This window comes from Beta vulgaris, chromosome 8 (assembly GCF_026745355.1).
Source record: "Beta vulgaris subsp. vulgaris cultivar EL10 chromosome 8, EL10.2, whole genome shotgun sequence".
NCBI classification, from domain to species: domain Eukaryota; kingdom Viridiplantae; phylum Streptophyta; class Magnoliopsida; order Caryophyllales; family Amaranthaceae; genus Beta; species Beta vulgaris.
Genome location: NC_079209.1, coordinates 11,908,472 through 11,980,560, shown reverse-complemented (window position 1 = coordinate 11,980,560; position 72,089 = coordinate 11,908,472). Strand labels below are relative to the sequence as shown.

Sequence of the window (72,089 nt, the reverse complement as noted above, 5' to 3'; positions counted from 1 at the left end):
CTGTAACACTGCTCCAGCTTGTATTAGCTTCAACTTGCAAAAAAATTATCTTACGACTTCAACCTGAAACATTTAAGAAGATGCCGCCCACCAAGTGACAGGCCACAAAAATGACAAAACAACATACACACATCACCAAAGCTAAGTACTAAACCCATAAATAAGCTTAACACATGCTTTGGTGGCTTTTACTTGAAAACGACTCAACGCTCAACATAGTCACATTGTCACAACATGCATCACATCAACTCCTGTTGACCACGTACTTATTATATTTTTATCCGATTATCTTTTTTCTATTACACCATCATTTACATAACAGTGAATAGAAGGAAACTTTCAAGCAATCATAACAAACATATTTTATACATCTTTATTTAATTAGTCTTTCAAATATATCACGGTTCCTTATCAAGGAACTAAGTTTGCCGACTTCGATATAAATAATATTTAATGACCTTTGATCGATTTCTTATTAGAAATCTTATTAGAAATCAACCTTATATTTTCCGCTACTATATTAATCATTTTCTTATACATTACCAACAATTCCTTATCAAGGAGTTCAATAACATGACAACATTCCAATACACACTTTCTCATCGGGAATCCAATACCCAAGTATGATTCCTTATCAGGAATCCAATATCAACATATGATTCCTTATTGGGAATCCAATATCAAAACAACTTACCATGATATGATTCCTCATCGAAAATCCAACATAAACATAACTTTCATACTTTGAAATAACTTCCTTTTTAACCAAGGGGAAAGAGAACGCGGTGGAGGAGACGAAGCTTACACTCCGACAGTGGGCGTCCTCACCCAACCATTCTCTTTACTTTTGGCCAATAACCGCGACTAATCCGGAGTACGTTTTTCGCTGATTTCATCAGCCATCACATGTTTCACAATACCTGATATATCGCCTGATTATCGCCTCCACATAGTAATGGGAATTTTTCTTTGTGGCCCCCCCAAGGTTCCCAGTCCATAGGGCACTGTTCGTGTCACCTCATCCATCGACTCAGACAAGGCTACTTTCCTCTTTTAGATCACTTTCCATTATCGTTCATAACTTATTCCGATCATTCTAAAAACTCTAGTTTACATATCATCTCGATAACTCTTAACAACAATCTTTGAAAAATAATCCAATCTAGAACACTTCTCATAGAGATTTATAATCGATTAACATAATATCTTTATAAGTATTTCATAATAATACATGTATACTTTTATAGGCTAGCAATGTCAATCATAAAACTTATGTACCACAACAACTAATAACTACTCATGTTCAATAAAACATCAACAATAACCATTAATGAATCATAATCCTAATTAGTAGAGCGAGACAATCTCATTTCTAATTATAAGTCCTTCTAGCATGTAGTTGGAACTAGTTTGAAGTATTTCTTCGACTTACACTTACTTAAGTAATATGAGGTATTAACTTACTTTTGGTGCATACTAATTATACAATAGAACAACCTGATTATAGTACTCCATTTACCAATATCAAAGTGAAATATGATTTTACACAACCCAGATAACTAAGTCAATAATTAATTAACCAATAACCAGTACTCAACATATTATTAGCCACTATTGATTACTCCTTTCCAAAGTTCTTTCTAGCACCAACAAAGTCACCTCCTTCATTTAAAAGTCAATCAAAGTAAATCTCATACAAGTTAACTTTAATTTGATCAACTCAAATCTCAATCATTTAACAAAGAAGTGGGTAATGTCTTACTTTATAACCAACATACGAGTGGTTTACTTTTACTGAACTACAAGCTTTATTTAGTAAGTATTGTTAAAAGAAATAAACATCATAATTGCATTTTAGTAAACTCTAACTAGTATGCTAACTTTACTATATTAATCCACTCTATGGATATTCCCTCATCACACTAACTAAGATATATTACAAACCTTGCTATTGACTTTATGAGATATTAACTACTTTTAACATTCTTCGTATTATCAATACTTGGTTAAGTAAAGTGACAAAACCAATTCATTCCTAGAGTCTAGTTAAGTAGTCCCTCACTAACAACGTTTTGCCTTTATAACTTCTTAATCGCAATACTCTTAGCTTATAATTAACAATGAACTTAAACTACTACTCTAAGTGATAACATGAATATTATTTAAATTAATTAAAGATTAACACTTTCTACTAGACTACCAACATTAGATACAAGAAACATAGATTGTCCCTTATTAACTCATAACATTTCAAATGTTTAATTGTTAACTAATAAATTAAACAAGTATTCTCATCTAGCTTAATTATATAAAACTAACTCAATCACTTTTCTTAAATAAGAATCTCTCATGAGTTGAACTACAACTCATTAATTAGGAGACAACGAAACTAACATATTCACTCTCATACTAATAACCTTGTAAGAATGATCATTTATCTCCAAATAACTCTTCAACTCCATAAATCGACCTTATCATTTACCACAATGATATCAATTAAATAATATCAATATCATCTCTCCAAAAACATCTAGTTAGATAAATAAATCCAAACTAATTTGCTTAGCAAATCATACTACTTAACTAAGTGACAACCTGTAATAGAAAAACAATTTAATTACATAACTTATTGCTCGACACCGCTAGCATAAGGCTTCCTCTATTTAAACTAAACTAACAAATTTTGTTGGACTAACCAAGAAACTTAATATCACAATTGTTTTCAAAGTACGCAAAATACCAACAAATGTTACTACTTAATTTAACGGTGCTCCAATTTGATTTTGCCACCAACATCACACAACAATCCACCATCATTCACTCAACCAACTAAGCACAATTTAACTAACAACTCATATCCTGCTTAGTAAATGTTAAGCCGTCATGGGAATGGCTGACATGAAATACCGTGGGAAGGTTAACTATTGCCTGGGAATTCCAATTGTCGCCTCGATGCGCGTGACTGCTGTCAGAGCTTCTCATGAGAAGTTGCTTCACAACTGTTTATGTGCTTCATAACACGTGGTTTGATCAAGGACACCGATAGCAGACACTGCGAGGGAACTTACGACAAAAGCCAAAATGACTGTAGTACCTCTGGTAGGCATGATGATGAACCGGTATTGCACGCCTCTCCATTAGGAGTAGTAGTGGGGCTCGAAAACGCATTAGGAGTGCCGGTCTACAACCAATATGGGACTATGTTAGGCCTTGCTGAACGTTCCCCAGAACTGTTTCCCCCCATTAATCCTTCCTCTTCTAGACCAGTAAGAATAGTAGAAAAAGGTGCGACTTCGGCTAGGCCGCCACCAAATGAGGCGGTAGTGTCGTCTGTAGATTCGAACGAAGTAGACAGTGTGGTTCGAGCCCTAGAGTCTGAGGGGGAGTCGACCAATATGGAGGCTGAGGAGGACGAGGACCCTCCTGAGGTCATCCCGGAGGAGTCTGATGAGGACGGGCTGGCCGATCTTAATTTATATATGCCGCCCAACGAGGCTGGTAGCATCGCGTCTGTGCAATTTGATGATGACTGGGCGGCTATTTGTCTTGGGAACAAGTTCGTCATAAAGGGGACGCAGTATTTTGCCTTTCCTGATGACTTTAAACTGGAAATAAGCATTAAGTTTGCTATTATGTTAGTTTTTTAAAAGAAGACAAATATAATACCTATCTTAAATAAGAAAATAGAAACATCTTTGTTAAAGTCAAACAAAACCACTCTCTACCTCACTATTATGTTTTTGAAAAATATAATATAACTAATTTTGCGTATCTTTGCCTTTTATTTTTATAAAAAGAAAATAAAGATTTTATATTTGTTTGCATCAATGCCTTGACATAGCTGAATTACTACAGGTAAATAATAATTTGTACTCTGATAGTTCAAGCAAAAGATCAGCCTGACCCGTTAAGTCATGAACCAAAACCGAATTGTTTGTCCGAATTAGTAGAGGCTAAATACCACAAGTAGCCTTTCCCATACTAATTACAGATAACATCCTAGCATAATAATCATAATAGAATATGTACGCATAAATGCAATGATCTTTTTTTTTTTTCACAAGAGATTTGATTCACTCCAACAAGAGAGAATTTGTCATATCATAATTAATTCACATATGCCATGCTAAGCTTTTAATTTGTGTAATGTGGGTGGGAAAACTAGGATATCAAATTTCATTCCTTGATTTTGTGTAATCATTTTGATCATTCAATTCCCATTAATGTGGCATCTTCATGGATACGTATTAACTAAGAGACTAAAAAAGTGAGTTTTTTTTAGCATCGTGATTTTGGCACTTAGCTAAACCACGGATTTGATCATGGCATACTTCCATGAGGAGATGTTTGGTAATACATTTTAGCACGTTATCGTTTTCTATTTTCAATTAGCAGAAAATTACGAGTCCTTTCAGAATACTTGGAGTTTTTAATTTTTTGTTTTATAAATATAAAAGTCCTATGATATAAGAGTTATACTAAACTTAAATTTTAGTCATACTTATGTTAAACATGACAATTTTGAAAACCGACAACAAAATTTGAAATTACGGACCCGTTCGACATCACTATCAAATTGTTTTCATGAATGTAAAAGTCGTAGGATATATGGGGTATAATAAACTTAAAAGTATTCATACTTATACATAACATGTCAATTTGGGAAAATCGCAACATAAAATTAAAAAATACTTATCTAGTTTCCTTAATTTTGTTTTTGATTTTCAAAGACACTGAAAACTATAAAAAAAAAACGAACAAGACCTACTGGTTCCATATTTTGTTTTTAGTTTTAGAGAAAAAATGAAAACTTGAAATTAAAACGATAATGAACTGCTCCTAGTTTCTAGTATCATACTGTCAGTTTCTAAAATTAGCATAAATTGTATAAATATGACTTATTTCAAATTCATTATATCCTTTTATATTATATGATTTTTACATTTATAAAACCCAAAAATGGAAACTACAAGTTATCCGAACAATTCCTTAGTAACCATCTTATATGACACTTTTTATCATGATACACACCTTGCCGCTGGATTTCAAAACGATAAGTCTATCATTAATAATTACATTGTCTGTATTACACTTGTTACAATTTCTAGTTGTCTTTTGAAAAAATATTATCTCAACTTAAAGCTCTTTTGAAATTTTCAGATTCCTTTTTTGAGGTTTTCAATATTTTACTAAAGCTCCAAAACTACTACCTTCGTTTCCAAAAAATCTTCCTTGTTACTGTTATTATAGATACCAATGAGAATTAATTTGTGTGGAGTGTGGGGTGGGTAAAGTAGGAGAGAGAAAAGAAATAAAATTGAATTAATAATGTAATAGTAGACCATATAATAGGGACATGGGAAGGGAAAAAGGGGGAAAAAAATTTCAAATAAGGAATAAAGTAAAAAAGGGAAGATATTTCGGAAACGCAGTTAAACGGAAAGAGGGAAGATCTTTAGGAAATGGAGGTAGTATATCACAATCACATACTCAAAGTTTTTTTCTTTTACATACAATTCACTATGCTTGAAACAATATGTGAATAAAACAATTAGAAATAAAATGAAAGTAGTGTCTAATATAAGATAATGTTTTAACAAGAAAACTACGAGTAGTTATTAGTGGCTCGTGTGGTGTTTGGGATTGTTTTGTGTTTTATTTTTTGTTACTGCTGGCACGAATAGTTTTTGGGGATTAAGGATATATATATTTTTTTTTTATATGCATGTAAACACAATTTCATTTAATACTAGTAGATGTCATTCAAAATATCCATTTATAAGTAATAAGTAAGAACTTTTTAAAATTGTATCATGCTGATCTAAAATTCATTCAAGATAAATATTTGACATTATAGCATTTGACAAAATTAATTTAATTTTTTTTTTTATTTCACCAGCCATCCTAGTTATTGGCTGTAATTTTTTTTTCGGAGGTGAAGTTTGTTCTCTTTACTTATAAATATCTCTCTATATATACATTCTCGTTTCAATTTTTTTTATTTGCTATATTATTATTTTTACTAGTTTTAGGATATGTCCCTTTCAAATTTATTCGAGTACTTTTTGGCCCCTTAAACATTAAATGAGGTGAGGGGATCATTACTTTTTGATGGGTACTGAAATATCCTTAATTGTTAGAAAAAGTATAAAATAAAATAGATATGATTACTTTTTGTTACGCCAAATACTTCAAAGCAGGAAAGTTTAAAAGACATATTCTCTCCATTTCAAATTAGAAGGCATGTAGATAATTTTTACACATATTAAGAATTTAGTTAATTAGTTTTAGGTAGATTTGCATAGGTAATAAGACTTGGCATTAAATGTTGTAGTGGTAATTTAAAATAACCTATAATCTTATCTTGATTGTTTGAAATTGCATTTAATTTAACATTAGTATTGTAGAATGTCTTATATTTCCAAACAAATTTTTTTTTAACTAAAACGCCTGATAATTTGAAACGGTGAGAGTAGCAAATAAAAAAAGAATAATTATTTGAGAAAAATGTAGTAAGAATAAAAAAAAGCGGAGGTGTATATGTTTTACCAAAACTTAAACCTCAATGACAACAATACTTTGGTGTGATGGTTTTCAATATTTTCAAAGATGCTTTTTAAATTTTTCAGGTTGGCAATTGGCATCCTATCTTTTTTGGAGGGCATTTGCGAAACAGATTGCTCATCGCCTTATCAATGAAAACCTTATTATAGAGACGAGCACAAGCTAAGCAAGATAAATTCAATTGATAAAAACTAGCTAGACAAAGATTGATTTTCACAAAAATGAACTTAAAAGGACATATTTGAGACTCAATCTAACTACGGATGGTTCCAGACGATAATAGTAGAGATCAAAATCTGCTTAAGAAAATCCAGATAATATCTTCTTCTAAGTTATTTAAGTCATTTTCTTTTGGATCCATTTTTAGTTCACTTCAGTTCACTTTCAGTTCGATTCACTTACTTTCAGTAGTTAAGTTTCTCTCAATCTAGTTCAATTCAGTCTAGTTTCTCCAAGTCCAAAAAAACAAGGGCTTAGGGCCTGTTCTCTTCGGCATAAAACAGTTGAACTGAACTGAACTGAACTGAACTTATTGGAGCTGAACTGAACTGAACTGAACTGAACTGAACTGAACTGAATTGAATTGAATTGAATTGAATTGAATTGAATTGAATTGAATTAAATTAAATTGAATTAAATTGAATGTAATAAATATATAAATAATATTTTAAACAATAATAATATGAATATTAAATAATAATTATAATGATAAGTAATAATAATGAATATAATAAATAATAATAATAGTATTTTGGATATTTTTAAATGATAGTTATAATAAATAATATTAATAATCATAAATTAATAAGAATAATAATAATAATTAATGATAATAATGATAATTAATAATAATTATTTTATATTATTTGTATTAATATATTAATACTTGATGATGATATATAATAAAAATAATATCTAAGAAGTAAATTAATATTACTATTTTAATAATTAGATTTTATAATATAAAAATATTTAGTAATAAAAATAATGATTGGGTTGGACCGCGAAAATTACATCATAAAACGTCTTGACGCGATTTGATTGGTTTATGGGCTAAAAAAAGTGGGTTTATTTGTGCTTTTGACCTAAATTATGTTCCTCCTAATAATAATAATAATAATAATAAACAAAATAATATATAGAAACAACATTAATAATAATACTTAATAGTAATGATATATATTTAAATAATAATAATAATGATAATAATAATAATAATAATTAGTGAAATAAATTATACCAACATAATAATAATATTTAACAAAATGATTATAAAAGAATGGAGCTGAACTGAACTAAACCGAACTGAACTTATTGGAGCTGAACTGAACTGAACTGAACTAAACTGAACTGAACTGAAAATAAGCTGGGGAGAACAGGCCCTTAGTCATAAGAATAGTTGGTAATAATCGATGTTAGAATATGTAATATATTGTATATATTAGCATATCTCTTTATTAGTCAAGTATTTATTAGTCTCCTGATTTATAGCCTAGAATAGTGGTTAGTTTCTATGGTATATAAACTATTTTGGTTAATGAAAATAATCAAGGGATTATTCTCTTTCATGGTGTCAGCCAAACCTAGATTCTTCACGACAGTCACCATGGTTGACACCAAGGGCTCCACTTTTCATCCCGCCCTCGCCGTCTCCAATATCAAGAACAATATCCCCATTACTCTAGATCTGGAATGTTCAATACGGGACGTGGGCTGAACTATTTAAAGTTCATGCGCGATCTCATCGTGTTCTACACCACATTATCCCTCCTGCCGATGAGTCGGTTAACAAGCCGACCACTGTTGATGAAAAAGACTTATGGGCCACGCTAGATGCAACAGTTCTGCAGTGGCTATATTCCACAATCTCCACCGACCTATTGCACACCATTATAGAACCAGATATGACTGCCATGGCTGCATGGAATAGCTTGCATGACATCTTTCAAGACAACAAGAATTCCCGGGCCGTTGTTCTTGAACAGAAATTTTCTCATCTTGATATGGCCGATTTCCCTTTGGCCTATTGCCAACGACTCAAAGAGTTGCCGGATCAGCTCAAACAAGTCGGCACTACGTTTTCCAATGACCGTCTTGTATTGCAATTCGTCTCGGGTCTCACACCATCCTACAAAATTGTAGGTACTGATAAGTGGACTTTAGGTTCACTTATTTGCATTTAGTTTAGGTCATTTAGATTCATTTTAGGCCATATAGTTTCCTTTTTCTTTCCCTTTTCCATCATTTCTCATATTCTCATGTTTAGCATTTAGTTTTAGTTCATTTACATACTATTAGGTTGCATATAGGTCATTTCATTTGCATGTGCATTCCACCCCCTTCCCCATCTAATATGTTCTTGGAGTGTTTTGAATCAAGGAAGAGGCTCCAAGCAGGGGAGCGGGCGCTCCTGAGAAAGAGGAGCGGGCTCTCCATATTGGACAGAGGCAAATGGCAGTAACATGGAGCGGCCCAGGAGCGACCAAGGAGCTGGCGCTCCAAGGCTGGAGCGGGCGCTCCGTCGTCGAAATTTTTCACTGATTGGCAGAAACATTGGAGAGGCCCTGGAGCGAGGCTGGAGCGGGCGCTCCAAGCCTGGAGCGGGCGCTCCAACGCCCAGATATCCCGATTCTTTTGTTTCGTCTTTTACAACTTTGCCCTTATTTCTACGGGGTATAAAACCAATTTTGTAATAATTCTCAAGTAGCTTTTAATTTCTAAATTAATTAGTCCTAATTAGAGAGAGAGTTCTTAGCTTAATCTAGTGAGAGAAAGTAAAGTTCTAGAGAGAGAAAGTAGATTTCCATGGTTTTGTAGCTTGGATTATGACAAAAATTATGGTTTTTATGCAAGATCTTCCTTTGTTCTTCATGGTTTAAGTAATATATCTTCTTCTCTCTACTTTTTATACTTTTATCTTTTTATTTATTTAAGTTTTGTCTAAAATTAGTTTAACCCATGTTTAGATTTTAGTTTTTCTTATCTTAATCTTGTTTTAGATAGTGTGTTGATTTCTTAGTTGTTCATGTTTGTTTCTCTTTCCCCTTTTACTAGTATTATTATGATGACTATGATGATTAGTGAGTAGTTAATTAGTTGGGGGTTGGGGTGAAAACCCAACCATGATTGATTTTGATATTTGAATAAGAAGTTAGGGGTTCTTTGGGTTTCTTAATCGATCAATAGCATAACTATTATCTACTTGCATTCTAGGATTAGGATGTTTGTTGATTGATGCTTTAGTCAAGTTGAGAGAGGAGACTAGAGTTGATGTTTATGTTATTTTCTCATTTAATTGCTCATGAGAGTGAGAATTGAGTGAGGGTTTGTTGCTTGATCCTTCCCCCTATATTTCGCATTTCTTACTTCCTAAATCATGATTGGATGGTGTTTATCCCCTTCTCCCAATGTTTTTATCAATCAATTTCTTGCCTAATCATTTAGCATTTTCTTAAGACCTTAGTTAATTACTTAATCTAGTTCTTAGTTTGACAAACCAAACCTTTTGCTAAATCTTCGTCTTAGCTTGCAACAATTAGCAACACTAGTGTTCTTCTTGCTATTCCCTGCGGATTCGACCCTTACTTATCACTTTGCTCAGTCTAGTGATCTAGTTAGGTTTGTTTGATTAGGAGGCTAGTGACGACCTAGTTTTTCCTCTACCAAAATGGCGTCGTTGCCGGGGAATAGTGTCTAGCATTAAAACGTTGTAAAGTTGTGTGAGTCTAAGTCTTTTACTATTTTCATTTCATCTTGTTGGTAGAGGAATTGAACTCCTTGAGTTCGAGGGATAGGACTTTTCCAACTGTGTCACCCTCATAGTAGATCTTGAGGCGTTGTCCATTCACTTTGAAGGACTCCAAGTCCTTGCCACAAACCTCAACCGCACCATGTGGAAAAACCTTTTTCACCTCAAAAGGGCCTCTCCACCCACTTGATTGCGAGGTAAAGTCAAGCTAATGACTCAAACTTAAGCGCTTACGGGAGGCAGCCCGACTTCTTTCCCTTTTTCATTTCTCTATTTTTTTCTTTCTTTTTCAAGCATTTTTCATATATTTTCTTTTTATGCACTAACCTTTTTATGTTTTTTTTCTTACCACATAAAAAAAAAATATAAAAAAGAGAAGAGTGAATAAGAGGTTTGTCATGAGGAAAATTGCAAGAGGAGTGAAAAATATGGAAAAATTGGCTAAGTGTTGAAGAAGGGAAGATGGAGCGAGCCACAAGAGAGCAAAAGGGGCGCTCCGCAAAAAAAAGGAGCGGGCGCTCCATCCTTCCGCACAAAAATAGATGGAAGGCAGAAAGTTGGAGCGAGGGGGGAGCGTTCAAGGAGCGGGCGTTCCGCCCCATGAATTTTTTTTTGAAGAAAAACAGAACGAAGGAGCGATCCGGGAGCGTTTCAGGAGCGCCCCGCTCCAGGCTTGGAGAAAAAAGGGTAAGGAGCACGATTGAAGCTTGAAATCGCCTACATTGCTCGCAATTGGGAATTTCTTCACCCCTCTTAAAGAGGGAGGTAAAACCTTAACCCTAACTTTAATTTTTCTTCTAGATTTGGCTAAGTAAATTGAATATATGATGATTGTGGTGTTTCTTGTGGATTTAGCTGGTAGATTTAGATAGATTTTGATTTATTTTTTTTTGATTTTTGGAATTTTTGGTATTTTTGTGTGATTTCTTTCGTTCTTTTCCTTTTAGTTACTTACTTCTTTTATCTATCTAGTTCCTTTTGTTTTTATATTTTTTATTATTATTAATTTTTTTTTTATAGTCTTTTTTCAAATTTTCTTAATTTTTACTTTGATTTTTTTTCTTGCCTTAGTCGGTGCCCTTATTTTTGTGTTTATTTGTTGGGTTGAGCTCGTGTCTTTTGATTTTTAAAACTGTCACTTGGTTGAGCTATTCTCCTTAAACTCCAAGTATGTTTCGTTCGTGTAAAAAAATTAAAAAAGATCATGGCTCCACCTCCCAAAAGAACACAAAGGGCACCCTTCCGGCTCTTAAGTTCGCCAACCCCGAACATAAACGTTGGTATGACGAACTTAAGAGCCGAAAGATCAAGGCTTCCAAGTTTTTCCATGGTGACACCCTTGAGAGTCTAGGGATAAGAGTTGATGTAAGGCGTGCCTTGTTTGCTTTAGGCATGGAACGTTTTTACACATTTAGCGCCTTGACGTATGAGCGCCTCACCTTGGAATTCTTAGCCTCTCTTGAGAGACGTGAGGTTGAGGGACATGATGGGGAGTATGAAATCTCCTTCCAATTGTTCACTCAACCCCAATGCATCTCTTTGGCGAGGCTTAATGAAATTTTCCAATGTGATGTCTCAAACGCCATTCGCAATCCCGAGACTTGGCAATACCCCACCTTCTATCAAAGGGACGTATTTTGGCGTGACATTGCCGGATACGCCCCATTTTATCCAAAGACGGAATATTCCTCTCATATGCATTCCCCCATTCTTAGATACATTCACCGCCTCCTTGTTACCTCTATTTACTCAAAAAAGGAACCAAGTAAGGTAGCATCGGAGAAGGTGAGTGCACTCTACATTGCCTCCCATCACCCTGACGAAAATGGGGGCAAGCTGAATTTCGGATTTCTATTTCTCCAACGGTGTCTTGCTATACGCCATGGGGAATTATTCAAATCCGATATTCATTGTGGAGGGATGGTTACTATCATTGCCTCCGCTCTTGGGTTTGGGGAGCAACTCTCTTTGTTGACTCCAGTTGATGACAACCCCTTCCTTGATTTGCACTATATTAGAGCCGCCGGGTGGATCGACTTTACCCCGATCCCGAGCGGTTTGTTTGGAAGGTAAGGGGTCGTCATCACTGTTACCTCCCAAACCCAGCGGTGATCACCTTTGATCGCGAGGGGGAGGATGGTGAGATTCTTCTCATCCCTTTGGAGCCCCCTGTCGCGGACGCCCTGGCCGCACGCGGCAACTTAGCTCCTCCTCCCCATCAAGAGGAGCCGAGTTCCAGCCGGCGTGCCTCAGTGTCATCCTGCTCTTTTGAGTATGAGGGGGCCTACTACAGTCTTGCTCTCAACCAGGATCGTATGATGAATATGATCCAAGGCATGAGAGAAGACTTGAGTGGTATGATGGTACAAACTGATGATATGTACCATCACCATGTGCAGAGTGGAAATGTTGACCCTTATGTCAACTTTCCAAATTGGCCTCCTCAACATTGGCCAATACCGGGATGGAATGAACGCCAACCCACGTACCCGTATTGGCCCCAACGCGACCCACCCTATGATTGGCGAGCACCCGGGGGTTCCAACCCCATGGGTGATCCCGCCTATCCCCACCCCTACGGCGCTTGGTCGCCGGGCTACACGGGCGGTTGGGAGCCTCACGGCCCCCCTCCGGAAGCCGGTCCATCTCACATGGACGAGGACTAGTTCCTTTTGCCCCGCTCCCCCTTTACTTCTTTTGAATGATTGCACCGAGGACGGTGCCTTGATTGTTTGGGGGGTGTTTATATTTAATTATGCTCGCAAGATGTGGCTTCTTTTTAAGGGTTTGGGGTGTCTTTTTGGGTGCGCGTTTTAGAGAGGATGCATTGCTAGGTCGGGTTTACGAGGCACGATAGGAGAGTGTGCTTCAATGTTTATTGCCTTGAGGAATTTGATGAGAACGACCATGGTTGACTGTTTTTCTTGTATATTACACGTATATAACTTTTTCCTATTTCTACTTCTTTTGTTGCTTTGTATATATCTTTTTGCTTTACGTTTCTTTTTATTTTCTTCTCATTTTCTTTAGGTCTTAGACTTGCATGTAGTATAGTTGCATGGCATGGTAGCTTTGCATGTAGCTTATAATTTGCATATAAAAAAAAAAAACATCAAAAAGATTTTTGCATCACCTAATTAAGGAATAACTCTATGATATGAATTTAGAGGTAAGAGGTTGGGAACTTGGCTTTTGAGTAGAGGTGATTTAGCTTGAGTGTCTTATGTGCTCGTTAGAAGTATTAGGGGTGCTTTAAGCTTGGATGCCTAGGTCTTGGTACTAATAGACCGCTCGATTGTCCGAGACTCGCCTTAGCGTGAATTAATGTCACCTTTTCCCTATAAAAAGTCTTTACTCTCTCCTTTGACCTTGGATACGCCTTTTGGCTACCTTGAGAACCTTTCTAGCTCAATCAAATGGAAGGCTAGTAGCCTTAAAAAGAGAAAAGAAAAAACGAGCCCTTTGGCCAATTGGATCAAAAAGTGGTGCATAAGAGCCCACAAGGCTAGTAGCCTATATCATGCTTTGGCCCATAGACATGCTCCAATGCCTTGGGTATGAGCTACCTTACCCTCTTATCGCGTCTCATATCGAGTGCTCGGTACCGTGCCTCAGAAACATGACTATCGAGTGAGAGGTAGACCGCGTGAGGTGGTAGTCTAGGGCCCTTGCAAAAAAAAAACAAGTGAATAAATAGGCTAGCTTGGGGGTTCTTGTGAGCTTATGGGGCGCGATTGGTACAAGGTTGAGCGAGTTTTTCCATTTTGTAGGGAAAGGTTTCACTTAAAATCAATGAAGGCTTGTGTGATAGTTGAGGGTCATCTAAGACAATCATTTTCTTTGCACACTAGCTTAGACCACCCCTTTGACCCCTAACTTGTGGATAAGGAAGGACGGCTATAAGCTTCGAAAATTGGTCGAGATTTCCCTTTGCCTTGACACCTCTTATAAGACGAGGACCTTAATTTTGTGATGCCCTTTATAGTTTTCATTCATGCATTGGTTTCCTTGAGATTGTTGATTGCTTGAGGACAAGCAATTGGCAAGCTTGGGGGAATTTGATAAGTGGACTTTAGGTTCACTTATTTGCATTTAGTTTAGGTCATTTAGATTCATTTTAGGCCATATAGTTTCATTTTTCTTTCCCTTTTCCATCATTTCTCATATTCTCATTAGCATTTAGTTTTAGTTCATTTGCATACTATTAGGTTGCATATAGGTTATTTCATTTGCATGTGCATTCTACCCCCTCCCCCATCTAATATGTTCTTGGAGTGTTTTGAAGCAAGGAAGAGGCTCCAAGCAGGGGAGCGGGCGCTCCTGAGAAAGAGGAGCGGGCGCTCCATATTGGACAGAGGCAAATGGCAGTAACATGGAGCGGCCCAGGAGCGACCAAGGAGCTGGCGCTCCAAGGCTGGAGCGGGCGTTCCATAATAGAAGGAGCGGGCGCTCCGTCATCGAAATTTTTCACTGATTGGCAGAAACATTGGAGCGTCCCTGGAGCGAGGCTAGAGCGGGCGCTCCATATTGGCAGGAGCGGGCGCTCCAACGCCCAGATATCCCGATTCTTTTGTTTCATCTTTTATAACGTTGCCCTTATTTCTACGGGGTATAAAACCAATTTTGTAATAATTCTCAAGTAGCTTTTAATTTCTGATTTTATTAGTCCTAAGTAGAGAGAGAGTTCTTAGCTTAATCTAGTGAGAGAAAGTAAAGTTCTAGAGAGAGAAAGTAGATTTCCATGGTTTTGTAGCTTGGATTATGACAAAAATTATGGTTTTTATGCAAGATCTTCCTTTGTTCTTCATGGTTTAAGTAATATATCTTCTTCTCTCTACTTTTTATACTTTTATCTTTTTATTTATTTAAGTTTTGTCTAAAATTAGTTTAACCCATGTTTAGATTTTAGTTTTTCATATCTTAATCTTGTTTTAGATAGTGTGTTGATTTCTTAGTTGTTCATGTTTGTTTCTCTTTCCCCTTTTACTAGTATTATTATGATGACTATGATGATTAGTGAGTAGTTAATTAGTTGGGGGTTGGGGTGAAAACCAAACCATGATTGATTTTGATGTTTGAATAAGAAGTTAGGGGTTCTTTGGGTTTCTTAATCGATCAATAGCATAACTATTATCTACTTGCATTCTAGGATTAGGATGTTTGTTGATTGATGCTTTAGTCAAGTTGAGAGAGGAGACTAGAGTTGATGTTTATGTTATTTTCTCATTTAATTGCTCATGAGAGTGAGAATTGAGTGTGGGTTTATTGCTTGATCCTTCCCCTATATTTCGCATTTCTTACTTCCTAAATCATGATTGGATGGTGTTTATCCCCTTCTCCCAATGTTTTTATCAATCAATTTCTTGCCTAATCATTTAGCATTTTCTTAAGACCTTAGTTAATTACTTAATCTAGTTCTTAGTTTGACAAACCAAACCTTTTGCTAAATCTTCGTCTTAGCTTGCAACAATTAGCAACATTAGTATTCTTCTTACTATTCCCTGCGGATTGGACCCTTACTTATCACTTTGCTCAGTATAGTGAACTAGTTAGGTTTGTTTGATTAGGAGGCTAGTGACGACCTAGTTTTTCCTCTACCAGGTACGTTCATCCGTCATAAAAACCCTCTTCCTCCCTTTTATCAAGCTAGATCGATGCTTACTCTAGAGGAAGTGGGACTTGCTAAATAAGCCACCACCGACGCCACCTCTACCATGGTGGCTGCCTCATCATTTGATGCCGACGAATCATCTCATGATTCTTCATCTCATCATAATCATCAGGGTGGGAAAAAGAATCAAAACCGTTATCTCGGCAAAAAGAATGGTGGTGGTTGGGGTGGCGGTAAGGGCGGTGGCCGCGGTGGTGGAGGCGGCTGGCGTGGTGGGGGTTAGCAGCAGCCCACTGGACAGCAGCAACATTGGTCGCAGCAGCAGTGGATGAACAGTGGCAGTCCTTGGCCTTGGACTCCACCTCCTTGTCCATATCCAGCAGGCCAGCCATATTAGGTCAGGCCCAGTTTGTTCCCAGACCACAGCAGCAAGGGTCTGGTGTGTTGGGGCCTAGACCACAAGCGTATGCTGCCACTGGGCCAGCGCCTACTCCTACGGACATCGAGGCTGCGATGTATACCCTTGGCCTCACTCCTCCGGATTCCAACTGGTACATGGACACTGGAGCGACGTCTCATATGATTTCTGGGCAAAGGTAATATTTCGTCTTATTTTAATTTGACCAATAATCGTGGCATTCTAGTTGGTAATGGTCATTCTATTCCTATTTGTGGTTATGGTCATACAACCTTACCTCCCCCGAACCCACCATTAGCGTTAAAAAATGTCCTTCATGCCCCCCAATTGACTAAAAACTTAGTGTTTGTTCGGAAATTTACAACTGACAACTCTGTTACTGTTGAAATTGATCCTTTTCGGTTCTCTGTGAAAGATTTTCAGACGGAGATGTGTCTCATGAGATGCAATAGTAAGGGTAAGATTTATCCAATCACAACCACCACCATCACTTCCACTTCTGCTCAACCATCTACTTTTGCGGCTTTAGCTTCCTCCATGTAGCATGATCATCTTGGGCATCCGGGACCATCTATTCTTCGTTCTCTCCAACGAAATAAACTCATTGAGTGTAGTGGTTCTAGTAGTTCTATTTTTGTAATTCATTTCCGCTTGGAAAACATATCAAATTACCATTTCTAGCATCTTCTTCTACTACAATGTTGCCATTTGATATTATTCATAGTGATTTATGGACTTCTCCTATTTTGAGTTCTTCGGGTCGCCGTTATTACATGTTATTGTTGGATGATTACTCTAATTAATTATTTGTAGACATTTCCTCTCTCCAAAAAATCTGATGCATATTCCACATTCATTTCAGTTCGAGCTTTCATTAAAACTCAATTTGAAAGAGACATAAAAAACATTCAGTGTGATAATTAGGAAAGAATTTGATAATGGACCTTTTTGGGACTTTTGTAAGCTTAATGGTATCGATTTTCATCTATCTTGTCCTTACACATCCTCACAAAATGGTAAAGCTGAACGAAAATATTCGCACCATTAACAACATCATTTGGACTATTATGGCTCATGCTTCGTTACCCCCTTCCTTTTGGCATCATGCCTTATTAATGGCAACCTATCTTCTCAATATCCTTCCAAGCAAATTATTAGACTACCACTCTCCACTCAAAATTTTATATCAACGAGAACCTCTTTACTCTCATCTCTAGGTTTTTGGGTGTCTATGCTATCCCCTTTATCCTTCCACTACTATTCATAAGCTTCAACCTCGTTCTACTCCATGCGTGTTTTTGGGATACCCTCCTAATCATCGAGGTTACAAGTGCTATGATATATCCTCTCGAAAAATCATAGTGAGTCGCCATGTGATTTTTGATGAAACACAATTCCCATTTACCAAAATTCACAATCCTACTCCTTCTTATACTTTTCTGGATGGTCTCTCAGCTAGCCCACACCGGTCCATCTCAGCCCAGTTCTCCTCACCCAACACCTGTACCCTCCTCTACTGGGCCCATATCATCCACGGATCCAAATGTGCATACCCAACAACGCATTCCCCCCCACTCCTCCTTATGGCTCCCCCCCCCCGTATTGGGCCAGCATCCCAACAGCCCAGTTCATCTCCTCATGCGCCTTCCCAGCAGTGCTTTCCCCTCACTGCCTCCGTGGATCAGGCCCCTGGCCCACAGTCCACTGCTCGTCCTTCAAGCCCAACGCCACATCCAACATCACCTCCCTCCTCTCTTAATCTGTTAGCCCAAACACAAACACGCCTAGGCCATATTACCCGCAACCAATAAGGGAATTTTAAACCCAAAACCATTTTTAATCTTCACACCACCACTACAAAATCCCCATTACCTCGTACCCCGGTTGAGGCCTTGCGTGACCATAATTGAAAACTAGCTATGGATGTTGAGTATGATGCGCTTATTAAAAATGAGACGTGGGAATTAGTACCCCGTCCCTCGGGAGTTAATGTGATTCGGTCTATGTTGATTTTTGCACATAAACATAATTTTGGTGGTTCTTTTGAGCGACATAAAGCTCGTCTTGTAGGTGATGGTAAAATCCAGCAGGTTGGTCTTGATTGTGGGGAAACTTTTAGTCCGGTTAATATTCTAACAATTGAGAATGAGTGTCAACGATGAGAACATTATTCAAGCAAGGGACGCATGAAGGAGTAACGCTGAATGAATATGTCCTTAAATCTTCCTAACAATCACTAACTATATCATAATAGAAATTATTATAGAGATAATTAGTTACGTTTTTTTAGTAATCACATTTACTTAATAGAGAATAAATGATGATTAGTGAGATAATATCGATTAGGCTTACAACTAAGCTAATATAATCCTATCAAGTCACACTTTGTAGCAATCAATTGAAGAAAGAAAAAACAAGGAGTGATTGGTCAAGAAGAAGTAAGGGTTGGACTTGGTTTCTCATTAATTTATTCTCCTACTATAATAAAAAGTACATTATAATAATAAGGTTAACGGGATGTTCATTTAGTAAGTACTTTCAAATTACCAAAAAAAAGAATCCTAATCTCCTCCTTGGGAAAAATCTGGCCACCCTTCCAAAAGTATAGAATGAAACAGTTCATGTTCTTTCGTTCTAGCAGATATGGGATATTACTTGGTACTCAGCATGAACCAAGTAAAGAGACAACAATTGGTGTTCTTTAATCTCTAACACTAGCAATTTCGTAGAAAACAAGATACAAAGGTTGTATATTATTTTCCACATATTATTGTTTGGGCTTATTTCCTGGGTTAAGCCAGCTAGGGACAATCAAGCCCAATAAAGCCTTAAACCTCCAGAGGGCCCCACCTTTGATAGTGCCTCCCAGCTGTCAGTGCCCTCCAGCTGGCCTACAGTTAGGATATCCCAAGCACTATAAATACTCAACCCCCTCATCAATGAGCAGGTATTGAATTCTTACCTAACAAACCAGAGCATCTCTCTCTAGACTTTATCTCTCTAAGCTTGATAACTGACTTGAGCGTCGGAGAGGCGATCCCGGAACAACCCCCGGGGCAGTCTAACCATTACTTTTGCAGGATTCCGGCGTACGAACTTTGGACTCAGGACATTCGAATCTGACCCGGTATTCCCTAAGCAAAGGAATCAGTACCCTTAATTTCTAGACAGAAACAGTTTGGCGCCGTCTGTGGGGATAGTACAAAAAGTTATCGCCACCACTCACTCAGATTTACTTACCCAGCTACTCAGCTCAGAACGCCAATTGACAATGGCACCAACAAAGAACACTCGCGCTAAGCAAGCCTCTGACCAGGTCGGTCGGCCAGAAAGAGGCCACTCCCCGCGCAAATAGGGAACCCCCGAACCCTCGGCCGGAGCGAGGTCACTCGCCTGCGCATAACAGGGAGGCCGAGCGGACCCCCTCACCGGATCGGAGGTCACCTACCGTCCAAACTCTGGACCCTCGGTCGGTATCCCAGCATATTCAGCATATGGAGCCTCAGCCGCTCTTTGCGTCTGACCTGGCGCTTATCACGGCTCAGCTCCAGGAAAACTTTCCAAAAGGGCATGATGGACATGATGGCCATGCTCCAACAGAGGCAGCCGCAACAAGTCTCCCGCTCAACAGCATGAGCCCAGAGAGCGCACAGTCGTCCGCTCCCAGAGGGACCACTGTCGTTCTAATCGGGATCCGCAGCCTAGCCGGCCACGGTCCGATGCGAGAGACCCGAGCCACCGGGAAAGAGAAAAGTCAGCACGACAGGGGCCGGCCCATCTGCATGGCGAAACCCATACATCTAAATCCCCAAGGGGGGGTGGGTCGGAAACCCCAAGATGCCCGAGAATTCCTTAACAACAAGAAGCGCCTCAGCCAAGGCTATGACGCCCGGGAATTCCTCAAGAAAAAAGCAAATGATCGAGAGGGCCAAGGGGACTCGGCTCATTCTCAGCCTCCTAGGCTAACTGGAGGAGGGCTCAAGTTCCTGATCCCCTTCAGCCAAGAAATCCTAGGGACCCACCCCGGGAAAATCAAAACCCCCCTGATCGAGCCATTTGCGGGCCTAACCGACCCAGATGATCATATGGCTACTACAAGGCTCAAATGAGCGTTCAGACAGTTGCGAGGCCACTTGGTGCCGCTTCTTCCCTACCACTCTCAAAGGTCTGGCTCTCAATTGGTTCCAAGACACCGGCGGGGGTCATCACTGACTTCGCCATACTGGAACACCTCTTCATCCACCAGTTCGTAGCTGGAAAGAGGCAAAGAAAAACCAGCCTTCACCTCATGGGGGTGAAGCAAGACAAGAATGAATCCTTGTCGGACTATATAAAGAGGTTCAACAGGAATCTCTCAAAATAACCGACCTACAGGACGCTGTAGCCTTCCTGCCCTTATGTCCGGGCTCCAACCGGTCGGCTCAGATGTCATTGGCCGAGAATGAAGTAAAAACTTACTCGGAAGCCATGGCTAGGGCCCAAAGATTCATCCAGGCCACGGACATCTGCCGCTACTCGGATGAGGGTGGCAAGAAGAGAAAGGATGAAAGGTGACACCTGGGTCAGCCTAAACATCAAAGAACGGGGGGCCGCGGGGATCGGCTCACCGATAATGGCAACGACCCTCGATTCAATAAAAACCGGAAGAGAGATCTACTTTGACATCCGGAACAAAAATTGGCTTCCAGGCCAACGCCCATCGGACATCATCGTCTCGAAGGGATAAGAGTTTATGGTGTGACTATCACAAGGAATGTGGACACACCACCAAGGACTGTCGAGAGCTCAAGAAATCCTTGGACGGTTTGGCCGACCAGGGCAAACTCAACCACTACCTAAAGCGCTCGAGCGAAGAAAAGGGGAAGCAAAAGGTGGGTCAGTCGAACCGGTGACACGGAAGGATTCATCGGTGTCATCGCTGGGGATTCGCGTCGGGAGGCCTAACCGGCCGAGCACGCAAGGCTCACCTCCAAAACCTTAAACATCAGGCTTGATGTCCAGCTCCCTGAGCTAGTGGCCCCGTCATGACCTTCGGGGAACCCAGTCGGACGTTGCACGTTCCGCACGACGACCCCCTAGTCATCGAGCTCAAGGTAGCAATACAAAGGTGAAGAGGGTATTGGTGGATAGTGGGTCATCCGCTGATATAATCACCCTCGACTGCCTCAAAAAGTTGAAGTACACCGAGCGGGATGTTACCCCATGGCTCAGCCGCTCATAGGCTTCGGGGGCAACTCTGTCCACCCGGTCGGATCAATAATTACCCACTCGGATGGGTGAAAAGGGTAAGGGGAGAAGCCTACCGATCGACTTCTTGGTGGTAGACACCCTTTGCCTTACAACATAATAATGGGGAGGCCCATGCTAAACAAAGCCAAGGCCGCCATCTCCACCTACCAGCTCCTCTTGCAGTTTGAGACTGATGACGGGAAGGTAGGAAAAATTCAAGGCGACCAGCAGGCCGCAAGAGATGCTATGTGAATAGCCTCAAAAATAACGACGTCCAAAGGACTCGGACAACGACGTCCAAAAGGACTCGAAAAAAAGAAAATACGAAGGGGGTCAGCCCTCAACCAGCCTCGGGGTGTACATAACTGAAAACCCCAAGCAATACGAGCGTCCTCAGCCAGCCGAGGATGACGAAGAAGTCGCGATCGGCCAGGACCCCGGTCGGACTGTCAGGGTAGGCAAGGCCATGGACCCCAAACAAGGCAAGATATCATCCAAGTGCTCACGGAGTACCAAGATGTCTTCGCCTATGAGGCCACAGAAATGCCGGGGCTCGACCCAAAATCATGTGTCATGAGCTTAACATCAAAGAGGGGTTCAGACCAATCAAGCAAAAGCTCAACACCAAGGTCCGAAAGAAAGCGCAGCAGCCGCAGAGGTCAAGAAGCTGCTCGAAGCGGGTTTCATAGAAGAGTGTCAATACTCGGAGTGGCTGGCCAACGTGGTATTGGTTAAAAAGCCGAGTGGGACATGGCGAATGTGTGTCGATTTCACCGACTTAAACAAAGCCTGCCCAAAAGACAATCACCCTCTGCCAAAGATCGATAGGCTGGTCGATTCAACGGCAGGGCACGCCCTTCTCAGCTTCATGGATGCAAATGTCGGCTATCATCAAATTCCCATGGCCGAGAAGGATAGGGTTCATACAGCATTCATCACTCCTCAGGGGGTCTACTGCTACAAGATGATGCCGTTCGGCCTCAAAAATGCCGGGGCGACATATCAGCGAACCGTCAACAAAATCTTCAGCGACCAATTGGGTCGGAACATTGAAGTATACGTTGACGATATGATAGTCAAAAGCAAGGCCCAGTCGGATCACCCTGCAGATCTGAAAGAAACGCTGAGCACCCTCAGGAAATACCGAATGATGCTCAACCCTAAAAAATGCGTCTTCGGAGTTAAAGGGGGAAAGTGCCTCGGATTTTTAGTGGATGAGAGAGGTATCGAAGCCAACCCGGACAAGATCAAAGCGGTCCTAGAGATGAAATCTCCTCGGAACGTTCGGGAAGTACAGCGCCTAACCGGCTGCTTAGCGGCGCTCGGTCGATTCCTCTCCCGGTCGGCTGATAAGAGCTTGTTGTTCTTCAAGGCCCTGAAGCGAAAAGAATTCGCATGGGACGATGAAGCCGAGCAAGCCTTCACTGCCCTCAAGAATCACTTGGCAACTTTGCCTAAACTGATCTCCCCCTTGCCGGGGGAACCCCTGTTCATTTACTTGGCTGTCTCGGACTACGCTCTTAGCGCAGTCCTAATAGCCGAGCGAGAAGGAAAGCAACATCCTGTCTACTTCATCAGCCACGCCTATAGGGGGGCCGAGGCGAAGTACAGCGATGTTGAAAAAATGGTCTTTGCCTTAGTAATGGCGAGCCGGAAGCTCAAGCCCTACTTCCAAGCACATCCCATCAAAGTCCTAACCGGACAACCGCTCCGGAAGCTCATTGAGAGTAGAAATCACTCGAGTCGGATGAGCGATTGGGCAGACCAGTTAGCAGATTTTGGGCTCGAATTCGAGCCCCGAAGGGCAATCAAGGCCCAAGCGCTCGCTGACTTCATCACTGAATGCGCAACTCGACCCCCGGTCGGTTCGCAAGAGGAGTGGGAGTTGCTTGTTGATGGGTCGTCCACAAAGAGGTTGTGGAGCAGGGCTGGTCATCAAGCCCCCGGTCGGAGAAAAAATTGAATATGCTGTTAAGTTCGAGTTTCTCGGATCTAACAATGAAGCCGAGTATGAGGCACTCATCCTCGGACTACAGCTATGCATCCTAGCTGGGGCAACATCGGTCATAGCCAAGTCCGACTCACAACTCATAGTGGGTCAGATTTCCGGAGACTATGAGGCCAAGGAGGACAACATGAGGATGTACTTGGCCAAAGCCCGAGCTGTCATTGGAAGGTTGTCCGGATTCCGGATTACCCACATTCCTCGCTCGGAAAACACAGCAAGCTGATGCACTGGCTCGGATGGCTAGTTCTGCGGAAGGGTCGGCCCCTAGAACCATAACTTGGGAAGTATTGAAGGAGCCTAGCATAAATGCCAAAGAGCAGCTCGTACTCAATCGTTCCTCAAACTGGATGGGCGAAATTGTGGAGTACTTGCGAGACGGGACCTTACCCAGTGATCCCAAAGAAGCCGACCGGGTTAAGCATAAATCAGGTTGGTTCCTTTGGCATGAAAGGCAGCTCTATAAAAAGTCCTTCACTCATCCCCTCCTTAAATGTATAACCCCCGAAGAAGGAAATTATGTCCTCCGAGAAATACATCAGGGAGCCTGCGGAAGCCATCAAGGGGGCCGAACGATAGCCGGAAAGGCGCTAAGGGCAGGGTACTATTGGCCTACTTTGAAAGCTGACGCCTCGGACTTAGTCCGGCGGTGTCCCTCCTGCCAGATTCACTCGGATATACCAAGGGCGCCCGCCACTCCCCTCACCACCATTCAAGCAGTCCTGCCCTTCGACAAGTGGGGCATGGACCTGCTCGGACCTTTTCCCCCAGCTTCTGGGCAAAGGAAGTTCCTAATTGTGGCTATTGATTACTTCACCAAGTGGACCGAAGCCGAGCCACTGGCGTCAATTACTGACAAACAGGTCCAGCTGTTCATATGGCGGAATATCATTACCCGGTTCGGAATCCCAAGGGCCCTGGTATCTGACAATGGCCGACAGTTCAACAGCGGGCCGACTCGAGAGTATTGTGCCCGGTTCGGCATTCAAACAAGGTTCTCAGCAGTCTCCCGCCCTCAGACCAACGGTCAAGCCGAGTCAGCCAATAAAATTTTCCTAAAGGGTATCAAGAAATCCCTTGATGCAGCTAAAGGGGCATGGATAGACGACCTACCGGAGTACTCTGGTCGGCTCGAACAACAGTGAAAGAAGCCACGGGGCACTCCCCTTTCGGCTTGGTCTATGGAGCGAAGCTGTCCTTCCGGTCGAGGTGGGAATCCCCCCCTCGGATGACATTCTATGAGTTTGACCAAAACGAAGAAGAAAAACCCGTCAACTTAGACCTGTTGCCAGAAACCCGAGGCAATGCTTTGCTACAAGCCATCCGGTACAAGCAAAAAATCACAAGGCACTTTAACAGGCGAGTAAAGCCTCGGCCACTCGGCCTGGGCGACTGGGTCGTTCGAAAGGTAGAAGCCACCGGACTTTCCCATATCAAAGGGAAGTTGGGGGGGATGGCCCTTACAAGGTTATAGAGGTCATCAAGCCAGGGACATTCCGACTCGAATCTCCCGAAGGAGTTCCCTTGGCTCGACCTTGGAAATTAGACAATCTCAAAAGATTCTATGTTTGAACTTTTTTTCGTTACTTGCACTAGGGGCATGTTGTAAGGCCAGCACTACCTGGTCGGTTTAGCAAACAAATAAACTCGGACTTAACAGTCCATGTACCAAGTCGGGTTTCTACCCCAGAAATAAAAAGACTTAGCCAGTCTAATTATTTTAATCAAAAAGGCAAGCAAGACTTAACCAGTTTATTGTCTATTAAATGTTGTGATATTGCAAATAACGAAAAAGTGCGACAAATGGCAAGTTGCAAAATAGTAGTTGTATTCCAATTGATCAAAAGTTGCAAAATACAACCAAAAGTTTACAAAAGTAATAGAAAGATTAAAGCAAAAAGCCAACATGGCAAAAGCATAAAAAATCCTAAGGCAGCTGGGGAGTGGGGTCGGCAGCAGGGTCGGCAGCGGGGTTCTCAACATCAGGTTGCTCGGCAACGCTCCCCGGAGGCGGCTCGGTGCTAGCAGCGTCTTCGTCATCATCACCCTCGTCATCTGAGCTCATTTCCTCGGCCATTTTTGCCTTGATGACGGCTGCCTCGGCATCAACTATCTCCTGGTAGCGCGACCAGACAGAAACAGTTTGGCGCCGTCTGTGGGATTCCCTGGCCCTCGGTCACTTCAGCCAGTGGTCCAAAGCCTTAGGCACCGGCTCGGACAAGTATGGGGCTCATTGGCCCCTCATCCGAGCCGCGTCCAACCAACTCGGCCAAGGAGGCTCTCCTCTTTGGTTGAGCAAGTCTCCTAAGTCCCAGATTGACTTAGCGAGAGCAGGCACCGGCTCGGACAAGCATGGGGCTCATTAGCCCCTCATCCGAGCCGCGTCCAACCAACTCGGCAAAGGAGGCTCTCCTCTTTGGTTGAGCAAGTCTCCTAAGTCCCAGATTGACTTAGCGAGAGCAGGCACCGGCTCGGACAAGCATGGGGCTCATTAGCCCCTCATCCGAGCCGCGTCCAACCAACTCGGCCAAGGAGGCTCTCCTCTTTGGTTGAGCAAGTCTCCTAAGTCCCAGATTGACTTAGCGAGAGCAGGCACCGGCTCGGTCAAGCATGGGGCTCATTAGCCCCTCATCCGAGCCGCGTCCAACCAACTCGGCCAAGGAGGCTCTCCTCTTTGGTTGAGCAAGTCTCCTAAGTCCCAGATTGACTTAGCGAGAGCAGGCACCAGCTCGGACAAGCATGGGGCTCATTGGCCCCTCATCCGAGCCGCGTCCAACCAACTCGGCCAAGGAGACTCTCCTCTTTGGTTGAGCCAACCCCCAAAGTCCAAGAAGTGACTTAGCAAGAGCAAAGTACCGGCTCAGACAAGCATGGGGCTCATTGGCCCTTCGTCCGAGCCATGTGTAAGAAGCCCAAGGAGGCTATCCTCTTTAGCGGCTCGGGTCGGCGCATGCCCCCCTTTTTCTCCCAGGGACCGGGTCGGCATATAAGCTCCCCTCCCCTTGAAGATATTGGGTCGGCACACGCCACCCCCTCTTCTTGGAGAAAACTGGGTCGGCACATGCCACCCCTCTCCTCAGAAGACCGGGTCGGCACATGCCACCCCCTCTCCTTGAAGAGATTGGTCTCATGCCACCCCTCTCCTCAAGAATACCGGGTCGGCACATGCCACCCCTCTCCTCAAGAAGACCGGGTCGGCACATGCCACCCCTCTCCTCAAGAAGACCGGTCGGCACATGCCACCCCTCTCCTTGAAGAGACTGGGTCGGCACTTGCCACCCCTCTCCTCAAGGAGACCGGGTCGGCACTTGCCACCCTTCTCCTCAAGGAGACTAGGTCGGCAGTTGCCTCCCTCCTCCTCCAGGAGACCAAGTCAGCCTAGGCTCATGGCCATCTAGGTTCCGCCATGAACGGGAGACGCTTCAGCAAGGCCTCGATGTTTCCCCTTCCTGGCGTGGGGCTAATTGTTTGGGCTTATTTCCTGGGTTAAGCCAGCTAGGGACAATCAAGCCCAATAAAGCCTTAAACCTCCAGAGGGCCCCACCTTTGATAGTGCCTCCCAGCTGTCAGTGCCTCCAGCTGGCCTACAGTTGGGATATCCCAAGCACTATAAATACTCAACCCCCTCATCAATGAGCAGGTATTGAATTCTTACCTAACAAACCAGAGCATCTCTCTCTAGACTTTATCTCTCTAAACTTGATAACTGACTTGAGCGTCGGAGAGGCGATCCCGGAACAACCCCCGGGGCAGTCTAACCATTACTTTTGCAGGATTCCGACGTACGGACTTTGGACTCAGGACATTCGAATCTGACCCGGTATTCCCTAAGCAAAGGAATCAGTACCCTTAATTTCTAGACAGAAATAATTATGATTTATATTTCTGTTATGTATGTGATCATACGATAGATGTTAGGAAGTAGTTTCCTAAAATTCCGCTACATGAACATCTATATTTTTATAATGCTCACCTTATATTTGACGATATTGAATTATTTTGAGAGTTTTTCTCGTGTTTATGTTAGTAAGAATGTTAATGGAGTAGCTGCTTGCCTTGGGGAGTAGGTAGAAGGATTTGGTTTCATAATTCTCATTGACAATATGAATGTTTATGAGTCCCTCTGGGACTTCCTTTAAAAAAATGTATAAATATGTGTATTACCCACAAGAGTTTAGTTACTCATATTACAGAGAAGTCAACATCTCCATAATTGAGTTTAGATTTGATGAGAGTGACTAATGTTTTATGGGAATGCAGCTAGTCGTTGATTCGGACGAGGTCCTAAATTATATATATACGAGTTTAAAGTTTTAAATCAAACATTTGAGAAAAGTGGCAACAAAAAAGTTACAAGTATTGGATTGTATACAAGAAACTAGCTTTTCACCCGTGCAAAAATGCACGGGAGGTCATATTTGTATGTGATATTATAATTTTTTTATCAGACAAAAAGAGACATGTTATTATTGTCAGCAACATTTTTGTTTAATGAGATTGATTGAAATCAAACTGAATTGACAACACAGTTGATAAAAAAAAAACACTTACACTATCTAAATTGATACATAAAAAATTGGGTCAATTACAACTCATATACAATTCAAACATTTTGAAAAACTTCCTCATAAACCACGTTGGTTGAAACAGATGAGTTGCCACAATCTTTATCACATATTAAGATTTTCATACCCTTTTTGCTTGTAACTCTTGAAATAGTAACATATAATTGTCCGTGGTTAAATACATACATCCAGCTTAAAAAAATGGTAACTTTATTCCCTAAATGGGTCAATTGACTTATACAAGCTGGCTTGTTTAACATTAAAAGTGACCCATTCTGAATTAAAAAGTAACCCATTGGACTTAAAGTGACTTGTTTTGACCAAAAGTGAAATAATATGACATAAACTTATTATACTCCTAATACACATAATAGTAATTGAATATAAAACCTACTAGCCCTAACACTCTAATCATCCACCACTTCGTTATACACCCTTGTTCCTTGGTCCTCTTCCTCTTCCATCATTCTCTATCTTTCCTCCGAAATTGCCAGAATTCAATTTTTTTCGTACCGAAATTGCCAAAAATTACAACCTTAAATTTGTTGATCTATTTTATGACAAATGATATTTCGATTTTTTGCACCTAAAAAAATTACTTAATTTTATCAATTCTATTTCAGCTTGTTTGATATTTGAGATTAGATATTATTTATATCATTTACATACATGTTTGATGGTTACTTGTGTTCAATCGGATCGAAAAGTTGATTAATATTTTACCTCAAATTTTAGTTTTTTATTATTTTACACTATGTTCCTTGAAATTTTGTGTAAATAATTAAATATTTAGTAAGATATTTATGACCTAAAAGTCGTGACATTCTAATTTATCCTATGCACTAAATATAAATTAACAAAAATTAAAGTGAAAAGACATTTTTCAATTCAATTTATTAAAAAAAAAAAGTTTGACTTATTACATGCATAAACAATGTATTTCATTATTTATATCTCACATTGACTGCTCCTTACAAAAGTAAGATCAAGAATTCGACCATCAACTCAGTGACTTTGACAATTGTAAAACATGTAGTTTGCTTAAAGAAACAAAAACTTCATAATTTATATTAAATAAATGAATAGAGCAACATGAGCAATGTAGAAGTTATAGGTTTTTGTTACTATGTTCCAATAACTTGTTCTCGTGAATTTTATAAGTTGTAGTACCTATGTTTGATTTTGATATATTAAGTTAGTGTTAAATTATAAATTAAAATTGCAAAAAAGGACCACGGTGTGAAAAGTCTATGGATATTATGCCAATGTTGCATGGTTTCATCAATATAACTCATGTATATATGTTATTTCGTTAGCAAGTGTATATTCTTGGAGAAAAATGAATTGAGTATTTATGGCTGCACCCACGCACTACGACCGGCCCCAGTAAACCCATTTGCAACAATGCACGGGAGGATTTACATAGATATGATTTGGACTCGTGCATAATGCATGGGAATTCTTTTATTCATTAAGTAGTTGTTTTTGTTTCAAATTTATTGAATCAATAAATATTATCAGAATTCGTGCCTTTAAGATGGAAATAATGTAAAATTATATTTCATGATATATAAAAATCCTTTGTTACAACATTTTTAAACTTTAAAAATCTTGTAATCATAATATATACATACATAAATACATAGATGAAACAAAATACACATTAAAGTGTGCGGGAATATTTTGTTTTGTAAATTTAGGATTTTAGGATGTTTCTCCTAATCATGGTTTGAATATTAGCTCGTGATTTAAAGTTTTTATAATCATATCGTGAAATAAAAAAATATATTTTAAAACAGACTTATGACCCGTGCGTTCAATGACTGATGTAGCTAATGTCATGATAAAATACACGGGAGATTTTTTGTTGATTAGATATACTGAAAAAATTGATGCTATTTTATTTATACAAATTCTTTAGTAACACATATATACAAATATACAATAAATTAATGTGGGACAGGGGTAACTTTTTGCCTTAAATACGTCAATTTTATTAATCTAGAAGTGATCCATTAAAAATTAAAAGTTACACTTTGCTTAAAAGGTACCTCTTTTAAGTTGTGAAATCACCCATTTGATTTTTTTTCTTAATTATATTTTTGAAGATTATTTGTATAATAAAATTATTTTCTCCTTTTCTAGATTCTTTGTTATTCTTTGATCTTTGATTATCTTACTATTAGATATATCCATTAAAGGGCTCCTACACTTTGAAATCACTATTTTGTAATGTGATGGTAATTGACAATGGTATATCAAATCTTCTTGAGCTCCAATTATTTAGAATAATATGGTTGTTGTATAATAATTACGTACATAAGGTAATTCATTTTACACGAATTTTTTCAATCTTCGTCATCCATAGCCCGATTTTATAATAATATGGTTGTTTTTTGTCATTCCATTTAATTTCAATTATATAAACCAAACTCCTATTTTGAAAAAACTCCATCAATGTCGCTTGTTTCCTCTTAATCCAGTGCAAATCTAAGTGAGACTGTGAGAGTGGAATCATAGATTGTCAACTTTCTAACGTGGTAGTTTTTTTTATATCACACTTAATCGTTTTTTTTTTAGGGGAACACTTAATCGTTTTTTGTTTATACTTCAAATCGGTGAATATGCACTTAATGTTTTTGTTTAATTAAAAGCTGTACCAATTCTCTTTGCTTTAACCCCACTAAATCCTAATAAGTAGGTGGTCATTGAATTTTTGAGTTGATGATTTAAGCTTTAATTTTTAACATCTTTTTTAAAAAGTATCTTGTTTTACCGAGAATTAAAAATATGGTGTTTGACAGTATGTATCTACTTCCGATTATGATATAATGAATTTTTTTGTTAGATGTCAAAAGTGGAGAGAAAATTGCCAAAAAAATCGCTAATAATATATATTAAATAGGAAAATAGTTAGAAATTAATCTACATAAATATACAAACTTACTAAAGTTACAAAGATTGTAATTGATGCATTCCATTAGTCAGAATCACACGTGGCAGAAGGTAGTGAGAGGGCTTTTGCAAATGACATGTGGACAGATTCTTTTAGTGAATGACACATAAGCCAATTGAACCTTGTTTTATATATATATATAGATGATAGTAAAGTTTCATTTAATTTTTCTACATAGTAAATTATAATATGAATTATTCATCAATATAACCCTCGACTTCAAGAGATTACATATATATACATATATAATTACTTATAAAAGAATAGGATACAACCTGATTTTTGAAATTTAGCGTAATGTATAAGAATATAACCGATGTAATTAAATGGTGTAGCAGTGTTGAATACAAAGGTTTTGAAGAGTTTTTTTTTTTTGTATGTGCAAGAGTACTGAATTGTTGGGCATGTTATAATTAGAATTAGCTTAATGAGTATTAATATATACTTATATAGTTGATTGTTAAAAACATAGAAATATTATCTTGTCTTTAGATAATTTTCCCTCAAAGACCAGCATGAGACTGGAAAATAGTTGGTTATTGCATTTATATTTCAAATGAGAGCTTATGAGTCGAAGCTTTTTTTTTTTTTTTCAAATTAACATTAATTCATTGATTCAAAGTCATATGACATATACAATAGAAGTAGAAACTAAACAAACACATATCAAGATGAAATATATACAATTCTAATATGATAATATAACCACGATCATTGAGTAGATCTAACACTTCTGAAAACCCTCGTCTTTCATATCATTGTCTAATGCAGCCTTCTACAAGGGGGTCAGTCGATCTTTTGTCGTTTTGAAGTAGAAGTGGATTAAATTCAAGTGATTATAAATGAAGTCTTGACATCTGTTGCAACTCCGCACAAATTTCGATCAACAAATCAACATCTTGAATTACACAAAAACTCAAAAACAAAGTCTTCAAACTCTTACATGGAGAGAGATAAAACCCGATATATGGGTAGATATAACCCAATAAATGGGTAGAAAAACTCTCAATTAGAGAGATCGAGACTGAAATTTATTAGAAACATAAACTAGTAACAAAAATAGAAAAGGGGGCTTACTACAACCCAAAAGAATGGTGGTAGCCCATAGGTTAAAAGTTAGGGTTTTGTGGAAGAGGAGAGAGGAGGCGGAATACATCTGCTATTATAAGTTGAAACCTCCAAACACACATTTTTATTGTTTAGCATGTCTTATTTGATCGTGTGGGAGAGGTATGGAATACATATGCCAACATAACATTTTTTTTTTTGCTAAGCAATGTATATATGTTTTTGCCTAAAAATAATTTGGACATCAGAATACTTGTGTTTAGTTTTCTGTCTTCTTGTCCAACATTTAACATAATTTGTATAAATACTCCTAATTTGAGATAATTACTGTACTCTCTACGATAAAGTACGGATAATACCGAACATCCCCCAACATTTATAAGAGAATTGTGTAAGAGATTTTTTTCCTCGTAGAGGAGAATTGTGTAAGATATTAAAAGACAACTAGATTTGGGACCAAAATATGACGCGAGAACTTTTTTATTTATTAAATATTAGTAGATTAAGGACGTGTTCAGTATAAACTTTTTAAGTAGCTTTTAGTATCTTGATTAGGTCAAAACACTAATTAAGAAAAAACAGTAGTGTTTGGCAAAGTAGTGGTGTAAGTAACTTTTAGTGTTACAAGTAATGTTTTAGTAGTGTGTGAAAAGCTACAATTTGTAGCTTTGGGCGTAACTTTAGTGGTGCATAAATTATATACTTCCTCCGTTTCAAAATAGATGCTACATTGTTGACTTTTCCACTATTCATGAATGAGGTTTGACCATGCATTATTTATTATTAGGTAAAATCAAATGTTATAATGTAATATGTTGTTCGATTTGTCTTAATGTATATTTTCAGAAAATCAAAATTTTATACTTTACTCTAATACATAATTAAAGATATTAGTAGTCAAAGTAGTGCCTCGACAAGCGTTTTAGTCAACAATGTACCATCTATTTTGAAACGGAGGAATTATTATAGTTTTGTTTGAGCTTTTAATTAATTATTTGTAAACAACTACTTTGACAGCTACTTTAATAGCTTCTTTTACCGAACATCAATATCTTATACCGCTACTTATACCGTTACTTAGACAACTAACAACTAACAGCTACACACCAACCACTAACTAAGATGACTTATGTCACATTTGTATGTATAATAACTAGTGAGTGTCACGGACGATACTGCGGGTTGTTTTGTCAAGTGAGGAAAATTGACATACTAACATGATAAGTAATTGCCTGATATTTTGAAAAATAAACCTTTAAAAATTCGGGAATAAGTAAAAGCATAACATTCTACAAGGAATTGCATTAGAAGTTTATGTCTATAATAGTATCTTGTTATCATCATAAAAAGGTTAGAAGGTAACTAGCTATTTGCGCAAATATTTTAATAAGATATAATTATAAGGCCTTATGATATTTTATTTTGAAATACTAAACAATAGTGTTATGTGTTCGATACCATTTTTTTAGAAGCAAGAAAGAAATTATATTGCACCCAAACAAACTTTTGTACAACTCAAGCAAGCTAAGAAGAGAACTTAGCTGCAAACCATCACTAGTACAGAATCACTAATTTATGTCGGACCTGAGACCACCATTTGCGTCAGACATTGGTCCGACGGCACAAGTTTCGACGGAGATAAGAGAGACATGATCTGCGTCGGACAAGGACACGACGCAGATCTTAAGCTATTTGCGTCAGATGTAATGCAAAGTCCGACGCAAAAGACGCCTTGCCAGCACCAAAAAACCACATCTACGTCTATCATTTGCGTCGCATTGAGAGGTATGTGCGACGCATATGATTCACTTTTATTAAAAAAAGTAGGATTTGCGTTGGATTGGGCGTTACATCTGACGCAAATTGGTCATTTATTAAAAAAAAAAAAAAAACAGAAAATCAATTCATCATATCCAGCCAAACTCACTGACTTCTATACACAAAATTGACGTTACAAAATCCTTAGATCTGCGTTCAATGAACAAAAAATTCACATAATCAAATAAATCAAATCCTCTACGTTCCGACATTAATACATCATTCGATCAATGATAATCAATCAACAAAATGTCAAAAAAAATGAAGAAAAAATCAATCTAAAAACTAGAAAGACAAAGAATCAAATGAAATGGAGCGAGAATCAAATAAAACAAACGAAAAATTGTAGAATCAAATACAAAAATAAAAAATCAAATGAAATGGAGAATCAAACGAAAGACAGAGAAGAAAAATCGCGAAAAAACAGAAACGAAATTTGGTTCAATTCTCGACCGTTCTGGATGAAGTCGATTTGGTGAAATTTTCGACTTCAATTTCTGGAAATTCGAACTTCAGTTCTCGGTCTTTTTTTGGTTGATGCATGGATAAAGTGTGTTGATGAACTGTGTTAATGGAGAAAGAGGAGTTGTGATACGTATAAGAAAGAGAGAGAGAGGATGAGAGAGAGGGATCGTGTTAATGACGGTTGGCTGCTCTCCTTTTTGCTCATGGTAGGGTTAAAAGGAAATGAAAAGAAACGGGCTATGTGCGTTGTGCGTCGCATGGCCCATAACGTCCGACGCACATAGCCAGCGTGGTAGGATTTTAAAAAAGCGGAGTTAATTAAGAAAATGAAAGGAAGCGGGCAATGTGCGTCGCATGTGCTATCAAGTCCGACGCACATTGTACCCTCATACTATCTGCGTCGCATGGACACTTAGGTCCGACGCAAAATGTTGGACATGCACATAAATTATCTTTCACAATTTGCGTCGAACATTGATCGGGGTCCGGCGCATATGAATTTTGTGCGTCGAATACGGGGCACATACGACGCAAATAAATTATGATTTTCGTCGAACGTCATGAATGTCCGACGCAAAGGATGTTTTTGCGTCGTTCTACCTGTTGTGCGACGCAAATCAGGAGACGCAAATCAACTTTTTTCTACCAGTGCATCAAATGCAAAGCCTCAAAAAGACAAATTACAAGGTATCAAACCACCTATGTTCACTAGGGGACATTTTCCTATACACTTGTATAATTCTATTCTTTATTATAGTATGTTGTATCTGCTTGACAGTAGCATTAATGCAGGGGACCTTGTTGTTCCATAATGCATAACTTTCACTTTTGATTCCAAAGATTACGTGTTCGATACCTTGTATCTACATAACATTATTTTTTAAAAATTGAGGGTTTAACATGGAAATAAAGCGTTTATATTACAGCCTTAGAAGAGAGTGCCGCGTGCCACACAAACTTCTTTAGAAGCATCTTTTAATATATTAGTATAGATTTGTTTCGTCTTTCATTCTGAGTTGTCCTTTTCTTTAGGGACGCTAATTATTCTGGTTAGATTCTATAGTTCACTGATAAGAGGTTTTTAATGTGTCGTTAAGGCACCAAAAATCACTTTTCAAACAGTATTTATAAAACCTAACAAGCAATTATTAAGAAAATAATAAGGGCAATTCTAGGGTCGATCCACGGGAAAAATGGGATCAATTCAAGTTTATCAAGTCTAGACTACCTAATTGAAGGGTATTTGGGGGTTTGAAAAGATTTGGTAACAACTATGACTAGCTAATAACAAGAACTAGCAAATATCACGAGTTAAAATATCAAATAGGAAGACACTAGAGTTAATGTTACTAGTATGAATAAGAATGGACAACGATTGTCAATACAATTGTGAAGTAAAGGAGACGATTATGCAAGGTTTAGTTTTCCTCTAAAATACTCGAGTCCTCTCTCGAATGGTCCTCAAGAATAATCACTTAATCAATCAACTAAATCCTCTCTCGAATGGTCTTTAGTCAATTGATTAAGAGATTCAATAAATTCGGAAAACCCCTAATAAAGGATCCCCTTAATTTTTACCCAATAACTTGGTCTAAAACTTAAGTTCATTCTTGGGGATGATAAAAGTGTTCAAAATTCAATTTAAGAACATTTGAATCCAAAATACCAAAGCATAAATGTGATCAATATCTATCCAAAGGTCTCAAAACACCAAGATCAATGCATAAACCTCTTTAAAACATCACAACACATCAACAAAACATTTGAAACCCTAATCCATATTTTCACCCTAACCCTAGATGAGAAACTACTCACTAATCATGGATTCTAAGCAATTAAACATAAAATCTATGACTAATATAAGGCTAAACATGATTAAGAGATATTTAATCTAATAAAAATAACAATTATGCGACTATAAGAATGAAGAACTAATAATAAGGAAGAACAAGAACAACCACGAAAAGATTGAAATAAAAACTGAAACTTCAAATTAAATTGAATGAAAAGTACCTTGAATGTTATCTCACAAACTATGATCAATGAATCTCAAATCTAGACAAAACTAAAGTGTTTATCTCTCTAGTATAAACCCTAACAATACTCTCTATATTCTATAATAATAAAGCATAATCTCCCACTAAAACAAAAACTATAGTTTTAATGAGGCTCGATTTTTTTTTTTCCGGAAAAGAAGGGTGCGGGCGCACCTCACCCTTCTGCCTCAAAATCAGGATCCCTCGTCATATGGTGCGGGCGCACCTTTGTGAGGGTGCGAGCGCACTTTGCGTCTGGTGCGGGCACACCATGCCTGTCTGGTTGTTGTCTTCAAAATCTTCTGAAGTTGCGGGTGCACCATTGTGTGCGGGCGTCTCCAACTCAATACGGGCGCACCTCAAGCTCCTTCAGTTTCTCTAGCTCATCCGTTAAGCCATATCTCGCAATACTTGGCTCCGAAAAGGGCCATACCTTCAATGAAAACACGAGAAAACATGGTCAAAGCATATGTTTAGAAATTCTATCAAAATAGATCGAAAATCTAGCAAAATGTCACTATGATCGATCAATAATCAAGTGAAGAAGTAGAAAGGGAAATGAGAAGAAAAGAGGGGAGAAAAGAGAATAAAGAGGACCAAACTAAACCAAAAGGAGGTCATAAAGTGCGTCAGAAACGCACTTATCAAACTCCCCCAAGGTTAGAATTTTGCTTGTCCTTCATCAAATCAAGAGTGAGAATGAAGGAAAACAAGAGGAGAAAGGGAGTAAAAAGAAAAAAAAAATCATGTAACAAACTAACCTACATGCTCTAAATGCAAAATTACAAACATGACATGCAAACTAAATGAGTTCATAACAAGATTTAGGAGACCAACCAAAACACAAGAGGGAAGATGACTAGAAAGCACAAGACTGACTCTAAGGACTGAATCCACCGATCAACTGAGTATTTTTGAAAAAAAGGCTTTCCAAGAGTGATTTCTCACTCTTCTCCACTTCCAAGTCTCGAGTTTGATTCCTCCCTAAGGATGCTCAACCATTATAGCTCGCCTCTACCACATTTTGATGACCCTCATCATGACTTGCACAAAATCTCGCCCGCCACTACTAAATCGAGCAATTCCAATCTAGAAGTCAAAAGGGACTTTGTTAAGGTTGTAACAGGGCTAGGTTAAAGGTGTGGATGATAATTTTGGAATGTGGTGCAAAAAAGGGTAAACGGAGTACAAACTAGGGGTAAAAACTCCCCGAAGCTAGTCCTAACACCAATTTCAATTCGAAATCCCACACATAACCTCGATTTTCACTTTGAATTTTTCACCTTTTGGAACTCTTTCTCTTTTTGAATTTTTTTTGAATTTCTCTCATCAAATTGCTCTTTCATTCCTTTCTTTCAATAGAAATCCAAATGAAACACAAAGAGTTTTCTTTATTTTATTTCTTTTGTCTTTCCTCTCGCAATTTTGTTTAGCTTTTGCAATCATAGTTGCACATTAATTCACTTTCAACCAAGACTCAATATCAAAACAACTCAACTCAACACAAACTAGACATGCACTGCACTTTGGGGAAAGTTTGGCCATGACTTATTATGAGGGTTAAGCAAAAGTAGGATAGAAAGGCTCAGATGGGTTGAGAAGCGGATAATTATGCCGATGTAAAATCTTTTGGCTTTGGAACTCCTATTTCTAGCAAAAAGAAACGCCCTAAATCATTCTTCTAAAGGCTTGGTCTTATGCAATCTTGAGGAGCTAAAATGCAAGTCACAAGTTAGGCGATAAATGGTGAGGGTCGTGAATGAGTTTTACGAGGTTCTTGGCCCTCCTTCAGGATTCGTCGCACAAGGGGTAAGGCAATCCAATCAACCAACTCACCTAATTTCAAAAAGATTCTACCAAAAGTTATTGTTCTCAAGAGTCACTAAAAATCACAACAGGGCTGCCAAATTAAAACCATCAAGTCTAATGTACGGAAGGTCTTCCAATCAAGTTATGAACACTTTTAGCCACAAATCATGCATGCAACCAAGCTATCCTAAATGCAGAAAAATAAAAAGAAAAGGAAAAAATAATATTTTTTATTATGCAAAGCAAAGTAAGGAAAATCTATCAAAACAAACTATCAAACACGCGTTGTACAACTGGAAAAAAAAGAAACAAGTATGAGGGGAGATAAGATCAACAAGATATGACCAATCACCGGATTACACCGAAAACCAATAGAACCCCTATATCACTAACCACCGATGACCCCAAACATCCAAAGACATAAGCATACATTCAAGGCCCCCAAGCTTAAGCGAAACTCCGTGCTCGGAGTTGCAAAAGGAGGGAGAGGGAGGGGGAGTTCATGAATAACACCGAATACCCACCATCACCCCCATCGGGAGGGGGGTTAGGAGGAAAATACCCACCGGAGTACCCGTCAGGGAAGTAAGACGGGTAGTGGGGGTAGGGGCGGAAAAGAGGCTCCTCAAATGGCCCTTCACGAGGGTGGAAGGTAGGAGCGTAGTGGAGATGGTTAGGGAAAGGGGGCTCGTGTCGAGAGTGGAAATTGGCGAGGTGAGTTCGCCAAGCCACCCTTGACACATGGTCAAGGTCGGTGAGGATACCGGCAACGATCTCATTTTAATAAGAGGTTTTTAGTGTGTCGTTAAGGCACCAAAAATCGCTTTTCAAACACTATTTATAAAACCTAACAAGAAATTACTAAGAAAATAGTAAGGGCAAGTCAAGGGTCGACCGATAAGGAAAATGGGATCAATTCAAGTCTATCAAGTCTAGACTACCTAATTGAGGGGTATTTGGGGGTTTGAAAAGATTTTATAACAACTATGACTAGCTAATAACATGAACTAGCAAATATCACGAGTTAAAATATCAAAAAGGAAGTCACTAGAGTTGTTGCACCACCTACTAATGAAACCCCTCTTGAACCACGTACTGATCACACCCCTGTTGTACTAGCAACTGATCCGCCCCTCCTTGAACCAGCAACTGATCCACCCCTCCGGGAACCACCAACTGATCAAAACCTTGTTGCAATAACCTATTAATCACACCCCTCTTGAACTACCAACTGATCACAAACTTGTCAATCCACCTAAAAGTCCACCCAAAACATTGACCCCTAGAAGGAGTTCTAGACTACAATTGGTAGCACCTAATTATGAGAACATGAGAAATGAAAGTGGCCCAGTTGTAGAATTTGCCTCCTTTAATTGTGATGAAACTTACAATAACATTGACTTGGATGAAACTTTGAGTGACAAAATTTTAACTAGAGGAAGAAATAAAAGGAGAGGGAGATGGAGAGGGAGAGGGATAGGGAGATGTAGAGGTAGAGGGAGGGTGCAAAAGAAAGGAAAGGAACCTGCAATTCAAGAAGTCATATTCTTAGCTCATGAAATTATCCTTGGTACTGAGACTGAAATTCTTGTAAAAACAACTACCTCCTCCAACCTCATCCCAACTAGAACCTACATAGTCAGTACATTAGAAACCCAGTTAACTCAACATGTGCAGTTCAATAAACATCTAGAAAAGCCCTTCCAACCTAAAAAGATCTCTAAGACCACTACCATTAGGAAGGGAATAGTGCTCACAGTAACACATTCAACAATAGTGAAGAATGGTGGAAAGAGAGGAAGACCTAGTGCAGCTAGTTTAGGTGGAAATGAGGATGATTTTGCAGGTTTGGATATGGATGATGATGATGATGTTTACATCCCAACAGATAATGAGAGTGGAGAGAGTAGTGATAGAACTGTCAGCCTTGATGATGAAGATGAAGTGGAGTCAAATGCAGATTATGACTTTACGGTTAATGACAACTATGGTCCTTATGAGGGTCAACATTGGGATGAAGTGAATGATGAGGAGTATGACTGTTTTGTCAGATTGAATAGGAATGATGAGATGCATACTCATGAAGACTTTGGCAAAATAGTTCTCATACCATTGCAAATTTTCATAAGCAAACAACACTTGGGAGTTGTTGTGATAGACTAATGTGTGCAATATGGCTTCTCAATTTTAGTTACCACAACAAACAATACTAAATACATTTTGACATGCTTAGCTCTGAACAGCAACTGGAGGTTGCATGCTTCAAGATTACTAGATGGATAGACTTGGGCCATCAAGTCAATTCAATGTGCTGAACACAATTGTCTAGGGTTGGAGACATATGATCCAATGGTCAACACCAAGTGGGCTACTTGGGTGCTTCTTGAAGATATTAGGGCTCACAATGGTACCTGCAAAAGCCTTAAATAAATTCTTTTTTAGAGGTATAGTATTCAAATGTGCCAGAGCACATTATACATGGTGAGGAACTGTGCACTAATGGAGATTCATGGAGGACATGATGTCTAATCTCCTAAGTTATCTCCCTAATTACTGTTAAGTGATAAAGTCACTTGACCTTGGATCAATTGCATCATGTGCTAGGAACCCGCCAACACACCCTGAAAGGCCACATGTTTTTTATTGCTTTCAAGGGACCATTGGATGGGTTATTAGCTGGTTAGAGGAGCTTAGTGAGGGTTGATGGAGCCCACTTAAAAGGAAACTATGGGGGTGTGATGCTATCTGCTGCAATCCTTGATGGAAATAATGAGGTTTTTCCATTTGCATGGGCTATAGTTGCGGGAGAAGATAAATATGCTTGGAAAATTTTCATTTGGCATCTAAGGAATTTGTTGAAGGACTCAGAAGGAGGAGACTAGTGGTGCATCATGTCACAGAGAATGAAGGTATAATCTTCCTATTCTTATTTGTTTTTTTTTTATTTGTATTGGGTTTTTGAATACCTGATTTCATATTACTTTGATGTAGGGCATTAGAAAAGCAATAGGTGACTTGTGACCCTCTATTGATATGAGGTATTGTTCTAAGCATATGTGCAAGAATTTCAAAAGGAAAGTCCCAGGACAACTGATGTTAAGTTAATTTTGGAAAGCAAGTGGAGCCTACTCTCATTTCACCTTTAATAAATCCATGAAACAATTGAAGAAAACAAATCCTTTGGCATTAGTTTGGTTGGTTGAAATTGGAGAGCAAAAGACTGGACTAAACATCTTTTCAATCCTTCTATCAAATGTGATATCAACAAAAATAATTTTGTTGAAAGCTTCAATGTAACTTTAGGCATTGATATATGTAGGCATGTTCTGACATAACTAGAAGGTATATAGATTTACTATTTTCCTTCTTTATTTGTGTTCGTCTACAAAGATGCTGCTTTTTTTGTTTATGAATGATGCAAGTGTTAGAAGAGTGTCAATGGTGAGGATGGCTATAAGAAGGCAAGTATGTGAGGAGTGGGATAAAGAAGATCTTTGCCCTGACATAATCAAGAGATTACATGTGTTGAGCAATGACTCAAGAACATGTATTGCTCATTTACGTGAAAAAGGTGAGTACGAAGTGCAAGATGGCAAATAAGCCTGTTAGTTTCAACAACATGACATGTTGACATTGGAAATTAAGTGGGTTGCCCTGTAAGCATGCTATAAGGGCCATTCACCATGCAAAGCTTGACCCACACAAGTTTGCAAGCGAATGGTTCTCTGTTGTCATGTATAAAAGGTCATATGATGCAAGCATAAAGTCCATTCAGACAGGCCCGTTCTTGAACTTTTTGGGGCCCTAGGCAAAATAAGATATTGAGGCCCCTTAAAAAAGTAAAAAAAAAATTTTTTTTGAAGAACATAAGTAGATTAAACACAACTCCAAATACAACTAGACATTGCAAATGCAATCCAAACTACAAGCTGGACAAACCCAACTTATACATTTTCAATCCATATTCGATCTCTATCCTTAACCTTATATGTCAATAACTGCAAAGCTCTCCCTTTCACACTGCTTTGAATAAACTGAACAGCCTTGCTAATCATCATCACAACTCCTTCCCAGTAAGCTGTATTCCTAATTCTCCATATGGTGTAGACTGTCGCAGCCAGAGCAGCTAACACCACCTTCTTTTGGAAACTAGAGCCTTTGTATCTGCCCCTGATCCATCTACACATCTGATGCACATTCCTAGCCTTCTAAAACACCCCAAGCCATCTCATAACTTTCTCAATACACTGACTGCTGTAACAACAGTCAAACATTAAGTGATTCACAGATTCCCCCTGCATACCACAAATAGCACACTTATCTTCAGCACATAAACCAAATTTTTCAGTCTATCCTTGGTTTTCAGTCTATTTTGCATCCCAAGCCATAACGCAAACCTATGTTTAGGCTGAGACATTCTGTTCCAGACATAAGAGCACCAAGGAACTTTATTGTCACAGCCATTCAGAGCTGTGTAGTATTTCTTGATGTTGTATGTACCATCAAGCAGCCACTGATCTCCACCTAACTTCTCATTCATCTCATTTTTTGCTTGGCAAATGTATTTCCAAGCCCAACTTGCTGTAATAGGAGCCTTATACTGAATCCACTGTTGCTCTTTAATATAGATCTCATTCACCCACTTAACCCACATATTAACTTCATTAAGCACACTTTTTGGGATGAGGAATAGTTGACCCCAATAGGTGTGAAGACTCATTAAGACACTGTTAACAAGTTGACACCTAGCAGCAAAAGACATATTCCTGGTACTCCAAACTTTAATCCTAGTAACCATTTTGTCAATTATGGATTGACAATCACTAGCCTTCAATTTCTTAGTAGCAATAGGTACTCCTAGGTATTTAAATGGCATCTTACCAGTTTGAAAGCCACTAACCTCCTTTACTCTCTGAATAACCTCCTCACACATCCCAGCATAATACACCTCAGATTTACTTCTATTAATTAACCTCCAATGCAGAGACATTAGAAAACATTTGAACACCTTGCAACAAGGTATAAATGGATCTAAAATCACCATTACAAAAAAGAACTAAATCATCAGCAAAACATAGATGAGCTAATTTCATGACTTTGCACTTAGCATGAAACTTAAAGCCATCTTGTTCTCCTATATAGTCAATCACTCTAGCCAGATAATCCATACAAAGGGCAAAAAGTAAAGGAGACATAGGGTCTCCTTGTCTGAGACCCCTCTTAGCACCAAACAAGTCTGAGAGAGCCCCATTAACCATAATTGAAAACCTAGGAGTAGTCACACATGTCATAATGAGATGAACAAACTCATCAGGAAAGCCCACTCCTTCCATCATTTGCTGCAGAAATTGCCAATTCAATGTATCATAGGCCTTCTTGAGATCAAGCTTCATCATGCAGCAAGCTCTAGTAGCTTTCCTATTACAGAACTTAACCAAATCTTGACACAACAGCACATTATGAAGGATACTTCTGCGAGCAACAAAAGCTCATTGACTATATGAGACAATATCTGGTAGAACTTTATTGAGTTTTTCACTGATCAACTTAGTGATGCACTTATAGAGCACTAAACAGCAAGCTATAGGCCTGAACTCAGTAACATTACTAGGACAATGTGTTTTAGGAATAAGAGTTAAGGTAGTAATATTAATTACCTTCAACAATTTTCCAGTCTTGAAGAAGTCAAGGATGGCCTCAGTAACCTCATCCCCTACAATCTCCCAGCACTTCTTATAGAAACAGCTATTAAAGCCATCAGCCCCAGGGGCCTTATCATCAGGTATGCTGAACATGACTCTTCTCACATCTTCCTTATCAACAGGGCACATAAGAATTCTCTTATGCTCTTCAGTAATAGACTTTCCTCTTGCAAGCAATGGACTCAAGACAACTTGTCTTTGCTCCTTGCCAGTAAAAAGATTTTTGTAGTATTCCAGGAAAGCTTTAGAGACCTTATCATGATTCTCCACCCATTCACCTTGTTCATTGTGAATAGCATGTATTCTATTCTGCCTTCTTCTTGCTTTAATGGCCTGATAAAAAATCTTAGTGTTCTCATCACCACACTTAAGCCACTTCAGTTTTGCTTGTTGTTGAAGCATGCCCTGAACACACTTCTTAGCCCTCTGAACTTTACCCCTGACAATTCTCTCCTGCTCAATACATTCAATATTGTCAGGGTTTTCATGAAGCTTGTCTTGAATCATAGAAAACTCTTCAGTAGCTTGAATGAGTTCCTTCTCAGCCTCTCCAAATCCCTACTTCTTCAAAGTTCTTAACACCCCTTTAACTCTTTTCAATTTCTCCACCACCTGATACATAGGACATCCTTGCACTGGGTGTCTCCAAGCCTCCTTCACTGCATCCATCATTGTGCTATAATAGCACCACATATTGCAGAATTTAAAAGGACTTTTAATCAAAGGCACCTCATAAACTCGAAGCCCTACAGGGGTGTGATCAAATTCACCCTCTGGTAAAAAGGTTACAGCAGCCTGATCAAACCAATCCAGCCAAGTACTATTAGCAATGACCCTATCAATCCTTGAAAATACCCTAGCTGCACCCTCCTGCTTATTAGTCCAGGTAAAATACCTACCTAAAGCCTTCACATCAGCAAGACCACACTCATTCAAACATTCCATCATTAGCCTAATTTCAGCAACTCTTACAGTGCTTCCAATTCTATCATCAACACTTGATAGAGCATTAAAATCACCCATAAGCACCCAACCACCTTCCACCTTCTTTGATATCTCCCTTATGCCATCCCAAAGGGCACTCCTACTACTTATTTCATTAAACCCATACATAAACGTACATAAGAAACCATGCCCACCTTGTGTAGGCTTAACTTCACAATGAATAAACTGACTACTCATGTTCAATATATTAATATGAAAGGATGCTGGACACCAACCAATAACAATCCTACCATTATCATGATGGGCATTATTATGAGTGAAACACCAACCTGGGCATAGATTAAGGTATACTTTGCCCAGATTAGGAGTTTTCACCCTTGTTTCTAGAAGGCTGAACCGCTTAATATTCTGGGAAGAGAGAAATGATCTCACTTCTATCTGCTTCGCCCTACTGTTCAACCCCCTAACATTCCATGTTAGGATACTATCCATGAGGCATAGGGGCCTTCAACCCCTGCCCTTTATCAACCCCTTCCTCCTCTGGAGCTATGACTCTTGTAACACCCTCTTCTTCAACCTCTGGATCCTTCATCTCATTTGCAATACTCTCCTCAACATCATCTAGCAATGCATTAAAAGAGTTATGCACAATCACCTCTGGAAGCTGCACAACTTTAGCTACACCATTACCTACCAACTGAAAACCATCCTCATCCACTCTCACTGTTTTCTTTGGAACCCATTTCTTAGTCACACCTCCCTTTCTACACTCATCTTCACCATGACCAATCCCCTCACACTTCTTACAATATGTTGGTCTCCATTCATACTCAACCTTCTGTTCCACTACACATCCATGTTCATTACAGAAAAAAATAGCATCAGGTAGAGTTTGCTGAAGCTTAACCTCAACCAAAACCCTCGCAAATTGTAATCTATCTTTGGACTTAGTCGCCTTATCCATTTGTGCAGCAGGTCCAACTAGCCCAACTATTTTAAATAAGCTCTTCTCACCCCAGTATTTCAAAGCTAACCCAGGTAGTTTTATCCAGATGGGAACACTCTGAATACTCTCCTTATCCAGAACCATATCAGCCTCCCACATCCTTGTTATCACTGGTTTTTGATCAAAAAACTGATAACCATCCATAGTAACTTTCAAGCAAGACTCCACAGAGTTAAACCTCACTATGAATAACCCTTTCCCTACCATCGCAGTTTTTCCAATCCCTAGATGGCCCCAAATACGCCTAAAAAATCCATCCATCACCTTAAAAGGTGGATTAGCACCTAGCACATAGCAAACAACAGCCGAAGTCCAATATTCTACCTCTTCCTGAATATCATCTGAATCAATCATAACTAAAGGAGAAGTTCTCACCTGATTTCTGACCTGTTGCTCCACATCATCAGCCCACGACATTCTACAAGCTGTTTCAGGGTGTTTGGCTCCACTAGTTGTTGCAGCTTTCCATTCCAATATGACATTCTGTTCTTGTGAAATCTTATCCTCCCTCACTATAGTAGCTGGCACCATCTCATTCACCTCCTCAACCTCATTTTCCACCGCAATCTCCTTCTATGCAATCGGACTCGGAACTTGTAGTTCACGAATACCAGTTACTTCATCAACCGATTTAGTCTTTTTAACCGGCGAGGACGACGGCCCCGTAGCCTTACTCTGACCTTTTTGAGCACTCTTTTTAGCTCTTCCTCTTGTCATGGCGCCAGCGCTTACACACCGGAGAAGAAGAAACAAAAATCAGTGCCACGTTACTGTTCCATTGCTTCTAGAGAGAAGTTGGAGTTTCTCTCTCTAGCGAAAGGATTAATTCTATAAGAATAAAAAAAGTAAAATTTATAATAGAACAAATTAAAAACATATGACGGTAGTTATATTAAAAAGAAACTCGTTGTTTAAGCGAATGTATATTTTACAAATAAATTTACCAAAAAAATATTCGATAGATTTGGCACATCACTTGGCAAATTAGGCTCATTTTAAGCATTATTAGGTTCATTTGGGCCATTATTTTCAGTATTGTCATTGACTTCTTCATTTAAATTTTCATTTGGGTGGTGTAAATTCTCATGATGAACTACATTTCTAACAACAAGTCTGTCAATAGCACCTTGTTGTGATTTTAATAATTCTTCAGCAAGTTTTCTCTTTTTCGTTTTTTCACTTCAAGATAAATGTTTTTTAGGCAACATATTTGCACATAAGAAAATAAATCAAACACTCAAATCATATTACAAGAAAATTAGAGAATGAAATGATAACACCTTGATCAATGTGGACCACCGTCATGAGGCAAAGAAACCAGAACGCGACTCGATAGAATCCGACAATCTTCAATCGACAGTCAGCCAAAATTCCCAATAAAAAATTCTTAATTTTCAAATTTCTTATAATTTCAATTGATTGAGAGTAAAATTTATGAGTAAGCATTATACAATGCAAGTTTCCCCTATTTAAATTGTAGAGAAAAATTTCCGTTGCAATAATTAAGAGGAGGTTAACAACTATATTTTGGAAATTATGAAATTTTTTCATGATTTTAATGGTGGTTAGAGAAAATTATGGAGATTAAAAGATGATTAAATTTGGCTCTTGGAATTAAGTGGAGAGAAAATAACTGAAGTGAAGAAGATGAACTAATGAAGCATTTGGCATTTTGGGATTGGGTTTGACTTTGAGTGTTTGACACCATAACACTTTCTCTTTCCTGCCTAGTTAATTCACGCCCCTTTACCAATATTATTGCCAGGATTTTTTTTTATTTTTTATGAATGGGCCCCTTGTAGGCATGGGCCCTAGGCCATTGCCCTTCCAAACAAGGCTAAGGGCCGGGCCTGATTTTAGACGTGGAGTAATAGGAACAAAGTGCTTTACCTGCCATTGAACCACCATCATTCAAAAAGGGGATTGGAAGACATCCTAGAAACAACAATTGCAAACAACCAGTCACTTAGACATTACAATAACCACAAGTAGTATGTACAAAAAAAAAAATCCTTACTTCATAATTGCTTGCATGTACCACATAGTCTCTTCCATATTGCCTTTAATCTGGCCTAACTCGAATCCATGGACAATAATTTCTTAGACACCCCTTACCACGTTTTCCTCTTGAACCAATTAAATTTCTCGCAGAACCTGCATTTGTAATATAGACGTCGAGGGTTATTAGGGCGTCCTGACATTCAGACTTCCAGCATCTTTCTGGGTGAACAATTGCAAGCCTTGATTGTCACAAAGCTTATGTTTCCATCCATGGTAATAGCATGCCCAACATTGTTCATGTGGGGTGTTAATGAAGATGAGTTCATGGTGAATGAAGAGAAAGAAAGAAGGAAAACAGATGCAAATCTGAGTTTTTCGTTTTTTATAGAAAAAGAGGTGACAAAGGTAGGGTTTCAATGGAAGTAAATTGATTTTGTAATTTGGAGGGAAAAGGATAGGTTTAGGAATGGGTTACATACCTAAAATAACCTAACAACAACTTAACGTCTAAACGCAATGAAGCCTACAGAACTAGTAAATTAATTACTTTGGGATTACTAGATGCAAAAAAATTAACAATTACCATATAGAAAAGTCAATAGTTGGGGACTACCATATAGAATTTTCCTTTTTTTATCTATCTAAAAATATTTTTTACACTTCTATGTTAATGTGAACATTATTATTTTGATTCTACTACTTTTTAACCATTAACCCACATTCTCTCTCCTCCAAACAAAATAATATAACTCCTATAAGGCTACTACCTAGGGATACTAATTATTGGGTAACATGCTCATGCCACCAAATAAAATAATACAACTCCTATCACATCCATCGATCTTTTCAATAAAATAAAAATTGATAACAAAACAACAACTTATCATCTAAAACAACGTGCTCTGATAAGTGTCAAAAGTATCCTTGAACGGAGGGAGTAGCTCATTTCACTGGTGGACCAACCCGCAATTCCGCAAAACATTCTAGGAGGTTGTGTCGTCGACTCGCAAACAAAGACACGACCCAAGATCAACCCGAAACCAAATTTACGACATGAAACATACCGTTTGTCCAATGTACTATAGAATATGAATAACATAAAAATCCTTCATATATGTGCATACATAGTGTGGAAGCCATTTATCTAGAAGTAAGTATAAATTGGATCATAAAACTTATTATGAGCAAGAGTTACTAATCGTCATTTTATGTAAATTTGCCAAAACTTTGATTCAAACGCACGTCTTGTGACTTTAGAGACATACTCCCTCCGTTTCATTTTAATCTACACACTTTGACATTTTACAGTATTCACAAATTTCACTTTGACCATCATTTGTGATTTATACACGGATGAAAATATAGTCATGTGGGATCTTGTTAGATTCATCATAACATGTATTTTATTAATATGTACTTTTTATAATTTTAACAAATACAAAACTAAAGATATATGTCCTCAAAATTTTACATTGGCATGCGTGAAAAGTGTAAGTGTGTAAATTAAAATAAAACGAAGGGAGTATATATTTTTCGAAATAGACAATCAAACCCGAAAATATTGCATCAGTATTTCACGAGATTATCAAAAATAAAAAACACAATATGAAATAAAATAAAAAAAGAAAATCAAAATGGATACACATGGTAAGAAAATCAAACTAGGGAAAAGAGAGAGAAAAAAAAAGGGAGAGAGGGAAGTTGATAGGGCATTGAAAAAGGACGATTTATTGTTGAAAAAATAACTTCATCAAAATGGGCAGTCAAAAGTCAAAACACAAAAACGTTTCGATCATACTAATAGGGTTTTACTTACGTAGCATGTCCTCAACAACAAACACCAACAAAAATAAAACTAAAAAAACCTCAAAAAATTAACAACATATATTACATTTCAAAAAATACACAAAAATAAATATAAAAAAAAGGATAAAAAAAAGGAGGGATATTTGTTTCTCTTTCTAGTTTCCATCAATCTCTCTCCTAAAGAATAGCAATTACAGCACCTTACCCTCTCATCCCCACCACCATAAATGCAGTTTGCAACCTCCCTCTTCCCTTCCTTCTTTCCTTGCTCACAAATTCACATACTCTTTTTTTTTCTCCTTATTTTCTCTCTCCTCAAATACTATACGCTCTTTGCAATTACTCCTCTTCTGTCACACTTCCCTTCTCCACCTGTTCCCTACCCTCTCTTCTTCTTCTTCTTCTTCATCTCAACTTTCAATTCCATCATTTTCTCTCTCCTCTAAACCAGAAACTCACTCTTTTTTCTCTCTTCATCACAAAGTTTTAACTTTGAATCCAGATCCAACCCTCCTCTTCTTCTCCTTGTAAGTCATTACAAATTCTCTCTCTTTACTATATACTCATTTTTATCTATCTATCTATCTGTCTATCTGTTTTGTCTGTGTGTTTGTGTATACGTATCAGTAAAAGTATTTTTTCTAAACAAGAACTTCTTGAAGAACAACTTTTTTTTTTTAGATGAAATGCCCTAGTTTTTTTTTTTTTTTCTTACTAGTATGATGAGTTAGTTTTCAGTTTTTTCTTAATATTATAAAAGATTTCCATTTTGATTTTTAGGCTATGTTTAAGCTGAACGTTTACTCTAAAGTCTAACCTAAATGTGAACTATTATTTTATATTTCCGTTATAATTCTAGAAAGAGAAAGAGGAGCTGAAAAGCGTGATCTTCGTTGGCGTTATAATCTGTGTCAAAGAAAAAGAACTACAAAAAAAGGAAAAGGAAAAAAAAAAGGTGGCTAATTTGGAATTAGTGGTATGTCAAAGGGCCCTTTTCACACTGTCAACCCTTATTATTAAATCTTATTTAGGTTTAAAAATACTACATTTTTACATCTTGAACATCGTGTAAATAAATATACTTAAAGATAATAAGCTCATTTTTATGATTTTTTTTTTTATATTTCTCTCTCTTCAAAGACATTAGTCAAAGGGGATAGACTTCCAAGAGAGAGAAAATAGAGAGAGAGTGTTACAAAACCAGAAACCACCCCACGAGTCAATCTAGTAGAGCTAAAGTCACCCAAAAATTACAGAGGAGAGAGAAAATGAAAAATGCATATAAAGACAAAGTTTGTTCTTAAGACATAAATCTAGGGTTTCTTTTTTATTGAGGGGTTTATTTTTTTCTTACTACATATCCAACTACAATTATTTACTCCTTTTTTTAAAATTTTATATTTTGTTTGGGTAGATCGGAAAATGGAAGAAGTGAAGAAGGATCTGGATTCTCTTCATAGTAGCTGCTTATAATCTTCTCAGGTGAAATATTTTCCTTATTTTTTTAATAATAATTTAGTATTTTTTTAAGTTAATATACTTTTATTTCTAATAACTTATATCTAATTATTTGTCCTAAAGTTTGGTGTTCATTATATTTTTTATAAATATCCTTAGTGAGTTAGCTTTACACATCAACATTCTCTCACTTAGAAGAAATCATTTTTTACTAGAAATGGAAAATTATCATATTTTTGTAAACCCTTTTGAGATAATTGCAAACCCCAAAAACTTGATTTTGATTTGTTGATATGTTATATGTAGAAGTTGTGAAGTGATAATCCATCAGAAACAACAAAAGGAGGAAAGTTAAAGAGGGGGAGAAAAACAAATTCGCGGTGTAGAAAATAAAAGAAAAAAAAATGTTTCAGCCAAATATGTTTGAGACACACCACCAGCTGCTAGACATGGCAGCTGGTCATAAAACTCCGGACAGCGAGTTGGGGAAGATGAGAGATGATGAATTCGAAAGCAGTCGATCCGCCACCGAGAATCTGGAAGGCCTTTCCGGTGATGATCAGGATCCAAATCAACGACCTAAGAAGAAGAGATACCACCGTCATACTCAACATCAGATTCAGGAGATGGAGAAGTATTTTTTTTTTATATAATTATTTTTTAATGTTGTATATAATAGAATTGGATTAGGTAAAAGTTTATTTGGAAAGGAAATGAATTGATTTATTTTTGGTTGATATTTTTTTGGGGTGCAAAATAAAGTTTCTTCAAGGAGTGCCCTCATCCTGATGATAAGCAAAGGAAGGAGTTAAGCCGTAGATTATCGTTGGAGCCTCTACAAGTGAAGTTTTGGTTCCAAAACAAGCGCACTCAAATGAAGGTATGTATATCCGATATAATACTCCTTTCGTCCCATAATATATACTTAATTACTCACGAATATCATATGGCTCATATTATGAAATGTTTAGAAATCATTGTTGAGTGAAGGGAATAATTATCATCTTATATGTTACAATAAGTCAGGTTTTTATGCTTGCGATTCGCTTTTCGAATTCCCTCAAGTATCATAAACATAAGATAGAAAATAGATGCGCTTTCCAGTTCGTACTTTCTTCAACGAACAAGCTTAAGAACTAGAAAAGCCCTTTGCGGAAAATAAGAAAAGTTAAGGTGAAAATGGTGGGATGGAATCCTAGAAAAGATAGGCTCTACACTTCTACTTGACCCGTGAGTAGCCTAAATCTATCACACGATTATGTATTAAAGATTGGTTTTTTTTGTTATTGCTAATGTTTGCTCACTTGAGAGTTATGAGTGTTACATGAAACTATAATTCATAGGATTACTAGCTAACTTAAGTGACAAGCATTGCTTAGCTAACAACATCTTCAACTTATTGAGTTTAAGTGTCCACTTGTGCAAGTAACTATCACTTAACCTTTTTGTTTTTTGACAGGATATGTTCAGTTAACTTGTTTAATCATTGCTATTTAGTCCTATATGTCTTAATCCTATTAGCAAAGTTTTAAAAGTAACGTATTGTATGCTTTTGCTTGGTGATAATGCTATCATGAAAATGACTATATCTTAGCTATTAAGAATCGCTTAATTTCACTATAAATTATGTCTTCTAATTAATTGTATTATTAGTTATTCCATGACACATCTTTCTATGCTACACAACGAAATGTACTATAGTTAGCATGCTAATTAAAGTCTATTTATACTTTTTCTTTATTAATCATGAGATAATAATCAAAATTGTTCACCTCCATTGCATGATTATAGGCCCAACATGAACGGTCAGAGAATCAGCAACTTCGATCTGAGAACGATAAGCTTCGGGCTGATAATATCAGGTTCAAAGAAGCCCTTAGCAATGCTACATGTCCTAATTGTGGAGGGCCAGCTGCCATTGGTGAGATGTCATTTGATGAGCAACAATTACGAATCGAGAATGCTAGACTTAGAGAAGAGGTATATTATACTAGACCTCATTAAGAGACATGTTTTTAGCTATAAGATCTAGAATTCTATCCAATGGCTAAAACACCAGCTCATCTCATTTTAGATAGTTTGATGAAATGTCCATTTTAATTTTGAATTTTGAGTATCTTCTTTAACTATTCAACTCTCATAGACATTTGTAAAGCTATGCAACTATTACTTCTTTTACTAATTGGTGATGTGACAATCAAATTGGATTTTTATGTGGATGTCAACTACCTTAGTTGGTTAAAGTATTGAGAGGTGGTATTCAAGACCTGGGATTAAATTCCGTCTACATCATTTGCCCTTATGGCATGTTATAAAATTGCCGAAAACTTAATGTTTAAAGACCTTTATTACATAATTGTACACTAATGCTTCTTACATTGTGAATTTTTTTACAGATTGATAGGATATCAGGCATAGCAGCAAAGTATGTAGGAAAGCCCTTAGTGACATACCCTCACCTCCAAAATCAAGGACTACAGTCACGCTCCTCCCTTGATCTAGGAGTTGGCAGTTTTGGGCCACAATCAGGTATGGTAGGGGACATATATGGCTCTGCTGGGGATCTTTTACGGTCCGTGGCACCACCTACCGATGCAGATAAACCCATGATCATCGAGCTCGCAGTTGCAGCTATGGAAGAACTAATCAGGATGGCTCAAGCAGGTGAACCCTTGTGGGTTCCTAGCCCTGATAACATGACTGAAATCCTTAACGAAGAGGAGTATTTTCGAACTTCCTCGCATGGGATCGGTCCTATGCCATTGGGCCTAAAATCAGAGGCCTCAAGAGATTCGTGTGTTGTCATCATGAATCATATGAACTTGGTTGAAATTTTAATGGATGTGGTAAGAGCACCTTTGCCACAATCAGTTTTGTTGTTTTTTATATCTATTAATCTTTTCTGTAACTAATTTAAGTTAGTTTGTATTTGTAGAATCAATGGTCATGTGTATTCTCTGGGATAGTATCAAGAGCCATGACCCTGGATGTTTTGTCAACTGGAGTTGCTGGAAATTACAACGGAGCTTTACAAGTGGTAATTAATACTAGTTGAACACTAACTAAGATCATTTGATTTGGTTTAAGTTAGTTAAAAGTATAGTTATCGATTTCACTCATATTTCGCTTATTATTTGTGATTGATCACAGATGACTGCTGAATTTCAAGTCCCTTCACCACTTGTTCCAACGCGTGAAAACTACTTTGTGAGATACTGTAAGCAGCACGGGGACAGTACTTGGGCAGTGGTTGATGTTTCGTTGGATGGTTTGCGCCCTAGCCCGATTCCAAGGTGTAGAAGAAGGCCATCTGGTTGCCTGATACAAGAGTTGCCTAATGGTTACTCTAAGGTATTGAATAAATATTTAAAATCTGTATAATGTCATTGAGATAATTCAATCATAGCTTAATTAATTATATGGAATTTATTATTAGTAACTTGTCTAATTATGAATGTAATTATTGAAGGTGATGTGGGTTGAACATGTTGAAGTGGATGACCGAGCTGTGCACAACATATATAGGGCACTCGTAAACTCAGGCTTAGCCTTTGGAGCTAAACGATGGGTTTCAACATTGGATAGGCAATGTGAAAGGCTTGCTAGTGTTATGGCTAGCAACATGCCAGCAGGAGAGGGTGGTGGTAATTTGCTTCTTTTGTCTTCTAAAGTTCCTCTAATAATTTCACTTTCTCCCGAAATATGATCCTTTGTCTAACTCTTAAGTTCTGGTGGAATATCAACTATCTAGGATCATTTCTACAAGTTGGATAGAATAAGATTTGGAATATTATTCTTGAAATAAAAGTGGGACAAAAGATTTTGATTCACATTTTCTCAAATTTAAATCCGATCATCCCACAGTAAAATGCCTTGGATTGTTCTTCATAGTTGGATAGAAGAAGATTTGGACTATTTTCTTTAGTATATTCAATTAATATTTTCTAATCCGTTGCCCTACAATCATTCATCATTTATTAACTTGTTTTTATTTGTTGAAAATTGTGGTAGTTATAACAAGTCCAGAAGGGAGGAAGAGCATGTTGAAGCTAGCAGAGAGGATGGTAATGAGCTTCTGTGCTGGAGTTGGAGCTTCAACAGCCCACACATGGACGACATTGTCAGGTAGTGGTGCTGACGATGTTCGAGTCATGACCCGAAAGAGTATGGATGACCCTGGGAGACCCCCTGGCATTGTTCTTAGTGCTGCTACTTCATTCTGGATGCCTGTCTCTCCTAAGCGAGTCTTCGATTTCCTGCGTGACGAAAACTCTAGGAGCGAGGTACAGTCCCACAACATCAATTGAAGTATTTAAAATTCTAAATTAAGCTTCATAAGCTGAGAATATATTCAATTATTGCATGAAGTTGCCAACTCGAGACTCAATTACTTGCAGCATATTCTTGCAAATAATTCATAGATTATTAACCGTTCAGTGCAAGTTTTCATAGGGAGTAATTGGTTGAATTAACCTGAAATTGATAGCTGAGAATGTCTTCTTTTTACAGTGGGATATCCTCTCAAATGGGGGATTAGTCCAAGAGATGGCTCACATAGCCAATGGCCGTGATCCGGGGAATTGTGTGTCGCTTCTTAGAGTGAATGTAAGTATTCAGTAATTTGTCTCATTTCAATTTCCAATTTTCTCGCACAAAAACTTGTGTACAAATTACACATTATCGCCCTTTATGAGGTTGTCGGTTGTCCTAATTGTAGTAAGGAATATCTTACACGACCTTTTCAACCAATCAAAACATTTGAAACTGTTTTCTTTAGCTATGAAAAAGAAAGACACTAAGGCTCTGTTTGGTAAGGCGTAAAACGTTTTTCTGGAAAACTGTTTTACTCTATTTTCAGTTTTACATTGTTTGGTTGGCAAAGGAGTGTAAAATCATTTTCCCTTGGAGTAAAATTATACTCCCAATGATAGAAAACCATTTTCCCTTCAAAATAAAGGGGAAACAGTTTTCCTTATCACTCTTACACACTCCTTACACTACCTCCTTACTTTCCCTTTCATATTTCTTTCATTTTCATTATTTTTCTTACATGGAACCAAACAACGGAAAACTAATTTTGGAATTATGTTTTCCATTGTAAATTATTTTCCATGAAAATCATTTTACACTGAAAATGTTTTACGCCCTACCAAACGGAGCGTAATTATCCAAGGTTGTGAATATTGCCATGCGTGTCTGTGGTGCAAGGACTGACTTGGAATGACTAGGTTACCATATGCATACATGTGACGTGCACAAATTCCACAAATGTGTTTTATAACAACACTCTTATCATACACCCGGGTGTACCTAGCCCTGGATGCACTAGATGAAAGTAGCAAAATAAATTTGGAAATGAGCAAAAATAAATTTGAAATGAGCAAAACAACTTTGGACTGAACAAATAAACTTTCAAACAAGTAAAAGTAACTTGGAAATGAACAAATAACTTACAAGTAAGCAATATAGCTAATGAAATGAGTTCACTTTCATGTGTACCTAAGTCTAATTCTCTTAAGTACCTATGGGTGTACCTTACAAATTGTGGCTTTATAATGGCACAAAACACATCAATTCAATAATCTAAGGGAACATTAGTTGTGACAATTTTGTTCATTATTTTGTTCTGGTGAAATGTAGAGTGCAAATTCAAGCCAGAGCAACATGCTAATACTACAAGAAAGCAGCACAGACTCAACAGGCTCATATGTCATCTATGCACCAGTGGATATTGTCGCAATGAATGTGGTCTTGAATGGTGGAGACCCGGACTACGTTGCACTCTTACCCTCGGGCTTTGCCATTCTGCCGGATGGGCCGGTGGCTGGTCATGGCGGCGGTGGCATGGAGGTTGGCTCAGGTGGTTCGTTATTGACGGTTGCATTCCAAATCCTAGTGGATTCAGTTCCTACAGCCAAGCTCTCTTTGGGTTCAGTTGCTACGGTTAATAGTTTGATAAAGTGTACTGTGGAAAGGATTAAGGCTGCTGTAGCTTGTGAGAGCGCTTGATCAAACAACTGGATCGGCGTGCTTTTGCTGATGGTAAGCCAGTTTTTTTTAAATCTTCCTTATGTTATTTCACGAAATTGTGGAAGTTTAGGGTAGAAATTTTGTGGTTTGAATATTACATCCCCTTGATACTTCATTGGTTTTTTTTAAAAATGAGTTACACGTCAATTTTGTCAAAGGCTGTTTGAGGCTATCTGCCATCAATATACTTCCTCGATTTTATTTAGTTGCAACTTCAATTTTTTTCACGTTCTTCGACATATAGTATCGTGGATATTTAAAATTACATGGTGATAGAAGACTTATATATTAGTGAAAAAGCAAAATTATGTATATAATAATACCAGTAAAAAAATATGATCGGAACACTAAATATCATGGTATTTTATTATTCTGAAATTATATTCCTATAAACACAAGCAAAAATGTTACCATTGCTTTGGGGGGATTTATTCCAATATCTTGTAATAAGCATGAGCACTTTTGCTCGCATCATTGTCCTAATATGTAACAAAAAAAGCAAAACAGAAAAAAAAACCAGAAAAAAGGGAAAAATAGATTGCTAAAAAACTTACTGAATTATCTTTGCCCTTTCACCAATAACAAACTCCTATATTACAGAATTTACTTATCTTTGAGTGTGTTGTCTTAATATGCATATTGTTTGGTCTCTTTTATCTCCCTTTCATCATTTTGTCTTCTTATTGAGATGTCTTGATTTTGGCACGCACTTCTGAGACTTGGATTGTTAGAACAACTATCTTTATTTTGTGTTCTTAACCTAGCCGATAAACTTAAATAATCTTCTATTTTTAGTCCGTTGAATGTAGCTAACACATTGTTGGTGAACCATATATATACTAGAGTCTTCTTTGTTTTGTTAATTTATTTGAATCCTTGCATTCGTTTTAACATCAACCGTCTTTCAGCAATAGAATTGGCTCTTTTCTTTTGGTTTTTTTTGCAGTAAGCTTGATTAGTAGAGGACTCGACCAAAACTAAGCTTGAGAAGGGGAGTGTATGTGTTACAACTTTTGGGATTTACGGTACCATATCCATGGAAGAAGTCAAGAACGCACCTTTTGTGATCCTTGCAATGGTGTATGCATGAATTACACAGTAGAACGGAACTTGAAAAATTGAACTATCTCAATTTGAAGGAACTTATCAATGGCTACCATTACAAGGGAATTGGGTTCGGGTATTGACTTCGCCAAAAAAATAGTCAGTAAAACAAAGGTATATGGACTTTAAAAATATATCATCTTCATAAGCTATTCGTTTCCTTCCTCCCTTTGACTGTTTTTGTTGCAAGTAATTATGGCAAATTAAAGCCAAGTTAACTTGAGACTTTTAGGGTAAAAAAAAAACCTTGTTGCATAAGAGTGTTTTGATAATTAGGCTGATTATCTCCCCTTCTTTAATTCTGATCATCAAGTGTATGTTTTTGTTCTTGTTTAAATTAATGTAGGAGTACTTTCCAAACCTATTTACTAACTTGTATTTTGTGTGATTTTCTAAAGGATGTCTTGCAAATTTGTGCTCCACTTTCCGTTGTCTCTTTTTTCCCCAATATTTATCAAAGTATTGGTAGTAGATAAAATTGTATAATCTTGGAAATGATATTGACAACTATATAGGATAACCTACTCAAACAACCCTAATTTAATTTCAAAGTTCAAACTTCTAAAGTATATGTATTTCTTCCTTGTTGGACAACTTCGACATGAACGAACTCCATCTTAAAATTATGAATATCGATTCACCATTAGTTTAACTTGTATATTCTTTACATCCTTTGCATCCTTCTCATCTTCTTTCTTTATTACATTCTATCAAATAAACTTATGGCTAGAATTTGGTCATAATCGGATTCCTTCCATAAAAAAAAAAAAAGTGACAATTATTTTCGGAACATTCTCAAACAAAATATTAGAGCAAACTTTAATGATCATGGGGCAGATGTGTTGTTATCAGGCCCGTCTCGAACTATATAGAGGCCCTGTGCGATCTCGTATTTGAAGAATTCAATAATGTAATAGCTCATTCATACTTCACATAATCATATTATGAAAAAAAGTAGACCAAATAAGTAGATAAAAATTTTCTTTTCACTACTTGAAATTTCTCTATTTTGGGGCCCTCACAATTAAGGGGCCCTGTTCCATGGAACATGTTGAACATGCTAAAAGCCGCCCCTGGTTGTTATATCGTACTACTTGCATGAATTAGCATTCATAAGTAGAATTGAAGCCTAATACGGATGAATTTTAATTATTAAAAAGGTCAACTACAAGCCATGTGAGAAGTTCATGTCAAACTACTGTTAGATGATAAAGCACAAAATTTGGCAAGTACATAGAATAAAGCTTGCTCAACTGAAACGAAAACCAAATTAATCGTGCTGTCCTGCCATATAGCGAATATGCCATGAATCGAGTTGAAGACACAAAGAAATAGGGAGTTCGAGCGCTCGCCCGGGCAACCAGGCAAGTCAGGCCCAACCAGGAGGATTTACCCGCCAAGGCGGCTTGGCTTGGGAGACCGGGAAATACTCCGCCAGTTTTGCTTACGCGTCCGACCGGGCAAGCGCTTCCCGACGGACGTTTTAGCCCAGGCAACTGGGCGGCGGTGTTCTCGATGCGTGTTTGACGATTTTGTACCGGCCGGGTTCTACACAAACTTAGCCTAATTCGTTTAAGTCGTCATTAGTGGTTTACACATCTGTAATGTGGAATTCCTAAAAAGCAATAAAGTTTTTCTCTCTCTCTGTATGTGGATGTAGCCAACACATCGTTGGTAAACCACGCAAATCTGTGTGTTCTTTATTGTATTCAGTGTGTATTGTTGTTTCTCACACCCGTTATAACAAATTAGTATCAAGAACTTTGATTTTTTATCTGAGTGAGAAAAATATTTGGGATGAATGTGAAAATCAATTAATTCACTAGGAGAAACAGTTTTAGTCTATGGCAAATCAATATGGGGGTTTATTGAAGCAAGAAGGGTTGTGGGCACAGTTGGCAAAGAAGTCAACGGATTCAGTTACCGTTGAGATGACCGTTCTGGAGGAAAAGGCACATTCAACGATTATGTTATTGTATCTTGCTGGTGACATAATCACTAAAGTCGCAGAGGAGGAAACCACATGTGGTCTGTGGTTGAAATTAAAAAATTTGCATATAACAAAAGTTGTAACCAACAAGTTGCTTTTGAAGCAATGTATGTTTAGTGTGCGAATGAATGAAGGTACACCTCTTAGAGATCACCTAGATCATTCAAATTTGATTTTGTTAGAATTGGGTAATATTGATGTTAAGCTGGAGGATGAGGATGATGTTTTGATTCTACTTGTTTATTTACCATTGTCATATGAGAACTTTGTGCGATCTCCACTCGTAGAAAAACGTTGATTTGCATTTTTTTGAAATGTGTCGCACAACAGATAAAACGACACAGAAGCATCATTTACGTCGGACATTCACGGTGTCTGACACAAATCATGCTCTATATGCGTTGGATGTATCACATATTCGACGCAATAAATTAAAGCAAATGGGTCTGAGATTCATGTGCGTCGAACCTCAGTCACTGCTTAACGCAAATCATGAAAGCCAATTTTGCATCGAAGGTAAGTTAAATGCAATGCATTAGCTATATCCAATGATTTGTGTTGAATCTTAAAGCCCATCCGATGCAAATGGGTTCCAGGGCCTTATTATCCATGTGAGTGAAATCGCATAAGGGCCTTATTTAGGATCCGATTTGCGTCGGACCACAATGTTTGTGCGACGCATATTGTCATGAGCCCCCCTATCAAAAAGAAACCCTACCATTTCCTAATCCTTTACCAGCCGTCACTCTCTCTCCTTCCCTCTCTCCCTCCCTCTCTATTTTTCTCTCGTCTTCAACCACACGAGCTACCATTATCTTCTCGTTAAACTTCAAAAACACACTTCATCACTTTTTCTCCCTCTCTTCGCAAATTTCAAAATGAATTCAACAAACAATTAGTGCAATAAAATTGCCCATATCACAATTTCCGACGAATTACTCAGATAAGTGGCAAAATTTTAATTTTTTAACGCTGATGAATTCACGACTTATTTATGGGCTTCGACGATCTCTAGGTTTGAATGGAGTTCACATCGTTGTTGGTCCATTATTTCTTTGAATCTGCTGTTCGAGATTCGGCTTTCAATCTGTTGTTGATGCAATTTCATTCTTGAAGAAGTTTATGGACGAGACTCGAAGAAGAACGAGAAGATCTGATTTTTGTTTTATTTTTGTATAGATTCTAGTTCAATATTTTTTAGCTACATCATTTTATCACACGAATTCTAGGCATTTTTGTATTTCATCTAGGCATTCTTGTAATTTTTATAGACTGGGAATTATGACCAGCGTAGTTCTATCCTGGTTTCTTTCAATCCCTTGGTGTTTCATTCAGATATATTTCTTGTATTTCATTAAGATATTTTGTTCTTGAATTATAGGTTTGATTTTGTATAGATTCGAACTTTGTATTTGATTCTTGGATACTTAAATTTATTTTTATTAGCAAAAACTAACAATTTGCGTCGAATGTAACAAAAAGTCCGACGCAAATAGACATTTAAAAAAAAATTGTTGATTTGTGTCAAACATTGACCAACATGTGACGCAAATAGTGCTGGTGGTGATGGGGGTCAAGGGTCATGTGCGTCAGACTCCGCTTGCTATCCGACACAAATAAACTACAATATGCGTCGTGTCCTTATCAGACGCAGATCATGTCTACCAAATTTGCGTCGAGACCCATGGCGTCAGACCCATGTGCAATGCAAATGGAGGTTTGGCGTCCGACATAAATCAATGATTCCGTATCAGTGCTTTTCTTGTTGGTAAAAATTTTGTGTCCCTATAATAGGTTAGATCCTCTCTTCATACTAGGGAATTGCTTCATAAGGCATCTTGTAGTACATGTATAGATAATCAAGCTTCTTGATTAGTAATCAGTAGTAGTAAGGGACATGGGAATTATGGGAAAAAGAATTTCAAGAAATCTGAAAATTCCAAAGGCGATCCTAAACCTATTGATATCCGTAATTACTATAAGGAGAAGGGTGAAGAAGGAATATCCTAAGAAAAGACATCAGGAAAAAAAAAATCTGGGTCAGTAGCATAAAATTTGAATTATAAGGATGATCTTGCTTTAGTTGCTAATGAACAAACACATTGTAATGATGTGTGGGTTCTTGATTATGGAGCGTTGTATCATATGAGTTCTCGTAGGGAGTGGTTCACTACTTATGAGCGGGTAGACAGAGTTAATATTTTAATGACTAGTAGTGGAGTCTGCAAGACAGTTGAAATATGCACTATCAAGATCCAGACACATGATGGTACATTTTGCACCTTGAATAATGTTAGGCATGTTCCACAAATGACCAAGAATCTGATTTCACTTGTTCAGTTAGACAGTAAGGGCTTCAAAGGTGAGGGTGGAGTTGTGTATGTCTGCAAGGGTTCAAAGTATGTGTTGAAGGGGTCAAGTGTGGAACTTTATATATCTTGTAAGGTTCTCTACTCTCTTAGGTTCAACTGATGTTGCTTCATCTGAAGTTCAAAAGGAGGCTATGACCAAGTTATGGCACGTTGGACTTGGGCATATGAGTGATAGAGGAATGCAAATCCTCTCTAGATCAGATCTCCTGGGTGGCCATAAGGTCAAAATTTTTGAGTTTGTGAGCATTGTGTCTTCGAGAAAATACATCGCATCAAGTTTCCTAAAGGCATTCATAGAACAAAAGGTACTCTTGATTATATCTGCTCCAATTGTTGGGATCTTTCACTGTCTTGAATATTTGGGAGGTCACAGGTATTTTGTATCTTTTATTGATGATTTTTCAAGAATGACTTGGTTGATTGTTATGAAATCAAAAGGTGAAGCTTTCAAAAATTTCAAGCAGCGGAAGGCATTGGTGGAGAATCAAATTGGGAAGAAGATCAAAAGGTTACAAATTGATAATGGTATAGAGTTCTGTTTGTTTGAGCTCAATGAATTTCTGTAAGAATGAAGGGATTGTCGGGCATCAAACTGTCAGGGATACACCACGACAAATTGGTGTAGTTGAACATATGAATCAAATATTTCTGAACAGAGTTCGATGCATGATCTCTAATGCTAGGATGACTAGAAGGTTTTGGGAAGAAGCCGTTAGTACAATATGTTATCTGATCAACCTTGAACTTCACTCTGGAATCTATCTCAAAACACTATATGAGTTGTGGTTAGGTAAGCCTGCAGATTACTCAAATATGCGAGTTTTTGGTTGTAATGTATACTATCATGTAAATAAGGGTAAGTTGGATACAAGAGCCAAAAAATGAAGTGTTTGTAAGATATGGGGATGGGGTGAAAGGTTATAGAATTATTTCCCCGTGTGAGGGTAGGGTTATACTTAGCATAAATGTTGTATTTGATTTTCTGCTATAGGTTGCTGAGGAGGTGGATGTATGCGCCATCTACCTACAAGGAGTCAGTTACATGTACGGAGTCTACTCATTGGCTTGCTGCAATTGGAGATGAGATGGAATGACTTCATAAGGACGAAACTTGGGAGTTTGTGCCTAAGCCTCCAGGGAGGAAAATTTTTACTTGTAAATGGGTTTTCAAGAATAAGGAGGCGATGACATCTGTAGAGGGGGTCAAGTATAAGGCTCGACTAGTTGCAAGACAATTTTTACATGTAGTCAGACATACTTCTATCAGGGCACTACTAACAATAGTTGCACATCAGCATTTTGAGCTTGAGCAACTTGATGTAAAAACACCTTTTTCTTCATGGAGAGTTAGAAGAGAAGATATACATGTCTAAGTCAGATGGTTTCCAGGTTCCAGGGAAGTAAACTTCTGTTTGCAAGTTGACGAAGTCTTTATATCGGCTAAAAAAGTCTCCGATGAAGTAGTACAAAAGAGTTGATAGCTACATGATGGAGCTAGGCTACAACAGGAGTTCATACGATGTGTGTATTATAAGAAGATGTTATATGGATCTTTCATCTATTTAGTTCTGTATGTAGATGATATGTTGATAAACAAATAGGAACAAGTCGAATGTTCAGAAGTTGAAGGAGCTTCTCAGTGAAGAATTTGAAATTAAGGATTTGCGTGCGGCTCGGAAAATTTTTGGTATGGAAATTTATAGGGAGAGGTCTCAGAAGAAGATTACCCTGTCACAAAAAGGCTACATTGAGAAGATATTGATGTATGCCATGGTTTGCACTAGGATGGATCTTGCACATGCAGTGTGTGTTATTAGTAGGTTCATGGGTGATCCTAGTAAGGAGCATTAGCAGGCAGTCAAGAAGATCTTTCGGTATCTTAGAGGTACGTCAGATATTGGTCTTATTAATGGAGGTGATGTGACATGTTTAGTTAAAGGTTTCTCAAATTCTGATTATGCTGGGGATGTGAAGTAGGAGATCTATGGCTGGTTATGTGTTCACTCTTGGTGGTTCTGTTGTGAGTTGGAAAGCTACTTTGCAGCCTACAGTGACGTTGTCTAATACTGAAGTTGAGTATATGGGCTTAACGTAAATAGCTAAGGAAGGAATTTGGTTAAAGGGGTAAGTAAATGATTTGGGTTTACATCATGATGAGGTGATAGTGTATTGTGACAGCTTGGCTGCGATATGATTGGCAAAAGATCAAATCATGAGAGAACGAAACACATTGATGTTATGTATCATTTTCTAAGAAGTGAGACAAGAATTAAGGTGAAGAAGGTAGGTACAACTGATAATCCTGCTGATATGTTCAGCAAATCGATTCCCTAAAATAAGTTTCAACATTGTTTGAATTGCTCAATGCTCGAGGTTGTTAATTGCCCTTTTGGGGAATGTCTGGGGTCCTTAGGGGCTAATCTGGTGTCCTTAAGGGACAAATCTGGTTGTAAGGAGGATTTAGAATTGTGTTCATTATTTGTTCTTTCTCACATCCGTTATAACATGCCAAATATGGTAATTCTTGTACCAGTTTCGCTAACTTCTCCCTTGGAAGATAGCAAATTAGATGGTAATTGTTTGAAAAATTAAATTTTAATAATCCAACCTTTAAGCGGTATTCTTAAGACCCTATCACTTCCACCAGCCTCGTCCTAGCCACCAAGCCCTCACCACCCTCTCTCTCTTCGTCCCCGCCTATCTCTCTCTCTTCCTCATGTCTCCCTCCTTTTTCGCTCACTTTTTGAATCACGTTGTATTTGTGTGGTGGTTGTGCAATTTCTCTCTCTCCGAGCGGTGGTTGTGTGTGGTGGTGGTAGTCGTCATCGTTAACAGTGGTGGTGTTGGGAAAGATCGGGGGAATTGAGGGGGGTGGGAGATTGCAATTTGTGGGCGAAAGGTTAAGGGGAGATGTGAGGGGTGGAAAAAGACGAAGGGAGAGGATGGGGGGAGGGGTGGCGGGGGTGGGTAAAGACAAAAGTTTGGGTAGGGGGACTAGGGGTGTTAACGAGCCGAACCGAGACCGAACATACCCAGGCTCGGCTCGGCTCGAGAATGAATGAGTTCGAGCTCGACTCGGCTCGAAGCTCGTCGAGCCTAAAAAATTTAGGCTCGGCTCGAGCTCGAAACGAACAAAACCAGGCTCGGCTTGGCTCGAAGCTCGGCTCGGCTCGAAGCTCGGCTCGTGAAATCAAAATTTTAAAAATTGAAAGAAAATTTAGCTTAACATTATCCAAGACTTTAGATATAGCCCAATGTTTTGCCAAACTTTTTATAAGTATGGATGTCAGGCTAATTTTCATAAAATAATGCAAGCCCAACAACCATACATTCTACTCCTATCTATACCCCATATATAATACAAGAGGTCCCTTATTACTCTTGCTTTCTCCCCGATGTGGGACTTTTAAAATCCCAACAAAGGAACTCACTTAGGCTCTATAGTGAGCTGCGAGAAAAAGAAAAAAAATGGGTGCTTTAGATTTTTCTATCATGCGCCTTTTATAGTTGGAGATATGAAGTTTTGGTTTTGCCTCACCGATGTGGGACTTATAAACCTTAGCTAAATAAGCTCAATATTATGTTTTGTCAAACTCTTTATAATTATGGATGTTAGGCTAATTTTCATTAAATATGACAAGCCCAAAAACCATCCATTGTACTCCTATCTATGCATGCCCATAAATACAAAAGGTCCCTTGTTACTCTTGCTTCCTCCCCAATGTGGGACTTTCAAAATCCCAACAAAGGAACCCACTTAGGCTCTACAACGGGCACCAAGAAGAGATGGGTGTAATTGTTTTCCATATCATGCACATTTTATATTTGGAGATGTAAAATTTTGCTTTTGTCTCACCGATGTGGGACTTATAAAACTTAACTAAATAATTCACAAACACTGTGCATTATTCCTCATATTCCCAATATGGGTAGAAGAAAGTTGATAGAATATATAATAAAAGAATTAATTTTATGCTAATCCAAGTTTCTAGGCTTTGCATATTTATTGATTGTCCAACATTATAAAATAAGACAAATCAAACAAGAATTATAATGAACTTAAAGGGTAATAAGATTATATAGGGAAACAAAGTTGGTGTTTACTTTTTCTATCGATGTGGGACAATACTTTTTACATAAAGCCTATCTTAAAACATTTTACGAACATGTTTGCGAACTTTCGAGCCGAACTCTACTAGGCTCAGGCTCGGCTCGCTAAGGTCACGAGCCGATCTCGAACTCGAGTCGAGCCCTCCCGAGCCGAGCTTTGACCGAGATTTGACCGAGCCGAGCTCGAACAGTTTGCGAGCCACCCTGACTCATTAACACCCCTAAGGGGGACTGTAGGGGGTTCGTTGTGGGGGGGGGGGACAGGGGGCGCAGTGGGGGTTTGGAGGTTGTAGGGGCTGGGTGGGGTGAGATGGAGCTGCAGGGGTGGCTGTGGGGGGCTGGCATGGGGTGGTGGTCATGGAGGAAAAGAGGTTGAGGAGGGAGAAAATAGTCGAACCAATGAGAGTGTGACATGTGTCAAACTCTATTATGCCGGTCAAAAAAAGGTGAAGGGCCATAATGAGAAGATACCAACTCATAAGCGGGACTCTTTTAAGAAGAGTGCTTACTAATTGAAATATTAAAATCCAATTTTCCTAAATATTTTACAATGTACTACTAGATACTATCATACATCATAATTTGATGAAATACCTAACCAAACAATTCAAATTATAGCAAGTTGAATATTTCAACGAAGTCTCATGATGCCAAAATATGAATTATATATATAAATACTATGTGAAATATTTAGTTCATCATTGTTTTTGTAAGAAAAAAAAAAGAAAAATGGGAAATTTAAGTTTGCGTAATTTTTCAATAATGCAATTAACCTAACTTATCTAGATTACTACTAGAGATGGCTAATAGTGCGGGCCAATCCAGCCCACCTCGTGGGCCGTGTGGGCCGGGCTCGCAAAAAGCTCGGTCCAGCCCAACTCGAACCGTAAAATTTGAGGGTGGACCGTGGGCCAGATTTCTTGAGCCCAACCCACTAAAGCCCGCTACTAAAACCGCCCAGCCCGGACCACGAAACCGGTCCAGCCCAACCCATGAACCAGACCAGCCCAGTCCAATTTATTATTGAACCAAATTGTATATATTTTAATCAAATTGTATATATTTTAATCAAATTGCATATATTATATTCAGTCAAATTTAAAATAATGAAATTATTCATTAATTTTAATAATTGTATATATTTTTATTCATTTTAAAGATTTTATATAACAATGATGAATGATTTCAATGATTAAATAATTTTGAAAAACATATATCATGCCGGCCCGCCAGCCCGGTCCATCCCACCAGACCCACGAACCGCCAGAACCGCTTCTCGAACTGTGAAAACCGGTAACAGACCGGTGTGGGCCAAGACTTTTCAGCCCGCGGACAAGCCCGCCCAACCCATGAATTTCACGGTCCGGTCCTGGGCCGTGAAATCTCAGCCCAGCCCGCTCCGACCCACGGTCCGGCCCGCCGAGCCCGCACCAGTGGCCATCACTAATTACTACCCAAGGGTCGGAAAGGTGTTCAAGAGAATGCAACCGGTTCTGGAGGCGGCCATTGGGCGGGCTTAACTGGACCAAGCCTTAAACCGACTCGTAAAAAAAATCGAGCAGGTCCAGATACCGTGCATGAATCGGCCTGTAATCTGATAAAAAAAGGGTTCTTGTGGTTCAAAATGATGAGTGAGGAACCTAAACCGACCGTCGCCTTGAATCGGACCGTGAACCAAAATTAGGCTTGAATCGGACTGTAAATCGTATGCGACCCTGAACCGCCCGTCAAACCAGTCGCGAAACTGCAGAAAACCATTTTATCCTCGACTCAGTTATAAAAAACACTAGTGCATATAGAAGGTATCAACTATTATTTATTGTAAATGTTAGTACATACACAACCAAAACATAAAAATCAATATGCATTTTCGTTTACGCAAAAGAGAAAATACCAAATTGGCCCAACTCAAGCCTTGAACCGGAATGAACCGGTACCGAACCGGTTCAGATTTGAGAAGACTCAACCCTAAACCTGAATTGGACCAGACAAGTCAGTTCACCAGTTCAGTTCAGGTTCACGCAGAGCTAAATTAAACCGATCCACCCTACGAACCTGTCCGTGGCCATGTCTGTCTGGTTCTATTAACTCCTAGATGAACATGTGAAATTCATTTTTTGCACTTCTGCTAAAGTAATAGAATCATATTTTCAATTGTTAAGTTTTATTTTCTGGTCGTTTCTATTTAATTGTCGAACTTTTACTTTTTCTTATATAGTACCTGTTAGGCTATCATTCAACTTTTTACTCTTTTATACCTCATATATTCACCTCTCATTTATTAACCCACCTAAAATCTCCCCACCTATTTTATATATATCTCTCTTATATTATCTAAATGTTTTTCTTTTTACAATTTCTAAAATCAAACACTTTTTTTTAATAATTCCTTATTTATTGCTTAATTATTTCCTAAATTCTCCCTAAAATAAATTGTAACAATTATTAATAAAAACCCATGAAGTAAATAAAAGGGTAAACAACTGCAAGGGGGGGATGGTTAAAAGAAGGAACATACTCTTAGTACAAGAACTAGGTTAAAAGCCGATGTCCCCTCAAAAATAAAAAAAAAAGGTTAAAAGCCGATGATGATAACTAAAAGTCAAACATAAAGGCAAAAAACTCGAATTTCAAGAAACGATCTTGGTCTTAGCATCGATCATTCCCAGCTACTCTAGTAGTATGAAAATGAAATCAATAAAAGGCCAGAAATAACTTGAGATAAAATTCAAAAGGGCAATGAAAGGTAAAAAATAATGTACCTTAGGTTATAGTTGGATTGGATAGTATATGCAGCAATGCATGCAACGTAACCGCGTAAAATTTAAGAGAGCACTGAAGAGAGAGAAAGAGATGACCTGCAGGTACATGAAACAACAGCAGTCTCAAGCTCAGCAGACAGAACTTTAAAATTTCTTCAGTTTCAGAGCAGCAGCCACCTCCCAACATTTAATCAATACTAGTAGGAGTATAGTAAAAATATAGCATTTGACGTCCAACCAATTGGCGTAGTAACAATTAATGAAATCATGAATGTAGATTAGAGTTTGTTAGTATAAAGTTTTTATTTGGTGACGAATTTAACCAAATAAAGCTTCCATCTTTTTTGTTTTCTTTAATTTTAATGACTAATATCTCGTGAGGTTTGTATTGTAGTGAACTAGTGATAATGAATGCGATTGTTTGAGGCTAAATGCAATGTTTTCATATTAATTATTGGAATCACAATTAAATTTGACTTTTTTTTGTTAGTATAATAGGTATAGATAATAATCAATAATAATGGACTTGAGGTTGACAATGCCATATATTAGAGCCCATAAATGTGCCATTTGTAAAATTTCTAATTAGGTGTAAAAAGAAAAAGAGAAGTACTTAAAACGTACTTCTATACTATAGTAGAGTTTTGCCTTGTAGACTCCTTAAAAAACCGTGTAGCTATCTTCCACCATCACCTAGACACTATCAATAGACAAAAGCACAAAGCTAGACCAAGCAAAACTGAATTGCCTCCCCATACCCAGATAATTGTAAGCTAGATTTCTAAGTTTCAACTTAACTGAAAATTGAAATAAAAAAGGAGTGCAATCTAATAGAACTATGATTAATATCAATTGAAATTTATTTAAAATTATCTGACATATGAATATGCAAACCTAAATTGGCTCGACAACTAAATAACTAAAACTCGATTGTAACTTGTGTTAGGTATGCAACCCCATAGTCCATAATGGTAGTAGAATCCGCAGAAACTTCATTCGTTTCAGGAATATTCAAGGGAGATTCGTAGGCAAACAAGAGCGAAGAGGCTAAGCCTCTATGCTAGACACTATGAGATTTTTGTAGTTCGTTCCTTTCCGAGTTTATCTTTGTTAGGATTCTTAAAACATTACGTATTTTCCTAGAAGATGATTGTTTTAGTTAGAGAAATAAGTAGTTTTGTCATTCTAGTCGGATCCGATGTTGTAAAATGCTAATTTTAATAGGGTTAAGATTTCAACCTCGATATATAGAGGGGTGTTGGTGTAGTATAAACATTAGATCCACTACAAGAGGGGGATTGAATTGTAGTTGTTATAACGGACGTGAGAGAGAAACAAATTATGAATGCAAAAAACGATAAAAACAGACAACAGATTTACGTGGTTCACCAATTTGGCTACATCCACGGCAGAGAGAGGGAGAATATTTTATTATATGAGAATAACAGATTACAGAGAGAAAAGAATGTATTTCGTAGTAAGAAACCCTAGAATATAAACATAGTATTTATATCCCGTCAGAAAAACGCGAAAACGCGTTAACCGGGCAGCCGCCCGATCGGGCGGTAATTTACTTCCTCCCCAGTTTCGTTGCGCGCCCGGTCGGGCGAAGTCGCCCGAGTCGTAATTCGGTACTTCGCCCGATCGGGCGAAGAGGCCCGATGGCATCGGGCAAGACTGCTTTTCACTTCCAGCTCTTCTCTCGTTGCGGGCCCGATCGGGCGGCCTCGCCCGACCCGATCGGGCGGTAGTCCAGATTTGTTTTCGATCATTTGACGCATTTCAACAACTCATCAAGCACAAACTTCTACAAATCTCCACCTTGACTTGAATCCTCTCATAATAACCCAAAAACAGATGCATTGATCACAACGCCTAGAATCTCCCAAACACCAGATTTGTCCCAAAAGACAACCAGACCAGATTAGTCCCTAAGGACCCCAGAATTGCCCAAGGAGGGCAATTAACAATCACGAACATTGAGTAAGTCCAAACAATGTTGAAACTTACTCTGCGGAACCGGCTTGGTGAACATGTCAGCAGGATTATCAGCAGTTCCTACCTTTTTCACCTTAATCCTAGTCTCACTCCTTAGGAAATGGTATCTCACATCAATATGTTTAGTCCTCTCATGATGGACTTGATCCTTAGCTAAACATATTGCACTCAGACTGTCACAGTAAACAGTAGCCTGATCATGATGCAACCCAAGATCACTAACTAGTCCCTTTAGCCATATTCCCTCTTTAGCAGCTGCTGTCAATGCCATGTACTCTGCTTCAGTAGTAGACAAAGTAACTGTAGCCTGCAAAGTTGCCTTCCAACTAACAGACAGAACCACCAAGAGTAAATACATAACCAGTCATTGACCTCCTACTGTCAACATCTCCAGCATAATCAGAATCCGAATAACCAGTGACTAAACACTGGGTATCATTCCCATAAATGAGACCAACATCAGAAGTACCTCTTAGGTACCTAAAAATCCTCTTGACTGCCTGCCAATGCTCC

The 72,089-nt window shown here is 38.3% G+C and overlaps 2 protein-coding genes across 4 annotated transcripts; one reads left to right on the top strand and one right to left on the bottom strand.

The window, feature by feature from the left end:
- Positions 1–43,256: 43,256 nt before the first annotated feature.
- Positions 43,257–44,501, bottom strand: LOC125492902 (uncharacterized). The gene is made up of 2 exons (XM_048635643.1): positions 43,950–44,501; positions 43,257–43,721 (listed from the first exon to the last, which is right to left on the bottom strand). Exons 1-2 carry the CDS (start codon positions 44,499–44,501, stop codon positions 43,257–43,259), a joined length of 1,017 nt encoding a protein of 338 aa, XP_048491600.1.
- Positions 44,502–49,773: 5,272 nt separating this feature from the next.
- LOC104882822 (homeobox-leucine zipper protein MERISTEM L1) lies at positions 49,774–58,766 on the top strand. Of its 3 annotated transcripts, none has more exons than XM_010667223.4 (13): positions 49,774–50,279; positions 51,167–51,234; positions 51,520–51,844; positions 51,973–52,090; positions 53,002–53,190; positions 53,607–54,056; positions 54,146–54,247; positions 54,361–54,561; positions 54,680–54,854; positions 55,222–55,493; positions 55,720–55,815; positions 56,851–57,252; positions 58,187–58,766. In XM_010667223.4, the coding sequence occupies exons 3-12, from the start codon at positions 51,615–51,617 to the stop codon at positions 57,217–57,219; spliced, it is 2,202 nt and encodes a 733-aa protein (XP_010665525.1). In that variant the 5' UTR covers positions 49,774–50,279; positions 51,167–51,234; positions 51,520–51,614; the 3' UTR covers positions 57,220–57,252; positions 58,187–58,766. The 3 variants fall into 3 exon arrangements, with proteins under 3 accessions (XP_010665525.1, XP_010665524.1, XP_048490343.1); XM_010667222.4 differs by having other exon boundaries at positions 51,517–51,844; XM_048634386.2 differs by lacking the exon at positions 51,167–51,234 and having other exon boundaries at positions 51,517–51,844.
- The last annotated feature ends 13,323 nt before the right edge of the window (positions 58,767–72,089 follow it).

Coding starts and splice junctions, on each gene's coding strand:
- LOC125492902 (XM_048635643.1), bottom strand. CDS start 44,501: ATGATTCAAGACAAGCTTCATGAAAACCCTGACAATATTGAATGTATT. Junction 43,722..43,949: donor AGACTGGAAAATTGTTGAAG/GTAATTAATATT, acceptor GATTTGGTTAAG/TTCTGTAATAGGAAAGCTAC.
- LOC104882822 (XM_048634386.2), top strand. CDS start 51,615: ATGTTTCAGCCAAATATGTTTGAGACACACCACCAGCTGCTAGACATG. Junction 52,091..53,001: donor ACAAGCGCACTCAAATGAAG/GTATGTATATCC, acceptor GCATGATTATAG/GCCCAACATGAACGGTCAGA. Junction 55,816..56,850: donor TGTCGCTTCTTAGAGTGAAT/GTAAGTATTCAG, acceptor GGTGAAATGTAG/AGTGCAAATTCAAGCCAGAG.